The sequence below is a fragment of the Marmota monax genome, unplaced genomic scaffold (genome assembly GCF_021218885.2).
Source record: "Marmota monax isolate L192 unplaced genomic scaffold, Marmota_monax_Labrador192_F-V1.1 WCK01_AAM20220418_F8-fsc00047, whole genome shotgun sequence".
Classification (NCBI taxonomy): domain Eukaryota; kingdom Metazoa; phylum Chordata; class Mammalia; order Rodentia; family Sciuridae; genus Marmota; species Marmota monax.
In genome coordinates this window covers 13,706,314-13,778,402 of record NW_026692072.1, presented here as the reverse complement: position 1 = coordinate 13,778,402, position 72,089 = coordinate 13,706,314, and the positions used below count along the sequence as shown (strand labels likewise).

At 35.4% G+C, this 72,089-nt stretch overlaps 5 protein-coding genes and 1 pseudogene across 5 annotated transcripts in view; 1 reads left to right on the top strand and 5 right to left on the bottom strand.

Annotated features, from left to right (window-relative positions):
- LOC124100165 (olfactory receptor 4A47-like) overlaps positions 1-5,968 on the bottom strand; it is a 7,946-nt gene extending 1,978 nt beyond the window's left edge. Inside the window, exons 1-3 of the mRNA XM_046455499.1 lie at positions 5,066-5,968; positions 2,963-2,984; positions 749-870 (exon numbers count right to left, since the gene is read on the bottom strand). Of these exons, the coding sequence (XP_046311455.1) occupies positions 749-870; positions 2,963-2,984; positions 5,066-5,965 (1,044 nt within the window). The 5' untranslated portion in view covers positions 5,966-5,968. The remainder of the gene's footprint in view (positions 1-748; positions 871-2,962; positions 2,985-5,065) is intronic.
- A 12,599-nt stretch (positions 5,969-18,567) lies between these two features.
- Positions 18,568-19,548, bottom strand: LOC124100157 (olfactory receptor 4A5-like). Its single transcript, XM_046455486.1, has one exon. The coding sequence runs from the start codon at positions 19,546-19,548 to the stop codon at positions 18,568-18,570; it is 981 nt and encodes a 326-aa protein (XP_046311442.1).
- An 8,939-nt stretch (positions 19,549-28,487) lies between these two features.
- On the bottom strand, positions 28,488-29,408 carry LOC124099880 (olfactory receptor 4A47-like). The gene has a single exon (XM_046455131.1). The coding sequence runs from the start codon at positions 29,406-29,408 to the stop codon at positions 28,488-28,490; it is 921 nt and encodes a 306-aa protein (XP_046311087.1).
- An 8,567-nt stretch (positions 29,409-37,975) lies between these two features.
- On the top strand, positions 37,976-39,470 carry LOC124100147 (leucine-rich repeat-containing protein 59-like; annotated as a pseudogene).
- Positions 39,471-44,006: 4,536 nt separating this feature from the next.
- On the bottom strand, positions 44,007-44,612 carry LOC124099871 (olfactory receptor 4A47-like). The gene has a single exon (XM_046455124.1). The coding sequence runs from the start codon at positions 44,610-44,612 to the stop codon at positions 44,007-44,009; it is 606 nt and encodes a 201-aa protein (XP_046311080.1).
- A 20,728-nt stretch (positions 44,613-65,340) lies between these two features.
- LOC124100136 (olfactory receptor 4A47-like) lies at positions 65,341-66,306 on the bottom strand. The gene has a single exon (XM_046455468.1). It carries the CDS (start codon positions 66,304-66,306, stop codon positions 65,341-65,343), a length of 966 nt encoding a protein of 321 aa, XP_046311424.1.
- Between the last annotated feature and the right edge of the window lie 5,783 nt (positions 66,307-72,089).

Genomic DNA, 72,089 nt, shown 5'->3' with positions numbered 1-72,089 from the left:
CTCTGCTCCCTCTACTGACATTCGTTTGTCCCCCTTATATTATTTTTCCCCTTCCCCTCACTTCCTCTTGTATGTACTTTTGTATAACTCTGAGGGTCTCCTTCAAAATCCTTGTCATTTCAAGTCAACTCATTCTTAACTACAGAACATTTACTCTGGTAAATAAAGTAAAGCAAATTACCCACAGGCATAGAATTCACTAGTGTAAAAACATTTCCTTTCAGCTTAAGTAATTGACAGAATTAAACTTTAGAATGGCCTACTAAAGGCTGAGTCCTCATATGAGGACACTTAGAAGACCACTCATTACATCTGAGTCATAATGCACACCTAGGGCACCATGTATCCTTGTGAGACAATATCCCCACACTAACAAACATCCTCCCATGTGGCCTGATACTTTGCCCTTCTTCATTCCATTATATACAAAATTTATTTCCACACACATTCTTCTAATTCTTACCCAAATATATTATCTAGTTTCTGCAATTGCAATTGAACAATCTTCTTCCTTTTAGAACAACACCACATTTCCTAGTTGCAGTCTAGTGACACTGGAGCCTAACTATTGAAGTGGAGGTAATAGGGCACGAGTCCTTTGCAAACTGGGTTTATGCATCTTGTGCACACCTTAAGGAGGATAACATCCGAAGGTTCCTAACAGCAGTCTTAACTGGAGAAATAAATCCTAAACCCTTTTTTTTTGTAAATGGTGAGCAGGGCAGTACAACACCATATGCAGGCATACCTCCGAGAGATTATACTGAATGACTCTTCCTTTCATGAAATTGCCATAGTATGCATTGATGGTTGATAGCATTCTACTCATAGCTGAACTTCTTTCAATATTGACATCAATGACTTTTAACCCTGTAATGTAGACAATATCCTAAACCATTTTTTGTCATTTCAGCAATATTCCAAACATATTCTTCAGAAATACATTCCATCTTAAGAAATCACTTTGTTTTTCTCTTATCCACAAGAGGCAATGTTTCATATGTGAAGTTTTATCATGAGTTTGCAGCAAGCTGTTCACCTCTTCAGACTTCACTCCTGAATCTAGTTCTCTTACTATTTCCAACACATTTGCAGTTACTTCCTTTAATGAAGTCTATAACCCTCAAAGTCATCCATGAGGGTTGGAATCAACTTTCAAATTCCTGTTAATGTTGCTATTTTGGTCTCCTCCATGAATCATGAATGTTTTAGTAGTGTTTACAATGGTGGATCCTTTCCAGAAGGTTTTCAACTTATTTTGTCAGGTCTAGGAGAAAAATCACTATCTTATATGGCAGCTACAGCTTTTAAAAATGCATATATACATATAAATGTTTTCCAGTAGTATCTAGACAATCTTGAGTCCTGATTCTCTGATACTTCCAGGGGCTGTGCATCAATGGTTCAGTGTCAGGTGGGGGAATCTCATCCAGGGCCCAGACGGAGTTATCTCACCCAAGAACATCACCCAGAGCAAGGGAAGGCCTGGCTCATTCTTATCTGGACTAGACCATTTGCTAAAGCAATCAAGCCTGTCATGAATAGTTGATTAAGAAATCAAGTGACAGAATTCTATTATGAAATACCTGTTTGTATTCTGAAATTCTATTATTCTATTTGTATTCTATTGTATTCTATCTGTATTCTATTTGTATTATTTGTATTCTGAAATTCTATTATTCTATTATGAAAGACCTGTTTGTATTAAAGTGGAAATTGTGGATTCCCCCAAAGTACATAGAATAATTTTTAAAATAAATTTTATTATATATATCGAAGGTACAACAACATGGTATTATCAGAACAACTATAGTCTACTAATTTATCAAAAATTCTGAACACAATACACTATTATTAACTATAATCCTGGGGCTGTGCATTAGATCTTTTGACCTATTCATATCTGGTACTTTACATCCTTGGATACATGTTTCCTGATTTCCTCCTTCATAAAACTTACCCTAGTATCCTGATTTCTACTATTTTGTTTTATTTCTGTATAAATTTGATCTTTTTAACTTATTTTAAGTTAAATCTTGAGATTCACCCATTTACCAGCTCACTGATATAGAATATTTTCAGTCCACACCACATGAAGCAGAAGAAATGCCTAATTAACTCCAGCAACTCCTGAATTCCAAGCTCCCCAAATTTTGAAATAAAATGAAATAGTAATTATTTTAAGTAACAAAAGGCTGGAACCTTGCCTTATATGAAATAATGTTTAAAAGTGGAATCTCAGTGTGTGATGATACTGTAACAAATATTATATACTGATGTATGTGTTATCAAATATAGATCTGTGTGTATTCATGCAAAGGTGCTTGCATTCAGACAGATATAGTCAAAGGTATTATTGGATACAAGCCTGTATGTGCCCATACAGATTAATATGTTAAATGCAGACCCAAGCATGTAATCAGATACAGCCTGCCATGTGGTCAGACACATATGTCTATATACAGATCTAGGCCTGTGGCATTATACTGCAATTACTGGCAATAGAAGTTACTGAGTCCTTTCTGATCACTTCATTAAAAACGGAAATCAAACATAAATAAAATGCCCTTTTAAATGAGAAAAAAAGGCAAATAAGTAGAATCTATGATGATGATTAAAACTCAGTTGAGATTTATAGATCAAGGCTTAATAATAGTGTAATATTCTGGATGAGAAAAGTAGACATTATTATATACTACATTCTTCAAAGTTAATATGGAATATCCTGTAGTTCTAAATTTAATTTTATTCTAAGTTTTTAAATTTTACAAAATAATCTTGAGTTTTGTCAGGAAGACTAAGTGCTTATGAATTGCAAAAAATTTTTGAAAAGGGTGAGTATTTGGTAGAAACTATCCCTAATATGTAGAAATGAGTATGAAAAATCCTTGACCATTGAAATAGTGTGTTAGTGATAGATGATTTTTTAAGAAAATAATAAAGAAATAGTTCAAGTTTAAACATTCTAGATGTAAAATTTGACATATCAACAGAAATTTCATATTATTACTGATAAATTAATAATGAACAAATTGCATTGGCAGATTATTTACTTACTTGAGGGAAATAAGCATAGATATATCCTTATAACAAAATAAATCACTGATAGGTTGGAACAGAAAATTTCCTGAAAAGTTATTTAAAAATTAGATGTCAAAATTTGTAACGTTACTGGCAGGAAATGGAGGCTTTTCATGTACATTGATAGTAGCATTGAAAAAGTAAAAGATATTAAGATAAAACATCTGTATATAAAAAACTCAATGATAACATAATAAGGTAAATATGTATTGCACATGTCAAAGAAGAGTATATATATTGCATATTTAATACAGAAAGAATTCATCAAAATCCATCAGTGAACATAAAAAGATAATTAGGTTTATCTCATCACTCATTATAATTCAATAAAATTTGAAAGTTAATTGCATATCCAAATATGGAGGAATGGATTGAATAAACTATGAATGTTATTTGTGGAATAGTCTATATTTGGAAACAATTTGAAATGATATAATAAATCTCCATGTAATAATAATGTGGACAAAATGATATTACAAATTATTCATACAGTGTGATTTATCAGTAAAAACATTCATTTCTCCAAAGTCTCTGTGCCTTATGAATATGAACTAAACAGGGGAAACAGGAAAAATGAGTTTCTTTGGCAAGATTTTTTACCATATTAGGAGCAGACAATAATTTATTTCAAGCCTGAGTCAGAAAAAATGTCACAAAGATTGTATAAATGAGAAGTCTATCAAATAAAACAATATGTCTAAACTCTTTATTACTGAATAATCCATACTGTATTAATAAAGAAGGTTGAAATCTCCAAACACAAACTAATGACAAGAAGATAGAAACATTAAGTACCTTATTATATACTGCATAAAATCATACTGTACCCAATAAATATGTACAATTCTTGGTGTTAATCAAACATTTTTTTTTAAGTTTAAGAAAATAAATATGCTAATTACCCTGACTTAATATTACACATTGTATGCATGTGTAAATTATCACATATTTTCTATAAATATGTAGAATTAAAATTTTATGTTTAATCGTAAAATTGTATAATTTGAAAAAGTTAAAATACAGGGATTAGAATGAAAATTAATCTTTATTGCCAGCATCTTTCTTGCCAGTATTTCCCAAAATATCTAGTGTCAATCTTTGCATTATATGCTTGTACCTCCAGGATTCTGATAACTTTGCATATGAAAGATAGAGCCTGGTCTCTTTTTGAAGGCCATAAACCTATAACAAAGAGATGGGCATGTCAAAAAATAGTAGAGGCCTCATCAGATATTCTAAACTGTATGGGAAGATTAATGGAGTATTTTTATCCTTATGAAAAACATGACATCCAACACAACTACTTCATCTGAGGTATTCATGTGATTTTCCAACTGGGAAAATAAGTACAATTTAGTTGTTTTTCTGCATTTCTTCATTCATATTCTTTTATATTCTTAATTTCCTATGATGAATATTAAAACTGAAGTATTATGCCTTTTCAACCCTAATATGCTAAGCAATATGAACAAAAGGTTTTATTTGAAATCTCTTACAAAAATAAAGTATGTACCTCAACATTAAAATGATTTATTAATGTTGTGTGCATTAGTTAGGAAAGGAATAGACCAAGTATTTATAAAATATTTACATATTATTTCTTATTTTATTCTTTCAAATTTTTGATAAGCACTATTAATTCTGAAAAAAGATTGATTTTTTTTAAAAAAATAATTGAGAACATCTTCCATTAAGTAAAATAAAATTACAATATCAATTATGGCACATAAATCTATAGTCTCAAGAGAACCATTTTATACCCAAAAAATGAACATGTGTTTTCCAAAACAATCCTGACAATCTTAAAAATATATGTGGATCATTGGAAAATTCACATACCGAAAACTTGTGGTCATGCACAATTACTACACCTGAAAGAAATTTTACTACAATGAAAGAATGATACATGGCTTTCCCGAAAGAAACAGCTCTTTGTTGAAAATGAGTGTTACGTTTCTCTGCCACCTCACGTTCGTTTTGGAGTCCAGAGTTTCTTCATGGCATTTTTCATCTCTGCATTTCTTAGGGTGTAGATTAAGGGGTTCAACATAGGGGTGATAACAGTGTAAAACACAGTCAAGGATTTATCGATGGGTAAGGTAGAAGGAGGTCTCACATACATAAAAATACAAGGAACAAAGAAGAGGATCACCACAGTGATGTGTGAGCCACAGGTAGACAAGGCTTTGCGTCTCCCCTCCTGACTAAGATTCTTCAAGGAATGCAGGATGACCCCATAGGAAATAAGCAAGAGAACAAAGATGACCACACAGATCGCCCCATCGTTGGCAACCACTGTAAGGCCAATAGCATAGGTGTCAGTGCAGGCAAGTTTTAGTAAGGGGTACATGTCACAGATGAAGTGGTCAATGACATTGGGGCCACAAAAGGGAAGGTTGTAAACAAAGAGAAGTTGAACTACAGCATGCACAAAACCCCCAACCCAGGCCAACAGCAGGAGTAGAACACACACCCGTTGGTTCATGATGGTCAGATAATGCAGAGGTTTGCAGATGGCCACGTAACGGTCATAGGCCATGACCACCAGGAGTAAAATCTCAGCACCACCAAATAAGTGTCCTATAAAAAGCTGGGTCATACAAGCTTGGAAGGAAATGGTTTTCTTCTCATAGAGTAAGTCTATAATCATATTCGGGGTAACCGTAGTAGAATAAACAGCATCCATAAATGATAAGTAGCCAAGAAAGAAGTACATAGGAGCATCCAAGGCCGGGCTGACCACCACAGTCACAACAATGAGTAGGTTGCCTGCCATCGTCACCATGTAGATGACCAAGAACACCACGAATAATATTCTCTGACCCTGGAGGCTCTGAGTGAGCCCCAAGAGGACAAATTCGGTCACATTGTTCCTGTGTTCCATGTGTTCTTCTGGATGTCATTATTTCACTGATAAGAACAAAATTATCTGCAAATAGATTTATTACTAGTGACTATGAAATTTAAGGATAACTTCCTTATGTATTACATAAATAGGCATTACAACTTACTATGTTTTAGGCCTGTCAGAGATTATAAAATTATAAGAGTGATTAAAGCATTATGCATAGCTTCAGAGATCTTACAGACTAAAGAGAGAGGAATAAGAAATTAAAGGCATATGTAGGGAATGATTTTTAAATAAATGACTCTGCCGCAACTAGATTTCCACTTGTATCTAGTAAAATTGCAAATATGGATAATACTATAAATAAAAATAAAATGAAAATGGATTAAAGATCCAACATAAAACTAAAGCAAGCTTTAGTTTATATTTATTTTTAGGTTAATAAAAGGGAGATGACTTTGCACCTTCTAGGCCTAGTAAAATCTCAGGGAGCTCATTTGTAGAGTGCTTGCCCAGCATGCATGAGGCCCTGGGTTCAAATCCAGAACCATGAAAAAAAAGGAAAGAGCAATCTTCTCAAATAATAAAATTCCAAATAAGTACATTTGACAAAATCAAATTTTTTTTTAATAATTTAGCAAAGGATATCATAAAGCCAATAGTAAAAAGGTATGTGGAGCCAAGATGTACATTTTAGAAGACATACAGAAAGGTAATATCTAAAATAGACAAAGGGCTTTAAGCAATTAATACATAAAAGACAAATAAATAGTAATGTAGAACAAGGATATGAATAATCAATTAAAAGAGAAACACATCCATATGGCCACGAAACATAGAATAAGATGCTGAAACTCACCGGTTAACAGAAAAATTAAAAATTAAGAAAAGACATTACTTTATATCCATCAGACTGACAAAAATGTAGTTGGTAAAAATGAAAAGGAAATTTTCTTACACTGCTAGCAAAATATAAATTGTATAACAGTTTTGATATAATTTGACAAATTCTGAAAGTAAAAATACATGTACATTTTATATCTGTAATGACACTTCTGTTCCATAAAATCTACTCCATAAAAATAAAATCCCCAGCACATAGGATATTTTCATGGCAGGTTTTGAGGCTTTATTTTTAATGGCATCTAAAAAAATAAAACTTCCAAATTCAAAGTGAATTTCAATAAAGAAATGCTTGAATAGAACTTCTATCAAATGGAAAATAGCCATTTAAAAATAATAATTACAGCTATGTTAATATTCTTAAAGAAAATGTCCCAGGTTATTGTTTAATAAGAAATAAACAAACATAGAATTGTGTATAATAAGATTGTTATAAAGCAATAATAAAAATATCATACATTCATCCACTTACAAATGTCTATAATTTTATTAGTATGGAAAAATATGGAGAGATATGTGTTTTGTTGCAAACATTCTTACATCTGTGTTATTGATGCAGGGAGAAGCAAGGAATTGAGTGTAAAAGGATGAAAATGACAAGAGAGGAGAATCCAAGCTAGAGAGAGACTCACACAGAGAGAGAAAGAGAGATTACACACACACACACACACACACACACAACCTTACATAATCAGTAAAATCAACATTCACTAGCCCAGTTATCCCTTAAAATAATTCTAGTAATGACAATCAGTTACTCATAATCCTCTCTTGATAGTCACTTCCTTCTGACTGCATAATTCTCCCCTGCTTGCTCTTCATAAACGTGGATTGTCTGTGTTCCCAACCACCTTCCATCTCTTTGCTCATGCAATAGATCTGGTCTCCACTACCATTCTTCAGTACATGGCTCCTATAATTTCTCCCTCCATTTCCTGTATCATCATTTTTTCTGCTTCTTCTGCATAATTCTCTAAGCCTATTTAAAAAGAAATATCCAAATCCATTCATGCCCACATCTCTTTCAAGCGAGCGCTCCACATCCAAGCCCTGTATACACAACCCTATGATTTACTGAATCCAATAGTCACCTCAGTCTTGGCAGGAGATCTGCTATTCTTCTGACCTAAAGTAACAGCTTGCTGACTTACGTTTTACAATGGGTTCTTGAAAGTCACAGATGTTACATCATCCGCTAATTTTTAACATGCCAAAAAATACTTAGAGAATAATTCAGTTGGCCTTATGAGGTGATTCACAAACACCTACCTGTACATTAGAATATCTCCCAAATGGTTCCACTTGAAATTAGTTTCTAAGAACAAATCAGTTAGAGAAAATAAATTCATTCTGGGATTTTATAATATTAAAATATCCAAAAATAATATTACAGATTTGAGTCAATTCAAAATACAAAAATGTATTTTAGCAATCACAAAGGACCCCTAGTGATTATTAAAATTACATAGAAAAACTTACGAAAACAACTTTTGCAATTTGTATTTTATACTATTACAAATGAAATAGCCTTTAAAGCATTTTGATTCTTAGTCAGGTATACTAGTCTGTTTTCATGCAGCATAACTGAATCTTGGATTGTCTAAACAATGAAGAATAATTCTGATCCCTATCTTATTATATTTCTAGTTTATCATTTCAATTTAAAAACTAGTCAAGTGAATATTGATGTAGACAACCATCTTTGAGGTAAGGGCAGAGGTCTGAGCACACTTTATCTAGATTTGAACCACAGCACATATTGTCAAATCATGCAAGTGCTGCCTCTCCAAGGGTGACTTTTCTCTAATTAAATTCATTGGGACCTTCAGTATAATTCTGAGTGTAGACTATGTATCTCCAGAGATGCCACAAGAATAATAACTATGCAGAACAAGATTTACAAAAACATGGGCTCTGGGGAAAAGATCCTAAATGAACATCTTGAGGTCAAATCACCAAAAGGAGTCTAGTGTGAACAGAAATGAAATTGTACAAACTTTCCTATAAAAATTGTGACCTGCAAAATAGGTGAATTCAGTGAGCATACAGTTTAACTTCTGGGTTTTCAGTTGACTTCTGTACCCACAATCAGATAGTGAGGGGAACTGATTTCAGAGGACAAGTCACTGAAAAATCCATTCAAGTGCAGATGAAGTGGGTTCACCGCTCAAAAAAAAAGCTCATATTTATCACATAGTTTCAAATGCAACAATTGATAGTATGTGTATTAGTAGAGGATCAGGGAATGAAAAAACAGGGGTAGGATGATTCTAAATATTTCCATGTGTTTAAAGAACATTCACCAAAATACACTGGAGCATAACATCCATTGATAAATATTTCAAAGTACTTAAATCAGATAGAATATATATCTGATTATAAAGAACTTAACTAATTATTGATTAAAAATGTAACTAAATTTTCCCCAATTATTACAAATTTAGCAACCCAAGTGATTTGAAACACAATAATCTAACTGCAGATTGAAGAGTGACCACCATTAACATCCAGGGATAGGAGTGGGGAGAGAGAGGAGATTGGAGGGGTGAGAGACAGGAGGTTTGGGGGAATTTGGGAGTGAAATTGACCCATTTTGTTTTTATGTATGTGCAAACATATCACAACGAAACTCATCATTCCATGCAATTGAGATGCAACTATAAATTAAAAAATAGTCTAACTATAAATCTCACTGTAATATATTTTACAAGTAGAAACACATGTGAAGAAATGCTCATCTGCACTGGGAATTAGTCATATTTTAGCTAGTACCATCAGCATTTTTTTCTGTTTTTAAATTTTCAAAGTTATACAGTTATACACCTATTGATGTATAATTGCCAAATAGGAATCACATATACTTCATGAGTATAACTAGATTTTTTGATATTTGTATATATTGTGAAATAATCACTACAATTATACAAATCACCTCAGATAGCTATTATTTTCTTTCACTTATTTTTGTGGTTAGAACACTAAAAACCTATCCTTTTAGGAAATGTCAAGTATACAATACAGTCTTGGTAACTGTGGCTACCATGCTCTATTTCATTTATCTCACGCACTGGAACTCTGTAGCCTTTACTACAACTACAAAGCACCCAGGCTTCCTTGTAGCCTTTCCCATCTTCTCTCCTTCTCTAGGCCTTAACAGCAGCACTCTGCTCTCTGCTTTTATGTGTTTGACATTTTATATTCCACATTTAAGTTAGATCAACCTTAGTTGTTCTGACTCTGACTAACATAATGTCCCCTGGGTACACATGACAGGCTATCTTTGCAATTTAGGGCTAAATTACATATAATATGCATGTGTATAGTATATCTCTTTATCCATTCATTTAAAATGGACATGCCAGAGTTTTCACGTGCTAGTTATTTTTTTTAATATTTTTTAGTTGCCAATGAACTTTTATTTTATTTATTTTTATGCGGTGCTGAGACTCGAACCCAGTGCCTCACACATGCTAGGCAAATGCTCTACCACCGAGCCACAGTATTCTGACATTTAGCAAATATTTTTTAACTGAACTGAACTAATCCTTGACTGTCCCCAACTACTGCCTGAGCAGCTGGTAGATGGATCTCAGAACTCTTGAGGTGAGCTGGTTAGCGAGGGGGGAGATGATAGAAGCTTACAGGAGAGGTGAGAACAGAGTAGCAAGGCTAATAACATAACACTTCTTAAGTACAAACTGTGCTTCCAAGAACTTCATGTCCAGATTCCAAAAGACAGCATACTCAAGGGAAAATTCCATACTCAGCATGAGAATGCATGGGTTTGTCATTTTCTAAATGTAATTACAAGTAGGTTTCAGTTGACACAGTGGAAAAGAAAGGGATTGAACTAGATGATGTCAGCATCATTGCCTGTCCAACTATCTACAACACTATTTGGGTATTAACCTTACTTTTTTCTAATCTATTGACATTTCTTCTTTTTTAACATTTCCATAACCAAATAACAACTTCTGAGCTTATTACAGTTTCTTGGAAATGGTTAGGTGAATGGAATGTGATAACTACTGTTTAAGCAATGACCACTAAATTCCTCATCCCTTGTAGCCTTGCTAGGACCCAAGAGAGCACAGCCCAGTGAATAATGTGGGCTCTGGAGTCACAGTCCCTGGGTTGCAGTACATGTGGCTGTGGGCAGCTGAATATACCTCAGTGTACCTTCATTTTATCAGTGTTAAAATGGGGATACCCATAGCATTTACCTACCAGTGGTTTTTTCTAAAAATTACATGTGGAGTCCTGGAGCACTATTGGAAACTTACAAAATCTAAAAAGCGATAGCTGTTATTAATGTTTCTGAATGCTTCACTGTGAGCATTGGATCAAAAGAAAATTGCTGGAATCTCTGTCTATCCAATAAGAATTAATGACGTAGTCCAGGGTATAAAGAAGGGTATACCTGTAATTCATAGACCACTTTGGGGTATAAGATAAGATTGTATGTCATAGGAATTATAGATTTTATTGTATATAAGTAAATACCAGCAATATTCACAATATTCCTGTGAAGGAACATATTTAGACTAGAAGCAAGTAAGGGCATTCACATGGATTCACATTCACATGGACGTGTGCAGAATGAGTGTTAGTTTTCCCTAGAAGCAGCTGTGATGAACCTTCTACACCTCTCCCTCCCATTACTTCTTTCATCAGATTCAGGAGTCCTGTCATTGTTGAAACTGCAGACTGGTAAAGGCTCACTTGCTGAAGAATGGAAGCGTATGAAGTAGTCTATGTCCAGTTCTCTTTGTTTTACATCTTACTTTTTGCATGAGTAGTGTCCTTTCTCACACTAATTATCAATATAGGCTTTCACCAGGAAAAGTCTACTAGCCAGGTTAATTATTTACATAATGGGCTAAAATAGACTATTTGCACTATATTGTATAGTGTACACTATTGAATAATTAAAAAAAATTGTTATTATTCTTTCAACTTAAACCATGAGGTAAACTCTTTTCTAGGAAAATGAACATAATTTAATAGAATTTTTAAAAACATGGCTTCTTAAAATGATAGTCTTATATTTTTTCTGTAAAATAATGTTTTTTAAAAAATTACATCCCCATAACCACACACAGTATTTGGGTTCCTTTTGATAAAATTATATATAAAAGAAATTTTATTTTAATCCCCATTCCACATCCCTTTTCCTCCCATTCTTCCTTTCTTTTCTCCCTCTTCTACTCTACTGATATTCCTTTTACTCTTTCATTTATTTATTTTGATTGGTGCTTTCTGCATAAGCATACAGGAAATATTCCTTTTGGCACATTTACATACATACATAACATGATTCCATAATTTTAAAATGCCCCATATAGTTAGTACTTTAGCAGTTGTATAAGTCTAGTGATGGTAGATGAGGTACTTCCCTGTTTCTTTATACATACTAACATGTTAGCTTGGATAATTTTAAGATTAACATATAAATGATTTGTGTGCTTCCAGAACATAATTAGATATGTGTTCCTTTACATTCTAACACAGTTCACATGATATGAAATTTTAGATTCATTGACTCAAATAAATTTAAAAATAATTATAATTCTAACATCATGTTGAATATAATATTAAAGTAATAAATGCCCTGGATTATTTGCTATGTAAGTAACATGTATCACTTTTCTGTCAAAATGAAAAATGAACATCTTATTAGGCTATCACACTAAAACAATATGTATTTTGTGTGTTCTGAATAATATCTGTTTTCCCAACTTAATTTTCCCAATTCAGATACTGCCTGAACTGTAAGACGTTCTCTGTATTTCAGTAGATCACAGAACTTTTCAACAAATACTCATTTTCAGTTGTTCCAAGAACTTACATCTTGGGTCTTGTCCTTGCTCCAAAAATCAATGTTTCTATCAGTGAGGGTGCCAGCAGGTGCCTCATGTACCCATGACTCTTCATGAAGACATGATAATATATGGCTATTCAGTGGATCCATGAATAGTTCCAAGTGACTAGAGCAGACATATTTCCATGGATCTCCATTATCTCAGGCTTTCAAAGAAATGTAAATTTATCTAAGTGAATACCTGAAATATAAAAATATTTAAAAATAATGTCAGTATTTTTTGGACAAAGGCATTTGAATATTCTCACCTGCTGGTAAAACATCTTCATAGAAAAATAATCATGCTATGTTTACAAGATTGTCTAAAAAACTGATCTAATTAGTGCAAATTAACTTGGCCAAACACATTCTTGGTGGTACAAATAAACAAAAGATGTTTAACAACACTAAAATTAGTCATGTGAGTTTTTTCAGTCAATTATGGTGACGTATATAAAAGGCTCTTTACTTTGAGAATTTATGGTAATTTGTGTGCCTGTTAGGTTCTGCGGCTAACAGGTCAAAAGCTGGGATTTGACCTCATGGAAAAGCTGAGGCTGGGCGGTTGGGGTTGTGGCTCAGTGGTAGAGCACTTGCCTAGCCTGTGAGAGGCACTCCATTCAATTCTCAGTGCCGTGTTTAAATAAAATTAAGTAAAGGTCCATCAGCAACTAAAAAATTATTAAAAAAAAAAAAAGCTGATGCAGGAGGCTTCTCACATGTAGAGGCAAAACTCTTCAATCTTGAAGTCACTCAAATAGCACCTTCCTGAAGCCCATTCTTTCCTAATTAAAATCATATTCCCTTGTGTCTACTCATTCTATTTCCAGGATATTGAGCCCTTCCACAAACTTAAGCAAGCAATAATGGATATAACCAAAAAAAAATATTTTTTTGTCTCAAGGACAAGACAGAAGCTAAAGACATGCTCCAGCTTGGGTAGAATTTGAGCTTCAAAAACCTCTCAGGTCATTCTAATATGAAAATAGTATTTCCACTTATATGTGCAGATACAGTCTATGACCTTGAGCATCATCACTGCTTTTAATAGATTACTTTGTTAGTGTATTTGGAACAAATTCAAATGACATAATCTCTCCTGAACAGGTTTCTTCCCTTGAACAATAATTTCCTAGAGAGAAAAGACTTGGGTCTTGTCTAAGTGAATTGGAAACACAATAATGAAAGGAGAAGTAGAGGGAGGGGTGGGGGGCAGGAAGGAATATCAGGGGAATTGGAGAATGATATTAATCAATTTTTTTGTGCCAGGGATTGAACCCAGGGCTGCCTAATCACTGAGCCATATCCCAAGCCCATATATATATATATATATATATATATATATATATATATATATATATATATATATATATATTTAAATTTTGAGACAAGTTCTCACTACATTGCTTAGAGCCTCACTAAGTTGCTGGGGCTGGCTTTGAACTTGGAATCCTCCTGCCTCAGCCTCCAGAGCCACTGGGATTTTTTTGGGTCCCCTTCTTCCTCCAGGAGGAAGTCTTTTCTGCTGTCCTTTAATAAAGCCTTCCACTTTTCCACTCTACACTTGCCTCAGCATGCTTCTCTGGTGTTACACTTCAGCATTTCAGGAAGCAAGGACTCATCACCGGTAAACAGAAGATACACAATCGATTAACAAATATATGAAAAAAACTATTCCACATCTGAGAAATGCAAATCAAAACTAAGATTTCATCTCACACCAGTCAGAATGGCAGCTATGAAGAATACAAACAACAATAAGTGTTGGTGAAGGTGTGTGGGGGGTAAGGCATCCTCATACATTGCTCTTGGGCCTGCAAATTGGTGCAACCAATCTGTAAAGCAGTATGGGGATTCCTTGGACTTGGAATTGAACCACCATTTGACCCAGCGATTTCACTCCCCCGTCTATACCCAAAGGACTTACAATCAGCCACAGCAACAAATTGGAAGACTTCCCAAGGTCTCAGATCTCCTCTAATTGATCTATTATTCAAAGAAATTCCAAATAACAACTCAAGTTTTTGAAGGAAACTGACAAACCTATTCAAAAAATTGCCTGGAAAAACAAAAGAACTAGAATAAGCAGGCATTGTGGTATATGTCTTTAATCCCAGTGGCTTGGACATAGTTGAAGACCTGCACTGCTGGATTTCCATATCTACCATGAAGTGTGATGTTGGAGATGAGACAAACATAGGTTACTGAAACAGAACAGATAGTCCAGAAATAGACACACACATCCAGTGGGTGAGACAAAAGTGCAGAGGCAACTCAAAATAGAGCAGCAGTCTTTCAATAATCAGTTAGGTAATAATTGTATTAATTTGCAAAGATAAACTTTGATTAACACTTCACAACATAACCAACAGTTACCCCAAAATGGCTTATAGACTTAAACATTCTAAAACTATAACATATCTAAAGGAATGAATATCAAGGGAAAAATTTTGTTGAGTTAGGCAAAGTTTTCCTAAATATGACAATAAAACCACGATGAACAATAGAGTATGTATTGTACTCCATAAAAAAATGATGAATTCCATTGTTTACACATTTTTTGAGAGCATGTGAAAAAGTGAGTCACAAATGGGGACAAACTATTTGCAAATAATAAAACTTATGAAAGGACTTATTTGCAGAATATGTAATAAACTCAACTTTCAGTAGTAATAAATAACTCAACAATCAAAAGAATAAGAGACAAAAAACCAAAGAAGATATATAATTGATAATGCAGCACATAAAAAGTTGTTTAATATTATTAGTCATTCAAAAATAAAAATTAAAACCACAAGATATCAATACACACCAATGAGAATGGCTACACTTAAAAAGTTCAATACCACCACATTCTGATAAGGATGGAGAGAACCTAATTATCATTTGTTGATACCTGAGAATCAAAAGGCTTTACTTTAGAATATAGTTTAGCAGTTTCTTACAAAATCAAACATACTCTTACCATAAAATAGCTCTTCTCTTATTTACCCAAATATAATGAAAACTTATGTTTATGTGAAAACCTACACATCGATATACATATTATATTAAAACAATTTTAGTCATAATCTCAAACATCTGGAAACAACCCAAATAATTATTTCTAATTGGGAAAGGTATATTGTCAATATATAGCCCTATATGTGTGCATGCTTTTATATACACACACACACACACACACATATATATATATACACACACACACACACACACACACTCATGAACAGAGATTGAGAGATCAGTAAAAGAGAATGAAGGACTTAATTTGATCCAAACATATACAAGTTTTAGAATACAATAAAAGTTGGATTTTGAAACATTGGGAAAAATAATTATACACCTATAAAAATTTCCATCTAGAAAAAAAAATAACTGAAACTCAATCCCTTAGTAAACTCCTTGTATCAAAATAAACTCCAAATGGAACCAACATTTAAACATAAAATATAAATCACAAAAATTCTAAAAATATATGTTTAAAAATGTGAAAGAATATTTTGGTAGAAGTAAAATGAGGGGATGGGATGTAGCTCAGTTGGTAGAGTACTTGCCCGGCATGCACAAGGCCCTGGGTTCAATCCACAAATACACACACAAAAAAAAATGTAAAATGAGAAAAACCCTTTCAAACAAGATATAAAGACCAAAGAAAATATTGATCAACTTAACTATAGAAATACAGAATTATTGCTACACAGTCAGATATTATTTAGTGGCATAAAACATAAAAAATGAATCACGACATGGAAAATAATAATTATATTTGCAGTGATAAAAGGCATTATTTTATGCATATACAATTAAATAATAAAAATTATTAGTTTGCAAATGACTGGCAATCACAGAAAATAGATAAAATCCATTAATAGCCAATTTATAGAAAAAATATGAATTATTTTAAACATGTAAAACTACGTTCAAATTGGATTAAATTTATCTAATTCAATTAAAATACACAATTGAAAACTTTAATCAAATTGTCATATATCAAAACTGTCTTTGAAGCACAGTTTTTGAGAATATGGATGAACAAATATTCTCATAGATTCTAGGCAGTAGTTTATCTTGGGTGGCATTTTGTCAATAACTCTGAAGATCAACATTTTAAATATGTGTTTTAAATATGTATGTAACAGTCTAATTCCTAGGAACTCACTTAGATATATTTAAAAGTTTTTCTTGTATAATTATTTGTCATAGGAAGTATTTGGTAACAACCTGAAGAACCTAAAGAACATTGAGCACATCACCCTGAATATATCTTTTTAAGGGAATATTACACAGAAAAGGGAAAACTGAAAATAAATAGAAAATGAGATCTGTGAACTAGATCTTCAAGAAGTTGAGAAATAAATGCAATTTTTTTTTTTGTGCACAGATTTGAACCCAGAGAGGTTCAACCACTGAGCCACATTTTCAACACTTTTTATTTTTTGAGACAATGTCACAATAAGTTGCTTATTAAGGCCTTGCTAAATTGCTGAGGTTGACTTTGAACATGTGATCCTCCTGCCTTGGTCTCCCAAGTCACTTGGATTACAAGCATGTGGCACCATACCCAGTGCAAACTTACCTACACAGGAAAAATATGACTCATATCTCTATCTGAATATGCTCATATTTGTTAAGAACAAATTCTTGAAGAGCCTTAGCAATACAGTCCAGTGTGTGCATCTGGGAGTAGCCCTGGAAGACCAGTGAGGGATGGGGAGGTTTATTCTACAGTTTATCATTTCATATGAGCTCTGGTTTTAATATTTTTAACGTTGATTATTATCTATTATGATTTCCTTTCTGTTTTTAAAAGTAAAACTATTAAACTAAAAATGGCATATGTAATAAATTGAAATCAAATAGGATAGTCTATGTAGTATTATTTTTAATTAGTATTAAAAAAGAATGAAAATAAAAGAAGTAAAAAATAAAACGAGGAATGGCAAAGTAAATCATAACATGCAATCACTTATAAAAGTGAATGTATAAGTATCCTAGTTAACAAAATGTAATTTCAATCAGGATGCCATAGAAAGTATGTGTGAAAGAAAAAGAGGAAATCCAGGTGTCAGATGACTGAACGGGCTGCATAACCCATTACATGTTCACACAGGGGATGACTCAGCCGGGAAATGATGAGACTAAACCACAGGATCATATCTAAGAAAGTTATCATGGTACATATAAAGAAACTTGAGAAAACTAAACTGTGTTCTATTATAAAGCAATTTTAATAAATATAAATAATGAGAAAATATAAATGTTATATTTTAATAAAATGTACATTTAAAATTAAGCTGATTTAAATAGCTCTAAAAGGATTCAAGAGGGATCAGTAGTGTGGAGGGAGGGAACCGCAGGTGGGGAGCAGGGAGTGCCAGAGATTGAAATGAAGTGGGTTAGAGTTTATACTTGTTTGATTAAGTCAAGGTGTATATTGGTGTGTGACGTAACAAAAAAATTAAAATAATAAAAAATGATTAAACAAAAATGTATCATTGGATTTACTTCTTGGGAGAGAGGAATGCTATCAGGAATGCGCACAAAAGTAGTTTCAATGATGTCAAAGATATTAGAGGTGAGACACTATACAATTTACAAATGAATTTCATTTATTATTGGATATATGTAAAATTATAATATAGTATTCTAAGATGATATAATAATATGATAGAATAACAATTAAATAAAATTATAGGATAAAGAACAAATTTTAGTTTTACCTGTACTTGTAATAAGACAAACCTGTGCATTTTTTTTCATTTTCCAGATAGTCTCTATTAGTATGATTTAAATTAGAAAGAATAATGTACTCTGGTTTTGTAAAAATAAAGAGAAGCATCCATTGAGACTTGACTATATCACCCTTTAGCAAAATTTACTGCCTGTTTGTTATGTTAGAATTAGCATCATGTTGAGCAGGGAGCATTCTTATTCCACCTGTAGTTAACTTTTTACACCAGAGTTTTTTCATAGCATTTTTTATCTCTCCATTTCTTAAAGTATATATTAAAGGATTCAACATGGGAGTGATAACAGTATAAACTATAGTCACTGATTTATCAATGGAAAAGTTGGAAACAGGTCTAGCGTACATGAAAATACAGGGAACAAAAAAGAGGAAGACCACTGTGATGTGGGAGATGCAGGTGGACAGGGCTTTGCGCCTCCCTTCCAGGCTGTAGGTTTTAAGGGAGTTTAGAATGAATCCATAGGAGATTAGGAGAAGGATAAAAATGACAATACAGATTGCTCCACCATTGGCAACCACAGTGAGGCCTATAAAGTAGGTGTCAGTGCATGCAAGTTCCAATAATGGGTACATGTCACAGATGAAGTGGTCAATGACATTGGGACCACAGAAGGGGAGATTGTACACAAAGGCAAGCTGAACCACAGAGTGTACAAAACCTCCCGCCCAGGCCACCACCAACAGGAGAATGCAAACACTTCGATTCATAATGCTCAAGTAGTGCAGTGGCTTACAGATGGCCACATAGCGATCATAGGCCATCACCACCAGAAGGAAGACTTCAGCCCCCCCAAACAGGTGTTCTATGAAGAGCTGGCCCATGCATGCTGGGAAGGAAATCGTCTTTATATCACAGAGTAAGTCTGTAATCAGCTTGGGTGAGATAGCACTGGAATAAAGAGCGTCCATGAGTGACAGATAGGCAAGGAAGATGTACATGGGGGAGCCCAAAGAGGAGCTGGCAATGACAGTCACCACAATGAGCAGGTTGCCCACCATTGTCACAATGTAGATGAGTAAAAACATGGCAAATAATGCCTTTTGTCCATCAGGATCCTGGGTGAGGCCCAGGAGGACAAATTCTGTGACATTGTTATTTTCTCCCATTTACTCTACCATGATGCTTCTATCAGAGATGAGAGCTCAGGAGAACATGACCTTCCTGAAACTGTGAACAGGACCATGAATGCCCTCTGTCATAGAGCACATCTTCATCTTTCTGTCTTCTGCAGTGGCAAACATACCGTCAACGTTTAGTAAGCATCTGTTGAGGTCCTCTTCCTAGGAGTCCAAAAGACCTTCTCTTGACAATTGTATTTCCCTTTGGATGATTCTGTTGGACTTATGAATAAGAAGTTCTATCTTAAGATCTCAGTGGGTCTCTATGGAGAAGAGCAGATAGAGGCACCACTGTCATTCATACATTTAATATCTTCTTTCAATTATCTTTCTTCTTGGCACAAAAGACAGCTAACATGAACAAGAAAAGACTTTCTGCTTTCAAGAAACCTACCCTACGGTGTTGGCATAAATCCTAAATATACACATTGATGTAGAGTTAGTACTTTGAGTCAGTTTTTTTTATGAAATAACTTTACAAAATGATATGTGTAGCACTGAAAGTATCACCTCTTCTGAAGAATCTAGCTCAATACTCGATAGTGCACCATTAGACATCCACTGTGCATGTCTCAATGACATTCAATCTTCATACCTTCTCATTAAATTTCAAAAATGGACTTGAACTATATCAAATAATTACAATAATTATAGAATACATTTCCCCTTGTACCAATTACTTCTTTGGGCTCTGAATGTCAATGTTTTTGACATAGAGCTATAATTCTGTATCTATCCTTGCCCATGTCAAATTCTGTACACCTTTACATACACTATCCTGACTTTAACAAATATTTTTAATTTTACTGAACTAACCCTTCGGTGTCACCATCACCAACTACTCTATCAGCTGCTAGTACATCTTTGTTTTATAATTCTTGGTGTGAACTGGGTGGTAAGGAAGAAGAGAGAAACTGAAAAGTAAGAGAACAGTGGGGTAAGGCTATATATCTAATGTTTCTTAGTACAGGGAGTGTTCACAAATAGAACTTCACTGTGTAGATTCCAGAAGGCAGCACACTGGAAGGAATGAGAAGCTTGGTAAGGCATGAGTTTTTGTCATTTTTCTTAATGCAATTACAAATATGTCTCCATTTTCACATTGGAAAATGAAGAGACTGAACTACATGAAATCAGAATTCTTTCCTGTCTAACTACAACACTATGAATGTTCTGAACATAACTTTACTTATTCTTTTTACTCTTTTCAACTCTAAGATTTGTATAATCAAATGAAATCCCCAAAGTTATCACTATTTAAAAGTGCTAGCCAGTGGTATGTAGGATGTGATTACTAATGTGACTAAATAATGAATAAATTTCTCATTCAGTGGTTATCAACATAGGATCCAAGACATTCATAGAGAGAAAGCAGAGCACCTTGATGAATAGATTCTGGAGTAATCCCAGTTGCATCCACTTGCTATCCACATGAGCATGGGCAACTGAATATACCTCCTTATGCCTCTGTTTCATCATTTTTAGGATAGGGATACCCATAAACCTACCTGTTGGGGTATTTTTATGAAATGTAAGTTACTTGAAGTGAGTGCTGTTGGGTACCCGGTAAAATCTAAATGAATGAGAGGTATTATTAATATTTTTCAAAATTTCACTGTGAGCATTGAATCAAAATAAATTAGACTCCGGATCAATCCAATAAGAATTATTGACCAAGTTCAGGATTTAAAGAACAGTATTCGTGTAACTTATGAACACATTTTGGGGTATAAGATAAAAATGCATGTCTAAGGAATTATCTATTACATTATATATAAGTATTAGCAATATTTACCTGTGCAGGAATATACTTAGACAGAAAGCACGTGAGAGGATGTGGCTCACATGGATTTAGTAGTGGGGAGAACATGTGAAGATGAGCTTTCTCTAGAATCCAGCTGTGATGAACCTTCTACATGTCTTCTTTACATTAGTGCTTCTTTCTGATTCAGGAATTGTGTGGATGTCAAAGCTAAGGACCAATAAAGGCATATCTTGAAAAACACAAGAGTATAAAGTAGTCTTTGTTCAATTATTTTTGTTTCATTTTTACTTTTTACAATGTTTGGTGTATTTACTCTCATTAATTGTCAACGCAGAATTTCACCAGGATAAATATTCTATAGACCATGCAGTAAAAACAGAGTGTCCAAACTATACTATATACATTATGTGAATGATAAAACTATGCTATGCTATGTGAACCACATAAATGTATAGTTTAAGTTATTAAAGATTTGATACTATAAACACTGAAAAAATAATATTACTATACTTTCCATCTAAACCATGAAATTAACACTATACCATAAAAATTAATTTGATACAGTTTTAAAGAAAATGGCTCTTTAAAATGATACTCTTATAATTTAAAATTGCCATATATAGTTCTTTACTATAACAGATGACAATAAAAGAGGTATTTGCCTGAGTATGGATTTCTCTATACCCATGTACTATGATGTTTGATGGGATAATTTTAAGACTGACCATAAAAGCTCCTATATGCTTCCGGGAAATAACAGACATTTGTTCCCTTACATTCTGACATGCTTGGTATGATGTACAATTTTAAAGTCATTAATCCAAATGTTATAAAAATAATTATACTTTTTTTGTTTACACATCATATAAAATATATCATAAATTAAAGCAATAAATGCATTTGATTATTTCTTACACATGTAACAAGTATCACTTGTCATTTGGCAAAATGAAAAATAAATATTAATCAGGCTGTAGCATTAACCAAATATACTTGGTACATTTTAATTAATTTCTGTTTTGCCAACTTAATTTTCCCAATTCAAATACCTCCTTTGAGAATAAATGACCTGTAAGATATTTGCTGTATTTCAATAGATCACAGGACTTTTCAATGAGTTTTCATTTGCAGTTGTTCCAAGAACTTACAACTTGGATCTTGTCCTTGCTCCAAAACTCAATGCTTCATTTACTAGGGTGCTTGCAGTGTCTCATGGACTTATGATTCTTCATAGAACACATGATAATATATGGCCAGTCAGTGGATCCATAAATAGTATCAAGTGGCTATAACAGACATATTTCCAAAATTTCCCATTATCTCAGTCTCTCAGGGAAGTATAAATGTATCCAAGTGAATACTTTAAATATAAAAACATTTTTAAAGTCTGTATTTATTGCAAAAACATAGTTGAATATTCTCATCTGCTGGAAAAACATCTTCATAGAAAATAATATGCTATGTTTGCAAAACTATCTAAAAAACTGACCTAATTATAATTTCAGGAAAACTAATGGAACTGGAGAGGATCATGTTGAGCAAAATAAGCCAAACTCAAGATCAAGGGTCATATGTTCTGTCTCATATGTAGAAGCTAGGAAAAAAAACTATTTTTAAGAAAAGTGACCTCGTGAAAATAAAAGGGAGACTAGTACAATTGAAGAAGGTAGAGGAGGGAAGAGGGGAGGAAAAGGATGGTACTGGGAAATTAAATTGATCAAATTATGTTATGTTCACTCACAAATACATCACAATGAATCTCACTATATATAATAATAATGCATCCAAATTTGATCTAATTAGTAAAAATTAACTTGGCTGAACACATTATTTGATGACAATTAAACAAAAAGTCAAACAACACTAAAATTAGTTACATGATAGTTTTATCTATTTTAGACAATTATTGTGAAGAAAACAAAAGAATTGAATTTGAGTGTTTATGAAAATTAATTTCCTACTTATTCAGCACTACCTACTTACTACAGCAGAGACTGAGATGTAACCTCATTAAAAAGCTGATGATGGAGTTTTTTCATAGGTAGAAGCATAACTCCTCAGTCTATTGTTGAAGATCAAAAGCATCTTCATAAGTTCGGTTCCTTCCTAATTAAAACATGTTCCCATATCTGTAAAATCTCACTCCCAGAAAACCAAGAACATCTGGAAATTTCTGTGAGCAGCCACAACTATAACAAGAGGGCTAGATATTAACAAAAGACATGTTCTAGTTTGAGGAGAATTTGAGTTTTCAGAATCTCTTGGATCATTCTATCAGGAAAATAATCCTTCCACTTAAATGTGCAGATAGCATCTGAGACTTTTTTTATATTATCTCTATTTCTAATAGATTAGCTTGTTAGCATATTTGGAATGAATTCAAATGAAGTAATCTCTCCTGAACAGGTCTCTCCCTTGAACAATCCCTAGAGGAAAAGGACTCGGTCTTGCCAAGAAAAAGTAGCTGACTCTCAAGTGCTGTGAAAACATATCTCATTTGAAAAGAAAAAAAAAATCCAAATTCCAGGGTAATGCTGGTCTCATAGAATGAGTCTGAAGAATTATATTTCCCTTTTAAGTTTTTGGAACAGAGAGCAATAAGCATTAGTTCTTCCATAAAAGATTGGTAGAGCCAGGTGCAATGGTGCATGCCTGTAATCCCAGCCACTCAGGTGGCTGAGGGATGAGGATTGCAAGTTTAAGGTCAGCCTCAGCAACTTAGAGAGGCCCTAAGTAACTTAGCAAGACCCTGTCTCAATATTAAAAAAATAAAAAGGGCTCGGGATATAGCTCAGTGGTTAAGCACCCCTGGGTTCAACCCTCAGTACCACCACACACACACACCCAAAATTTGATAGTATTCTACAATCAAGCCATCCAGTCCTAGGATTTATTTTTTCCTAGGGGGATTTTTTATTTCTGACAGAGTTTTGGTACTCAATATTGCTTAACTTAGATCTGTTTCTTCACTTTTCAATCTTATTATTATATGTGCGCAGGAATTTATCTGTGTCTTCTATATGCAATTTGTCCATGTGTGCTGCTTCCTTATAAGAATCACTAATGATCTTCCATATTTCTGTGGTGTCAGTTGCAATATCTTCTTATTCATCTCTGATATTGTTTATTTGGGTCGTCTTTGCTTTGATTAAAACTTTGTTAATTATTTTAACTTTTCAAAAGAACTTTATTTTGTCAAACTTTTTAAATATTACATTTTTCATGCTGTGATTTTTATTTTTTGAAATCATTCATTTTACATTGGTATAAACTTTCCTTGTTTTGCTTTTGTCTTCAAGGCTAGGGACCCAACCCAGGGCCTTGCACATGCCAAGCAAGTGCTCTCACACTAAGCTGCATCCCTAGCTCTAAACTTTCCTCTTAGTGATGCTTTTTTTTTTTCATCCCATATGTTTATATATGTTCTGAGCCAATTTTTGTGTCAAGAAGGTTTTCCTTCCCTTTTTATATCTTCATTAATTCATTTGTTGTTTCAGAGCATGGTTGATTAATTTTCATGTGTTTGCACAATTCCCACAGTTCCCTTTGTTGTTGACTTCTTATTTTGTTATAGTCAGATAAGGGATATGGCATAATTTTGATATTTCAAAAATCTGCTGAGATTTCTTTTGTGGCCTAATTTATGATCTATCCTGGAAAATGTTCTGTGTGCTGATGAAAATAACACAAATTCTACAGCTGTTGTAGGAAATGTTCTACAAATATCTGTTAAGTCCAATTGGTCTATAGTGTACTTGAAGTCTGAGGTTTCTTAGTTGATATTCTGTCCACATGAACTGTCCATTAATGAAAGTAGGCAATATAAGTCCTCATCATCTATTATTATACTAGAGTTTTTAGTTTGTCTCTCCCTTAAGACCTAATATTTCTTTTGCATATTTAGGTGATCAGGTGTTAGGTACATATGTATTTACAGTTCGACATAGAAGCAGGGAATATCCAACAGATCAACTTCTTTGTTTCCATCTCTCAGTGTTTCTCATTAATTATTTTTTTATTGTCAAATGTGTTCAAAACCATTTTTGTTTGTCTCTAGCTTAGAAAGAAAGAAAAATGGACATAGATATAATGGTAAATCTCTCCATTTCTGCATTATGGCCAAAATTAGCATTCCAAGAACAAGTATAATTGAATATTGAAACTTTATTTATATTCATAAATAAGTTCAAAATAAAAATAGTAAATAAATTTTAATAGATTCTTAAGCATAATTGGTTAAATGCTATATCACTTTTGGAAAAATACTTATATTATCAAATAAATATATAAAAGATATGTATGTTTTACATATATAATATATGTATATTTTTTCTTAACATTAAATGAAGGAATGAATCTTAAACCCAAAGTCAGCACCATGTTTAATAGCAAAATACTAAAATCAATGATTCTTTCTCCAAGTTATTTTAAAAAGGAATATGCCTCCTCTTTATGTGAGTCTTCATGTCAAAATTAAAATACCTGGAACATAAATGGAATTCTAGTCATCAAAGATGCCCCTACCACCCTGAGAACAGGCAGTAAAAAGAGTGCATCCTGCACCATGTGAGTTAAGGAAACAGGACCCTCCTCCTACCTGTCCTCCAGCCTCAGCCTCTCCCAATGCCACCAGCCTCCCTCTGCAGACTTCAGACCCACAACACACTCCCTACACAGTAGCCGTCTCTACTGCTATTCATGTTGGAGGAGACACTTCAAAACCTTTACAGGCAAACACCAGTGAAAAACACATAAAATATGAAAACCTGGGCTGATCAAATATGGGTAGACTCGTCCCTTAAAAATTCTTTGTTCAGACTTGTAGAATAAACATATTACATAAATTCACTATTCTTTCTTCTATCTGGAAGACATTCTTGATAACAAATGGAGAAATCTATTGAACCAGCTAACTAATGGACATACCTGTACATAATTTCCTAAAAAACAAATTGCCTATCTTTTTTGGACCAAGAATTGAACCCAAGGGTGCTTAACCACTAAGCAAAACATCCCCAGGCCATTCTTGTGGTTTTTTTTTTATTTTTTATTTGTTTTAATTTGTCATACATGACAGTAGAATGAATTTATGCACTTTTATATATCATACAAAGATGGGATATAACTTCTCATTTTTCTGAGTGTACATGTTGCAGAATCATAGTGGTCATGCAGTCACATATATACATACAGTAATAATATCTGTTTCATTCTTCTATCTTTCCTATCCCCACATACCCTCTCCTCCCCTCCCATCACTTCCCTCTACCTAATCTAAGGTAAAACTATTCTTCCCAAATGCCACCCCCCCACCTTGTTGTAAATCAGCATCTGCACACTAGAGAAAACATTCAGTCTTTGGTTTTGTGGGGTTGGCTTATTTTGCTTAGCCTGATATTCCCCAACTCCAACCATTTACTGGCAAATGCCATAATCTTACTCTTCTTTAAAGCTGAGTAACAGTCTATTGAGTATATATACCACATTTTCTTTATCCATTCATCCATTGAAGAACAACTAGGTTGGTTCCACAGGCTAGCTATTGTGAATTGAGCTGCTATAAACATTATTTTCTAATTTGAGATTGGTCTTGCTTTCTTGCTGAGAGCCTCATTAAGATGCTGAGACTGGATTTGAACTTATGATCCTCCTGCCTCAGCCTCCTGAGCTGCTGGGATTGTAGGTGTGCATCACTGTGCCCACCAATTTCCTGGAAAACAAATTATCTATAAGTTGTTTTAAGGAAGTGCCTCCAGAGTCTACTCAAAGTTGGCTCAAAATGTTTTTTTTTTCAAGAATAGGCACAGAAGAAGATACCATCAGAGACCAATTAATAAATGTGATATTGCAAGTAACTGTTCAGCCAACAGTGATGACCACAGGTATGGTATCTAAGAGCAATTCAGGATCACATGCAAAACCTTCTACTAAAGGCATAATCTGAACCTCAACTTCAAGGAACAGCACACAAACCTAAAGAGGAACACAGGATATTCCACCAAACAACTGCCATGCTCTCTGCAAGTCTTTGAAGAGTGAGAAGGAGAGCACTGGTGTTCTTTTGTGCAGGCCTGGATGGTCATCTGACCTCTTCAAAGGTGACATGATACTTTTCAAGATTGAAATTTAATCATGAGCCATGTAGAGGATTATGAGCTTATCACACATGCAAAAAAAAAGTTTATAATACAGACATGTGGTGTTTTGTTGCCTGAATCTATTATTAAAATGCTAGTTTCAAGGTGACATTGAGTGAACTACAGAGACAATTCCTGAAAAACAACTTGAGGACACTTGGATTCAGCAAAAAAAAATAAAATAAAATAAAAAGCTCAGGAATATTTCCCATGAAAGAAATCTATGCTTTACATATGACAGGAAAATGCAATGTGTGACCTTGTATTCTCTTTTGCCGCAAAGATGATGTTATTGGGACAGTCGGTAAAGTGGAAATGAACTGTGTGGATTGTGTAATAGCATTGTCTCAGTGTCAACTTCTTGATTATGCACTGTGCTGTGATTATGCAACTAGTGTCTTGAGTTTTGGAAAGGCTGAGTGTTTTAAGACTAAAGGGTCAACATGTCTACAATTGAATCCTCAGACATTAAGAAAAACTATCAATAAATCTATACAAATGACCTAGTGAAATGAAAAATAAAAATGTGTACATATATATAATCATATATATATATATATATATATATATATATATATATATACACAAAATATATATAAAATATATGTATCATACGTACTTATACAAAAAAGAGGGACAAGACAATAAAAAGAAAATGAGTAAATGTAAGGATAGTCATAGTTACTAAAACTGAATGTAAAAAATTAAATACAATTCAATTGTATTTATTAATACAATTGTAATAATATAAAATTTTATTCATAAATAGATTGCATATTTCTATTGACTTCTTAGTATATGTGCAGCAAAATTTCATAGGTACCTTGATAAACAAGATATTACATGATGAGCAATACACTGAAGAAATATATTAAGGTCAAAACCTATAATCTATTTTTAATTATGATTATAAAAATGCCTTAGAAAATTACCACCAGTTTTTTAAGTCAGAAATAAATAATGCATCCTAAGGAGACAGCTTCATAGTGAAATGTTTCTCTTTGCAGTGGGAGACTCAATGATTCCTATCTCATGTGACTTATATTCCAGAGTTTCTTCATAGCATTGGTCATCTCTGAGTTTCTCAGAGTGTAGATGAAGGGGTTCAGCATGGGGGTTATGACCATGTAAAACACACTCACTGACTTGTCAATGGGGAAAGTCTTGGCTGGTCTTGCATATATGAAAATACAAGGGACAAAGAAGAAGACAACCACCGTGATGTGGGAGCCACAGGTGGAGAGAGCTTTCCACCTCCCCTCCTGACTCAGGTGCTTCAGAGAGTGGAAGATGATACCATAAGACATGAGTAAGAGCAGAAACAAAATTGAGCACATCAGCCCCCCATTGGCAATCACTAAGAGGCCAGTGACATAAGTGTCAACACAGGCAAGTTGCAATAAGGGATACATGTCACATGTAAAGTGGTCAATGATATTAGAGCCACAGAAAGGGAGCCTGTAAATAGTTCCAAGTTGAAATACAGAGTGCACAAAACCTCCAGCCCAGGAGACTACCAGCAGTACCACACACACCCATGGCCTCATGATAAGCAAATAATGCAAGGGCTTACAGATGGCCACATAGCGGTCAAAGGCCATCACCAACAGAAGAGTGACCTCTGTCCCTCCTAAAAGGTGTTCTGCAAAAAGCTGAAACATACAAAACTTGAAGGATATGATTACTTTTCCTAAAAACAAATTTGAAATCAAATTGGGAGAAATGACTGATGAATAAATGATGTCCAAAAATGACAAGTTAGCAAGAAAGAAGTACATTGGAGAGTGCAGAGTCTTACTGAAGATTACAGTTATGACAATGAGCAGATTCCCCAGCATGGTCAAAATGTAGAAGAACAAGAATATAACAAAAAGTACTTTCTGCTCCTTTGGATTCTGTGTGAGTCCCAAGAGGACAAAGTAAGTTTCATTGTTTCTATGTTCCATTTATTCTTTTATTGATGCTGATTTCAGAAAATAAAGCAGTTTACCTGTAAAACAATGAAAAACTCCTTAGAAGCATTATAACCACATTTATTCATCTGCCATATATACAAGTAAAGTCACACTTGTAATATCAAAAACTCACTTAAGGTTAATTTCATATGAAGAATTGATAAAATCAATTATTATTGAACGACTATAGGCCACTATCACTGTATCAATCCTGGTGCTGAATCTTTAGAAAATGATGCCCTTCCTCCAATGACTTTGGCTCACAGTCCACTGGAACTGTTACCCCCAAGCATCTCAGCATTCACATTTCCAAGAACATTGTGCTCACAGTGATTTCTGTTCTCCAAGACAGATGACATCTCCACCACTCTTCTCGTTCCTTGCTGAGCCCTCACCAGCATCACCTTTCAGTATTCATATTTCTACCCACCATCTTTTCAAGGCCATCTGGGCTCCTTCTATGATGATTCCCAAACATCTCCCCACATTGATCCATCAATCAATCACAAAGCTGGCTCCATATATCAGACCTTTATTGCAGGAACAGCAACCCACTTTCTGGTACCAAAAGCTGTCTTCATCTGCTGGAGTTACAGCTGTTATAAACACAAATGTGTTGTCTCAGAGCCCTGCAGGTAGACATTCAAAATAATGGTATGGGCACTGGTGGCGCCCTCAGAAGACCATGAAGAAAGGACTTGCAGATGACCATCTTGTGTTAATTTGTCATTCTTCCTCATCAAATTTTCTACTCCAATATTTTGTAAGTTATATTGGATTGGAACCCAGCCTAATATAATTTTATAACTGGATGATCTTTTCAAACTCCCTATTTCCAAATAAAGCTTTTTATTTTTTTGCAGGATTGTAGGTAGGGCATCAACATATAAATTATATGGGAGGACACAATAAAACCAAAAATAGTTTCATGTGAATACTTGACAAACCAGGAATTATCAGTCTCAGATTGGCAAACCCTGAAAACTCTTTGGTTTGGAGTCTTTGGTTGAATAGTCCACATTATTCTAAACTAAAACACAATGAATTGCATATCTAGAACATTATCACACCCCCTTTTTTAAGGTGATATCTGCAACTATTTAAGTGATATCTTCCAGTAGATATCCTTTTCTTAATTACAAAAGCAAATACTGTATTTTCTACAATAAATCTATTCCTTCCAGGATTTCTCATGCTAAAAGGGCATTTCCTTCTGTCTGATCCTTCAGGTCAAATGCACAGTGTTCAAACTTCCTTTATTCCTCTCACACTGCTTATGGATACATTTGTTCAGTTCCCCTTGGCTTCCTATTTAAAATATCTTCCTAATGTGATCTTCTCATTCCCCTTTCTTGCATACCCTGTCGACTGCAACAGCCCCTGCCATATCTACCATTGACTCTTTGAAAGATGTTAATCTCAGAGAACAGAAACATCACAAATTTGGAAGTAACAGTAGTTATTATACAAAGGTGTGTGTTACGTTCAGTCTTTTCATTTATCCAACCAGCAGGTGTTCAAAGAACACTATATTGTGTCTTATTTTTCACATGAGGTAAACTTCAGGCATCAGATTGTCAACTAGCTCATGAAGGCTCAGGGTCTACTATAGGCTCATGACATTAAAGGAGAGAAATCTCCAAGCTTTTCACTCTGGGCCTTCTACTTCTCCAGATGGAAGCAACAGTGTTGATGGAAGATATAACATGGGCCCTGACTTAAATTTTCAATATTTTTAATCTAAATCTGATGACTACTTTATTCAATCTGAACAGCCACTTTCCACCTGCAGAAGTTCTTATCAACATTTTCTTACATGCTTGAGTGATACAATTTCCTGGGTAATGAAACATTCCCACAACCTCAAAGTCTGATTTCTGCTACTGACTAGAAAGTCTTACCTTTGGAAGCTTGTTTGCACTTTGAAAGAAGTTTGATCTCTGAAATAAGGAGTAATCTTCTTCCATCCAGTATGCACAGAGAAGGAAAAAAAGCTGTTATTCTTGGAGATTATATTTAAAAATCACACAACCATGTTTGTCCATTTTCTTTGGAGTCTTCTAAATCCTGCAGAAAATCATTAGTGGTTGTAGTGGTATACAAAGGAATTTCTTGGTAAAAAGAGAAAAGCTAAAGTTTTCCATGTTAAAACAATTAACTAAAAGTGCAAAAAAAAAGTTCATCATAGGAATATAACATCTAGCATTTTTAAAAAAGGGAAGTTTTCTAGTTTCTTTTCTGATTACTTTAATAGATACCATTCAGCTTTTTAATCTGTCTATTCTTATCCTGGTAAAGCCAAATACTTGTGCTTTATATATGAATAGATTACTTGTGTGCCTTTTAAAATCCTTCTGTAAGAATAATAAACCATAGTTTTAAAAAAATTATAACTGTTACTAACAGAAGAAAGCTTTTACCTTACAGAGACAAAGATCTATAAAGATTTTCTACCATGAACATATGTTAATCATGGAGCCCTACGGCTGGAATGTGTCCAAGATGATCCTTACTTAATTACACTCCCTTGAACTTTCCTTATACTTTTAAAGAATATCTGTGTTTCAAGATGCAATACAGAAAACACAGAAGTAGAGTCATAGGATGTAACAAAAAAATAGTTTCAGAAACATTATGGGACAAATAATCAAAAACAAAATATCAGTCCCATTAATTTGTTCCAAAGAAGATGAATTTATCACTTATTCCTTTTTTTGTCAGAGAGATTTTAATTTTATATTTATCTAATCTTCATTTTTCTCGATGTGAATTTGACATTAAATATATTTTAGAAGGTTATACAGCCTTAGTAACTAGTTATTTGTATAGTTTTTCTCTTCATTCTTTGTTTTTCTACAAAACTAAAGAGCAGCCTGGACTGGGGCACACACCTGTACCCCAGCTGCTTGGAGGATTGAGTTCAAAGCCAGCGTCAGCAACGGCAAGGCACTAAGCAACTCAGTGAGATCCTGGGGGTGGCTCTGTGGTAAAATGCCCCTGAGTTCAATCCTCGGTATTAAAAAAAAAAGAGCATCTATTTAGTTTCAGACAACATGATCTTAGATAGTGATACAATAGTTAATAAAATGGAAGGATAAAATAAGAATATAATCCTAACTGAATCAACTTTACATCTTCTAACAGTCACAAAATAATAGTGAGAGTAACTAAAAATTGTAGCTTTAATCTCTGATGGCCAATAACATGTTATTGTGAAAGAATAAAATATGAGTGAGACACTTTTTGAATAAGGTAATTAGATAATTCCTTTTTTTTGTAAACATCTTTATTTTATTTTATGTGGTGCTGAGGATGGAACCCAGCACCCTGCACATGCCAGGCAAGCACATTACCACTTGAGCCACATCCCCAGCCCCAAGATAATTCCTTTTTAAAGATGATATTTATGCTAAAGTTCAAGGATGAGGTGTCAGCTGCTCCTCTGGGTACACTAGTAAAGAGGTGAAAATCTCTTTTTAACCCAGGAATCATGCAACAGAAAAAGGCTATATTATTCCTGTAAATAATATATCAATTTATCCAAAATATATCTGTCTGTCCAATATCTCCAGTCTTCTAAAGCTTGCAGAAAATCATTTCCAGAGTTGTAGATGGATTTCAAAGGAATTCTGTGGGGAAAATTAAAAAATTCCAAAATGGAATAATTTTTCAAAACGGCCAACAAATCACATGTTATTGTAGGATCAAAGCAACTAATCTTTTTAACAAAGAACATTTTGTCTTTAAGTTCTTTTCCAGTAACTCTAGTAATAACTGTCTTTGAGTTCTATAGCAAGACTCTGCAGGTATTGGTATAATCAAATACTTGTGCTACAGATTAGGACATAGGGTTAGATTTCTCCATGTAGATCATGCTTTAAGCATAGTGAAGCACCTTTTCCAATAATTATATCAAGTCCTTGAAGAGCAGCATCTTTTACTTGACAAGGTGAAGATCACTGTAGTTTTTATACCAAGAAACCCATTCTAACCATGGAGTCTTGCAACTGGAATGTATCCAAGAATGACTTTTCCTTAATCACATTCAGTGGGAATTCCCATAAGTTTATACCTGTAAATATGCCAATAGATGAATCATGTTACTATGGTAGAAAAGGATACAACTTAAAAGTTTTAGAAATGAGAAACTTGTCAGAATGATAATTGACAAAAATAATATGTCAGTTATGTTAGTTAGTTTGACTGAAGATGAATTTATTGCTTATTTCCACATTGCCAAACCAATTTTTTTCCATCTAATACTCAATTTTCTCTATTTGTTTGGGACTAGGAATGTTTTTGCAAGATTCATGAAGTCACAGAAACTAGCTATTTGTCTATTTATTCATTGGTGTCTTAAACAATCTTAGAATATCTACTTATTTCATATTTTATGCTATTAATTGGAGATAAAAGATTTAATGGAACAAAAAAGATATGCATAGTTAGAATGCATCAGATTTATGTCTTATAACACAGTCACAAAATAATAAGGGGAACAACTAAACATGGTAGATATAACAAAGTAAAGTTCAAGACATGACAAGAGCAAACCCTCAGGAATTATAGATCTTTCTCAGGAATTTGAAATTATTTACAATATTTTAAAAGAGAGTCAGAAGGACTTCCAATTTCTGATTCAACAAAAATTCTCAATAAACTATTAGCAACTCATTCTGACAATGTATAAAAAAATAATACACTGTGACCAACTGAAATATAACCTAAATACATTAGGCTGGTCTAGAATTCAAATATCAATTAATGCAATATATTAAGCCAAAGGAAAAAGATGAAAAATCACATGGTTATGCCAATATTTGTGGTCAAAGCATTATAAAAATTCAACACTTATCTCCTTTTTAAAAGAACTCTCAGTAAACTAGGAATAGAAGTAAATTTTCTAAATTTAATAAAGATTACCTACAAAACAGCCTGTAACTAATACCATCCTCAGCAGAGAGAAACCAGAAGCCTTCTTTGTACGGTAAGGAACAGGCAAGTATCCTTCCTCTCAACACTGCTTTTCAACATTGTAGTGCTAGTTTTTCAAATAAAATCAGGCCCAATATAGAAAGAAATGCATGCTTGCAAAATAAATCCATCTTTATTTACAAATAACATGATAATATAGGAAGACCTTATTTAAAATAAAAAAAAAGAACCAAAAGTCTACAAAAATCCGGAATAAGTCATTACAGTGAATCCTCAGGATACAAGGCTAATATGCAAATAGAGTTCACTTTCCTATATACCAGCCACAAAGGACACTGAAATTAAATATACAATAACATTTACTTTAATATTTCCAAAAATGGAATATTTTAGCATATATGTAACAAAATATGTTACAAGGAAAACAGTGAAGTTCGTATGAACAAACACATAAGTAAAGAGAAAGTTACTAATTGTTCATGGAGAGAAAAACTCAAACAGCATTGCCAAGAGGTCAATTCTTCCCAACTATATCTTCATAACAGTTGCAATTTCAATCAAAATTCTATCACACTATTTAGTAAATGTTGACAAGTTAATTCTGAGGTTCACATGGTGAGGAAAAAGGCTCAGAATGAGTAACCATATACTGAGGGGAAGAATAAAAATGGACAATTAATAATACCTAACACTAACTCCTCAAAATAGAACTTAAGAAGGAAACTAATGATTAATTAAAGTAAATTAATGGTGTTGGTAATAATGCTTAGCCCATATGTCTGAAAGAGAATTGGTAATAGATTAATAACATATCCAAGCAGATGAACTAATACCTAGTAGATAAGTTTGCTTTGGTCACAGTTGCCTATGAATATGAGTTTCAAAATGAACATAAAGCCTTAAATTAGATTTTCATTGTTTTAGAATCATCACTGCCTTAATGTTCAAACATCTATTTAAGTCATCCTGATAAAGAAGAAATGCATGTTTGTTTATGGCTTTTTGTAAATAGATATGCAGTGACCTATGGCTTTACTTCTGTTTGTGACGATGTTTGTTAATCCAGCCCATAGTTATTTACAAAGAGTGGAGCAAGTGATTGTTCTTCATGTACCAAGAACTGTTCCACTGCAAAACCTTAGTTACCTGGATTGTACTAAGATCATTTGTAAAAACTGAAATTCAATGATTGAAAGGAAGCTAGAAAAAAAATTACCTAACTTCAAGACAGTATAAGCTATAAAATCAAGACAATGTAGTATTGATGAAAGAGTAGACTTCTTGAAGTTTATTCAAATGAGCCAAAAATGTAAACCTTACATAAGGAGGCACTCAAATATTTACAAAATCTTGTTCATAATTGCCAAAACATGGAAGCAATAACAATGCTTTATAACTTTGAGAAAGTTATTTTCTACATGTAAGAATCAATTTTTTGTGAAATGAATTATTGCAATTAAAGTTTTGATAATAAGTAAAATATGTGTAGACTGTTCATAGAGTGTGTGAGATACACAGAAGTATGTAATCCACTTTAATTTTCTTAAAAGAGAAATATTAAAAATGTCTTACTTCACACTTGAAAACATCTCAAAATCAATGAGATAGTTAATAAAATTCAACTGTTACTTTTAGATGTTAGAACCAACAATCCTATCTTGAAAAACTGCTTGTGGAAGAGAAAATTGAAACCAAAATTCTAGAATGTATGTAATTCTTCAAAGGAAAACCCAAGTTCAAACAATGGAATAATATTACTAGTGCTCAGAGGAAAATTTGAGTTCATAAGTGTTTACATTATCTAAAAAGTAAAGTAGAGATGAAGAAGTCTTTCAACTAAAAATGTTAGGAAAAAAGCATAGAATTAAACTAAACTAAAATAGGTAAGAGAACAAAATGAAGATAATCATGTCTTCCATTAGAAAACACTTAGAGCTATCATATCTGTGTTAGTTTTCTTTTTTTCCGTTACTATTACAAAATCCTGAGCTAATTCAACTTAATAACAGATAAGTTTATTTTGGTCACCATTTTAGATGTTTTAGTCCATAACCAACTGGCCTCTTTGCTTTGAGCCTTTGGTGAAGCAGCACATCATGGTGGGGAGCAAGTTGCTGAGCAAATTTTGTAGAGAAATAAAAAGGAGACACAGAGACAAGAGGCAGAGGCAGAAAGAAAAACAGCTGCTCATCTAAGTGATCTGTTTATTTATAACAATAGGTTACATTAGGTTATTCATGCCATAACTACATTATTGTTTATTGTATCATTAAGGATGCTCATTCTGCAGTTACATTCTAGTTACAATATGCTGTGTTAGAAGTTTTGTATAGCTCTCAAGAAAGTCCATTGTTTGAAGTTATTGTTAGGCAGGCAGATCCAGGAGCACCAGAACTTGGTGAAACATTGTATTTATCAAGAATCAAGTTCCTGTATTCATAGGAGCCATATGCTTGAGATCAAGGTCAAGGCTGATAATACTGTAGTTCAGAGCCTCCTCAGAGGGCATTACTACAACAGCTGTTCATTTCCTACCTTTGCACAGAAACTTTTCCAGCTGCTAGGCATCACATACTTTTGTACAGAAACTTTCCCAGCCACCAAGCATGCCACAGCCATGAAGTCATCAGAGACCCCAATCCAGAACACAGAATCCTTATAGCGCCCCTATTTTCTTTTATATGGCCTTTTGGATGAATAACACTTGTTTTTTCTTTAATATTGGCAGAGGTTAAAAAATAAGGTAGGCTTTTGGTAATATGGCCATTTTAATAATATTAATTCTGCCTATTCATGAGCAAGTTATATTTTTCCATCTTCTAAGATCTTCTTCTATTTCTCTCTTTAGGGTTCTGTAGTTTTCATTGTATAGATCTTTCACCTCTTTTGTTAAGTTGATTCCCAAGTATTTTTTTTTTTGAGGATATTGTGAATGGGGTATTTTTCCTCATTTCCATTTCAGAGGATTTGTCACTGATACACAGGAATGCCTTTGATTTTTGGGTGTTGATTTTATATCCTGCCACTCTGCTGAATTCAATTTACTAGTTCTAGAAGTTTCTTGGTAGAACCTCTTGGGTCTGCTAGGTATAGGATCCTGTCATCAGCAAATAGTGCTAGTTTAAATTCTTTCTTTTCTATAGTTATACCTTAATTTCTTTCGTCTGTCTAATTGCTCTGGCTAGTGCTTTCAGAACTATGTTGAATAGAAGAAAAAAAAAGAAGTGTGTCACATTAGACTGGGTAGAGAGAAGTGAGAGAAGTGATGGGAATGGAGGGGAGGGGAAAGCAGGATAGGAAGGACAGCAGAAAAAAATAGACATTATTATTGCTGTATGTATATACATGACTGTATGACCAATGTGATTCTGCAACCTGTATACTCAGAAAAACGAGAAATTATACCACATCTGATTCAAATGTATGATATGTCAAGATAATTCTACTGTCATGTGTAACTAATTAAAACAAATTTAAAAAGAAACAGAAAAAAAGAAAAATGTTGTGTACATATATAAAAAAATAAGGTAGGCATCAATGACAACAAGCACGAAGTAACAATCCTAATATTACTAAACATCCACCTATGAAAAATTGTTTGATTCAAGTAAAACTGGGTAACCATGAAGTTAGCCAATATAATAAATCTAAACTTCCATCATCTTTTTGGACCTTTTTAATGGTATTTTTAAGGTGATCTAACTCTTTTGAAGTAGAATTACTGTTATCACTTAAATTAAAGCCACACATATTATTAAGCTCCTGACATCTTTTATGATGTAATAATAACAAATAATCAATTGCAGCCTGATTGTCAAGAATAGCTTGACAATAATGATTTTGCTCTTCATTAAGCATATTGATTGCCAAAGAAGTATGATTAATATTTTTTACCATAGCACAGGCCAATTTCATAGTTGTTTTGTAAACCCTGACAGCTAGTCCAAGGATACCTACTAAGGAAAATGTCAAGGCCTCAAATTCTGCCTTTACTGAATCATTACAGTTTTCATCAAAGGAAATAGACCTTTTATGGATATGTTGTGCAGATGGTGACCTATCAAAATCTGTGGAGATGGTAGAAACACAGTCTGCTAAGACAACAGTGGGTTCTATGAGGCATATTAGTGGGTAGATAATTAAAAGTATTTGCTCCACAAGAAAACTATCCTGTGGTAAGATAATATAAGCATTTCCATACATAATGGTACAATTAAATGAAGTTCACCTCAAAGAAATACATTTATGTATACAGCCTTGAACTTCAGCACAAGTGTCAGTTGCATTTATAGCAACAGTGGGAGTAAGTAACATCATAACACTAGAAGACTTAACATACTAAGAACTTCCCCAACTATAAGAATCTGTCCTGCCGTAAATCAGTGTTCTACCATGGGATTTCTGTGGCCTCACACACATGATGAAGCTGGACCTTATTAAGAACAAGCTTCAGTCGCTGCCAGCTGAGTCTGGCCTTCTGGTCAACCTCCAGCACCTGGATCTCCTCAACAACAGACTGGTCACCCTGCCTGTCAGCTTTGCTCAGCTCAAGAACCTGGAGTGGCTGGACCTAAAGGACAACACCTTGGACACTTTCTTGGCCAAAGTGGCTGGTGATTGCTTGGATGAGAAGCTGTGTAAGCAGTGTGCAAACAAGGTGCTACAGTACATAAAGACTGTGCAGGTGGATCAGGAGCCAGAGAGGCAGAGGTTGCTGGAAGTGGAAGGAGAGGCAGAGAAGAGGTTGGAGGCCAAACAGCGAGCTAAGGAAGCTCAGGAGCAGGAACTGCAGAAGCTGGACAAGGCAGAAGAGAAGGAGTATCAGTGAAAAGAATGTGATGCCCTCAAAGATTCAAGTGGAGCAGGAGAACAAACCCAAGAAGGAAGCAAATCAGGCCCCCAAATCTAAGTGTAGCTCCCATCCCCTCAAGCCACCTATGGGAACACACTGGGCCCTGGGCTATGTTGAAGCTGCTGCTGCCTCTTTTACTGCTGTGTGTAGTCAGTGAGCTGATTGCATGTTGGGTGACAGCACTACAGCAACAACCCAAAGCTGTGCAGGATCTGTGCCACCAGGAGATCCTCCAGTGGGTCTTTCAGATTGAGTCGGTGCAGTGAATTTGCCCTCAGTACCTCCTGCCTCCTGGCATTGGAGCTCAAATTCCTGTGGAGTTGGCTTCTTCTGCACACAGCCTTTATAGTGTCAGACATACCTATCATCATCAAATGGCTGCCAGTTGGTTGGTGAGACCTCCCCTTTGTAGGACTTCTTGTTGTTCCTTAGTCGGGCTTCCCTGGTGGAATGAGAAGAAATGGGAGGTGGGGAGGAACAGTTACCTGCATGCCTAAAGGAATAGGCTTGGGGATGGGGAGATAGCAAACCGCCTTTTCTAGTTATTGTACTAAGCTGGGTAAAGACAAGTCTCCTTTCTACTAAATGGTTGGCTGTCATTACATTTATACTTTTGTAGGTCACACACCCTTTCTTTCATTCCTCCCTGGGTAGTCCAGGCAGATCCAGAGGGAGGGTATTCCTGGGAACTACTAGACCACCACACTCAGCATATCCAGACAAAATAAGGGAAGGAACTTTAAAACATTTCAAGCATTTTAGTGATCATACGAAATTTCTGGCTGTGAGAGGAACTTCACAACCATCACCCCAATATAACACTTGTAAGCAGAGAAACTGAGGCCTTTCGTGACTCACCCAAAGTCTTCCAGATAGTCTAAGGCAGAAGCCAACTCCAACTCTGGTATTCTTTTTTTTTTTCTTGACATCATTTGACCTCTCTTGTAACATTCGGAGAGAACAGAACTCACACCAAAATTATGTCTCAGCCAAAGTATAGAAACTTACACAGTAGACAGATTCGTGACTCACAAATAGAGATCTCATGCCATCAGGGTCTTGGGAAGCTCCTGTGGAGTCCTGTCCTAACTTAAATAGCTTCCACAAAATGGCAGCAGGCCCATCTCCTTGTTGCAGGTTCAGAGCATTAACTCTCCCTGATTGCCAGGAAGAGAGAAGGTAGAAGCAAAGAGTTCACCTCCTTTCAAGAAAACAAAATGCAAACAATGCAAAGCTGCATGGTCTGTGACAGCTCCATTAGCACTAGGTGTGACTAAATACCTCAAAGACAACCTGGGTTGTCAGCTTCCTAGGCACTGAGGTTCAGAATTGTTTGCTTCTAGACCAATAACAGAAGGGAGGGAATGAATGGAAACTCTAGGAAATAAAGGAAAACAAGTAGTAACATGGAGGTGAAAAGTGGTGCATAAAACTAAAGACTAGCACAAATGAGGGCAGCAAAGTCCATTCTCTTGGCTGCTAGATTAAGCATTTTCTTGACCCTGCCTCATCTTTTCACAACAGCTGGATGAAGGGATGAGAAGGACCATGTCTCGGTGCTCATTCACTGAAACTTCCATTTGCAAGCTCTTTGCCTCTCCCCAGAGAGAGCAAGAACCTGTCATAGTTTAGAGACAGAGAGGAGGGTCCAGCTTTTTAGCCCTGGTGGTCCTTTTGGGTAGTTCTGCCACTCAGGACTGTCCTAATACTGGAAGAAAGGACTTTGCTCTCTCCTCCTGCAAGGATAGCTGTGGAGGTCCACACCTTCCTCAGAATCTCTACAAATTCCTTAGTCTTTCTCCAAGCTCCAGAGCCATCAGTCTAAATGCTTTATTGAAACTAAACACTTACATTACAATGAGATTATGAAAATACAGAAGTCAGCTTAAAAGTTTTGATAATACATCATAATGTATAAGATACTCACACAACATCTATCACACACATAATAGTGTAAAATATGATTTTTAGTTTGTTTTTATCATGAGAGTATTTAATCATGCTTGAATGCTTTTCAATAAATCTAGAAATGAATGAGATTGCTGGTATAAACCAATTATTACATTCTAATTGCTACTATTCAAAGTCCTATTTTTAAAAGTTCTTCAGTAAAAAAAGTGGTAGAAATTAAAACCCAAAATATGTAACATGATTTAAGTGAAAATACTATTTAATACAGTAGGGTATTAGCTCAGTGCTCTGAGGAAAACTTAACATCTTAGAGTTCGTATTGTTTAAAATTCAATAAAAGATTAAACATCCTTTCAACTAAGAATGTTAGAAAACCAGAAAATTACCCTAAGCAAAAGTAGGTTCAAGCACCTAGTGAAGATAGAAGAGGTTTTCTACATTAGAAAAAATAATTTGAGCTATTATGTTTCTTAGTCTGTTTTACATTACTGTAACAAATACCTAAGTTACACCAACTTAATAAGAGAAAAATTTCAATTTGACTCACAGCTTTGAGGTTTCAAGCCATGATTAAGTGGCCCTTGGCTTTGGGCCTGTGGGGAGGCAGCATATCATGGTGAGCACTCATGGTGAAGCAAACACTTCACCTCCTCTCAAGAAAACAAAAGAATAGAAAGTAGGATATCAGGTTCCACAATCCTGTTTTAGAATCTGCCTCCCAGTGATGGAAAACCTCCCACTAGGTCTCACCTCTAAAAGTTTCAACCACCTTCTATTAACACCCTGCTGAGGACCAAGTCTTTAACAAATGAACACATGGGGATCACTCTGTATTCAAAATATAGCAATCTAAGATCTACTTGATTGGATAAAAATAAGAACAATATGAGTAAATGAATAAAACACTCTCTATTCTAATCACACAAAAAATCAAAGGAGGCACAGATTTCAAAATTAGGAATGACACAAAGAATACAAAGAAAGTTCTTTTAAAAAAAGTTGGGAATTTTACCAACTCTAAAAAGTTTTGGAACCTGGATTAAATAAAATAAATTATAATCTGGATTAAATGAGTGATTCCCCAGGAAATTGGAAATTACCAAACTTTTAATCTACCTTACTTTATGCATAAAGGTGTGTGTTTATGGAGGCAACATACAAAGGAGTCTTAGTTTTCTTACAGAGACTGTGATCTCTCTCTGCATTTTAATGCAATATTTAAACCATTTACATTGATGTAACTATAGCCATAGTTAATTTTAAACATATAATCATTTTATGAGTTCTGTATTTTCATTATTATTTTCTTTTCTCATATTTCTTTTGGATTATTTATGTCTTTTTATTTTCATTGTTAACTTATTAAACATTACTTATTTTAGTTTGGAGGATTGGGTTACAATTTCATAACAAATTTACATAAATATTATTTTAATAATTATATTTTAAAGATATTTCAATAGAAAAATTCATGTTTGCTCATGTGCTAATTCTTTCTGATGATCTCTTTTTGGTTTATAAAATCATATTCCCATATGGTATCATTTTCCATCGTTTGAATGATTTCTTTTAACATCTTTTTCTTAATGTCTTCATTAGTGCATTGTAGTTATGTGATAGTTTTGTGAACACATATCTACCCTCTTATCAAATATCAAGTATATAATTAGTGTTATTAGCTATCATATCATAGTGCATGGTAACTACAATTAATAATACAGCAGAAATAACATCTATAACAAGACATTTTCTTTTTTAATATTTATTTTTTAGTTTTCAGTAGACACAACATTTTTATTCTATTTATTTATTTATTTTTTATGTGGTGCTGAGGATCGAACCCAGTGCCCTGTGCATGCCAGGCAAGCGCGTTACTTCTTGAGCCACATCCCCAGCCCAACAAGACATTTTCTATCATAATAAACTTTGCACTTTTTGAAAAACATCACTATCCTCTCACCTTCCAGCCTGTGACAACCAATATCCTTCTCTCTGTCCCAGGACTGTGCCTACTTTTAATTCTATATGTAAATGATATCATGCAGTATTTGTCTTTCTATGTCCAGCCTATATCACTTAGCATAATGTCCTCCAGTGTCACCCCAGTTGTCACAAATGATAAGACCCCTTATTTGAAGAAACAGAAAAACAATTTACTACCTGCATCTGAGACTTAGCACTGAGAGATTCTGATGAGAGATAGTAGATTTCTACAATTTATCATGTTGTCAGGGTTCTACTTTTAATGTTACTGTGAACCATTCCATTTTTTACTTTACCAGGTAAATTTAGAGTACTAAAATTTACATACGCTACTGAAAATAAATGAACGTAAGTTTATATTGCATTTAAATATTAAAACATAATAAAAAGAATCGATATAACAGGAAGTCTAAAAATAAGATAAGGAATAGCAAAGTGAGGAATACAAATAAATGCAAAAATTAAATGACATCAGTGCAATCATTCCAAAATTTTATTCATTAATTTACTACATATTGTCATAGACAATGTATTACATGTGCATTAGAACTGTCCAGTAGTGATCAACAAGACATTATAAAGTCTACATTACATCAGTGAAACTATTAGTGGTAGAAGCACATATTCAATTTCTTAATTGTATTTACCAGAAATTTGGAGGGAAAGGAAGTTAACATCAGCTTCACAAATGTTATGCTTCCTAAGAAGATAGTTTTATGGTAAAATGACTCTCCTTAGAGCGGGAAACTCACTCATTTACTACATGATATGACTTTTCCTCCCCAGAGTTTCTTCATAGCATTTGTCATCTCTGAGTTTCTCAGAGTGTAGATGAAGGGGTTCAGCATGGGGGTTATGACCAGGTAAAACACACTCAATAACTTGTCAATGGGCAAAGTCTTGGCTGGTCATGCATATATGAAAATACAGGGGACAAAAAAGAAGACAACCACAGTGATGTGGGAACCACAGGTGGAGAGAGCTTTCCGCCTCCCCTCCAGACTCAGGTTCTTCAGAGAGTGGAAGATGACAGCATAAGACACAAGTAAGAGCAGAAACACAGTTGTGCAGATGAGTCCCCCATTGGCCATCACTAAGAGGCCAATGACATAAGTGTCAACACAGACGAGTTTCAGTAAGGGGTACATGTCACATATGAAATGATCAATGACATTGGGGCCACAGAATGGGAGCCCATAAATAGTGCCCAACTGGATTACTGAGTGCAAAAAACCTCCAACCCAGGAAACTACCAGCAGCACAACACATACCCATGGCCTCATGATAATCAAATAGTGCAGGGGCTTACAGATGGCCACATAGCGGTCATAGGCCATCACCAACAGAAGAAAGACCTCTGCCCCAGCAAAAAAGTGTCCTGTAAAAAGCTGGGTCATACAATTCTTGAAGGATATGATATTTTCCCTAAAGAACAAGTGGGAAATCATTTGGGGGGAAATAACTGTAGAATAAATTGCATCCATAAAAGATAAGCTAGCAAGAAAGAAGTACATTGGTGAGCCCAGGGTCTTGCTGAAGATTATGGTCATCACAATGAGCAGATTTCCCACCATGGTCAAGATATAGAAAAGCAAAAATGTAACAAAAAGTACTCTCTGCATCTTTGGATTTTGTGTGAGGCCCAAGAGGACAAAATAAGTTACATTGTTCCTATGTTCCACCTAGTCTTTTGTTGGTGCTGATTCCAGATATTAAAGCAGTTCACCTACAAAAAAATGAAGAAAATCCTTAGAAGTATTATAATCTCAATCTTCATTCATTCATCCTCTAAAATATGTATGAGAAGCATCAACTTGTGGCAGGCTATCTGTTGCACATATCAGGCACAGTGAAGTAAGATAGCATTTCTTTCCCCAAGTGATTCCATATGTAGTGATGGGATCAAGATTTAAAGTAAAACATGATAGTTGCCATAATAAGTGAATTATTTATGTCATGATACCAGTTCACTGTGCTGCAATTGATAAAGCAACTGGATTATGGCAAGACTTCTCACAGGAAGCCATACTTTATGCAATTAAAGGAGGTAGAAAATAACAAAAAGGAATGAAAAATGAATTTCATGAGAAAATGCACCACACATGATGTCACAAAGGTGTAATGCCAGAGATTCACTTAAGGTCATTTTTTTATATTCATAGTGGCTAAAATAAAGTGTAAAATGATAGACCAAAAGTCAGTATATTCATTTCTAGTTCTATGACTGTAAATCATTAACAATGACAGCTTTTCCTCCACTTTCCAATCATCTCTTATCCCCTGGACACCTCAACCAGAAATACCTTGCCATTCATATTTCTAGGAGGATTCTGTTCGTGATGATGTGTGTGTTCTCTCTAGCACAAGAGAGGCTTTCTGTGCTGTTCTCCTTTTCTCTTTCAGATCCCTCACCTGAACCACCTTTTGATGTTCATAGTTGCACCCACAGTCTCTTCACAGAGGCTCTTCCTATCATGAATCACAACTCTTCCCCATCCATCTACCCATAACCCATCTCAGAGCTACTTCCACTCTTTGAGGTATTTTTATAGCTGCACCCCGCTTCTCAGTAGCAAAATCCATGTTCTCTTGTTAGAGCTGCTGTAATAAAACACCACAAACTCGTTAACAGAAATCTGTTGTTTCAGAGTTTGACATGCTATAAACTCAAACTCAAGACCTGTGCTGTATTGGTTCCTTCAGAAGATATTGAGGAAAAGCACTGTCTCAGGCCTTTCTCCTTGGCTCACAGATACCAGTTTTGTGTTCACGTGTTGTCCTCCCTACATCCAAAATTTCCTTTCTCATAGGACATCAATCCTATTGGAATGATGACCACCCTAATAAGCTTATTTTAACTTCTTGAGACCTCTGCAAAGAACCTACTCACAAAAAAAATCACATTATGTAGTAGTGAAGTTAAGGCCTCAACATGCATTAGAGGAAAATGTAGGGGTAATTGAACTAGATAAAACAGGAGTTGTTTCATGTGACACAATGTGTGATCAGTAGCTGTCACATTTTCATATATACTACCAAGTGGTTGAATCCTTCTTTGAGGGTCTTTACTTGGACATTCCTCATTTTCCTAACCCGCAAATGCTTGAAGAACCAGGGAATTGTCTGTCTTCACCACTGTCTCTCTTAACTTAAAAGGGTATCTGAAACTATTTAATTCACATATCCAACTAGATATCCAATTATTATTTACAAAAGTGAATTTTAAATGATTTTTTCATGATAAATATATTCTTTCTGAGGTTTCCTTTATCTAATAAAATGGCTTCTCCTTCCACTCAACTTTTTAGTCCCAATTCTGACCTTTTGACACATAATAGACATCCATTCATTATTCCTTTCATGTCATTCATTCATACGCTTAACAAACTCTCTTGCCTTGTAGTAGATATACTGTAAATCTGATCATTTTCACTGCAACCAACTACATCCCTGATCTACTGCAACAGCCACTTGCCAATTCTACCTACTTTCATCTTTGATTTTAACAAGCCATTTTCCCGAAACAAAACAAATTGTCTTTTTAATCTTCTTCAGATCATATCACTCCTTTTCTCAAAATGCTACAGGAGATTTTTATCACGCACTCAATATATATTCATCACCTCCCTGACTTTAAATTACACAATTCTGTCATCTGCCCAAATTCATCTCTTACAATTCTTCATGCTCATCTGCTCAAGTCTTCCACTAGTGCTCAAATATCCCTAATGATTTTCCACCACTGTATTTCCATCCATTTCTTAGGAGACTCTAACTTCAGAAACCAGACGATGAGCACTGGCTCTAAAATAAAGGTATATATTGAAGAAAGGTTTGCTCTACATGCAATCTTTCATTTGTTTATTCAACCAACTAGTGTGTAGGTAGCACTTACCTTCTGTCACATCAACCTAATTAGGTGAACTTCCAGGCATCACAGAGTGTCCACATTCTCATTAAAGCTGAGTCTGCACCAGGGTGTGTATTTAGTGGATGCAATCTTGGTGCTGACTGAGCAAAACTACCTTGTTACTTCTACTGTTCCAGATGAAGCATAAATCTTGAGGATAGAAAATGGTTGAAGAATTCATTCTTTTAATTTTTAAATTTATTCATGGCAACTCTCATTTATGAACTCATCAGCCATGATCTGCCTTCAGAAGTTTTTCCCACAATTTTAATTCTTGCAAATTCAAGTGATATAATTTCCTACGAACTGAAAATTACACACAATTTCAAATTCTAGTTTTTTCTATCAATCGTTAAAGTCTTACTTTTGGAATCTTGTCTGTAGTTTGAATGATGACTTTTTGCTTCACTAGTAAAGAGCTGGAAGTCCCTTTTCAACCCAGGATACACACAGAAGGAAAAAGTCTGTATTATTCCTGTTGATATATTTAAAATAACATCTATGTCTTCCATTGTTAGCAGAGTCTTCTAAGGTTTGCAGAAAATCATCACCAGCATTGTAGATGGATTTCAAAGGAATTCCATGTTGAGAATACAAAAAGTAAAAACTTCCATAATAGCATAATTTCTCAAAAATGTAAACAAATCACATGTTCATGTAGGAAGATAACAACTAGCTTTTTTAAAAAAGGAATATTTTCTCTTTAAGTTCTCTTTCAGCAATGTTAGTAATAACTACCAGAGAGCATTATTGTGATTCATGTAGATCATGCTTTCAGCCTACTGAAGCATCTTTTTAAGTGATTATATCAGGCTTTAAAAGGACAGCATTTTTTACCTGACAAGAATGAAGATCACTGTAGGTTTTATACCAGAAACCACAGTCATCATGGAGTCCTGCAACTGGAATGCATCCAAAGCGATTCTTCCTTAATCAGTTTCACTGGGAATTCCCACAAGTTTATACATGTAAACATGCCAATAGATTAATTATATTATTATGGTCAAGAAAATGTACCAAAAATATTTCAGAAACATGGGAAAATTGACAGAGTGACAATTGGCAAAAATAATACATCAGTTCATTTAGATGAACTGATGAACTTATCACTTATTACCACACTGCCAGATCAAGTTTTTTCCCATTTATCTGATAATTATATCTCATTATTTCTTTGGGGATATTTTTTCAAGATTCATGTAGTTATAGTAACTAGCTATTTATCTATTTATCCATTTTTTAAAACAACCTTATAACATCTATTTATTTCATTGTTTATACCATTAACTGGAGATATAAAATTTAACAAAACAGAAGATCAGATCATTGATTGCATTGGGTTTATGTCTTGTAATACAGTCACAAATTAACAATGGGAACAATGAAATATAGTGAGTAGAATAAAGTAAAGTCCAAGAAATGACAATAGCAAACCCTCTGGACATTATATATCCTATTAAGGAATTTGAAATTATTAAGGTTCTCTTCAAATGAGAGTAAGGGGGACTTCCAGTTTCTGGTTCAACAAAAATTCTCAAAAAATCATTAGCAAATTCAATCTGATAATGTATAAAAACAATCAGACACCATGACCAACTGAGATATAGCCTAGATACATAAGGCTGGGTTAGAATTCAAATACCAATTAATGCAATAAATTAAAACAAAGGACAAGGATGAAAAATTACATGGCTATATCAACAGTTGCACTTAAAGCATTTTAAAAATTCAACACTCACCTGTTTAAAAAACGAATTCTCAGTAAACTAGGAATAGAAGAAAATTTCCTAAACTTAACAAAGCATACCTACAAAACAGCCTATAATTTATGCCATCCTCAGCAGTGAGAAACCAGAAAGCTTGGTTGTAAGGTAACATTGTACTGCCAGTGTTCACGAATGTGATCAAGGATAATACATGCATGTTTACATAATAAATCCATGTTTGTTTTAAAATAACATGATAATATATGAAAACCTAATTTAAAAAAACAATCAAAAGTGTACAAAAATCTGCTGGGTACAGTGATACATGCCTATGATCCCAGCGACTTCAGAGAATCAGACAGGAGGATCTTGATTTCAAAGCCAGCCTCAGCAATGACGAGGCGATAAGCAACTCAGTGAGACCCTGTCTCTAAATAAAATACAAAATAGGGCTGGGGATGTGGCTCAGCAGTTGAGTGCCCCCGAGTTCAATCCCTAGTACCAAAAAAAAAAGTGTAAAAACTCTGGAATAAGTGATTACAGCAAAGCTACAGGATACAAGGTTAGTGTACAAACGGCATTCCCTTTCCTATATACCAGCCACAAACAAGAGGATGCTGAAATTAAATACCATTTACTTTAATACTTTCCAACATGGAATGCTTAAGCATATATTTAACAAAATATGTTAAAGATCTATATAAGGAAAATGGATGAGACTTACTAACTGTTCATGAAAAGAAAGACTCAAACAGCATCACTAAGAGGTTAATTCTTCCCAACTAGATCTTCAGAACAAATGAAATTCCAATCAATAATTCTGAGGTTCACATGGTGAGGCAAAAGGCTCAGAATGAGCAACCCAATACTGAGGGTAAGAATGAAAATGTAGAATTAACAATACCTAATTTCAATACAGTATAAGCTATGAAATCAAGACAGTGTAGTATTGAAGAAAGGGTAGACAAATAGAAAAAAGGACAAAGATGTCAGCCTCTCTGGAAAACTAGCAGTTCTATATGAGTCTAAGTACACTCACCACATAATTGAGTAACTGGGCACCTTTGTATTTATCCAAATGAGCCAAAATATAGCCCTTATAGAAAGAGACACTCAAATATTTATAAAATCTTTATTCATACTTGCCAAAACATAGAAGCTACAATGATGCTTTTCAGGGCATGAATGGATAAATACACTGTGGTCCATACCAATAATGAAATATAATTCATTTCTTTGAAAGAAATGAGCAACTGATCTATGAGCAGACGTAGAGGAAACCTCACAGGATATAGCTAAGTGAATGAGGCCAGTCGGAAAAGGGGACATGTTGTATGGTCCCAATCATATGACATTCTAGAAAGTGCAACAATGTGGAGAAAGTGAAAACATCACTAGTTGTCAGGGGTTGGAGGAAGGGAGATGCCTGGGTAGATCACAGAAGATTTTTTCTTTACTGAAAGTCTTCTATTATACCATAATAGATATGTCTTATACATTTTTCCAAGACCACAGAAAGCACAACATCAAGAATCAAAAGTGCATCCTGATGTAAAAAAGGAACTTTGAAAGATACTGTTGGGTCATTACTGATTAATTAATTGTAATGTACCACCATGGTGTAGGAATTTAATAGTGTCTTCTATGGTTTAAGAGAGACCCATAAACTTCTTGAGCTAGAACAATGCAACAGTGTTGAGAGGTAGAACCCTCAAGGGAGGGAAAATCCACTGGGTTAATGCTGTTATCATGGTAGTGGGTTGTTTATCACAAGAGCAGGTTCCTGACAAAAGTGAGCTCAGACCCCCCTTGCTGTCTCATTCTTGCCCTCTCCTGCTTTTTCTACCGACAATTTCCAGATACCTGTGCTCAGCTCTTGGGCTTCCCAGCTTCTGTGGACGCTAGGACAATTAACCTCTGTTCTTTATGAATTTATCAGCCTCAGTTATTCTATTACAGCTACAGAAATGGACTAAGAGAGTGGGGGAGGCTATCTTGTTGGGGACAGCGGTTACATATAAAGTCTTCGTGCTCACATTTCTTTGATTGTAAAACTGCTCTAAAAATGAAGTTTGTTATGTTTTTAAAAAAATTGTAAGAGTTAATCAGAATCATGAAGCATCCAAATACTAGGAGATAAGATAAATTTGGACCTGAACTTCAGTCAGACCAAAATGTGCATTAAGATGGAGTAATAATACCATTTTGAACATATCCTATTATGGATCTTAAGCAAGACTGCAAACAGTTGAAAGACTTGATTATGGTTAACTATCCTTCTTATGATTTTATAACTCTGAGAAAGTTTTTTTTCAACCTATAAACATCTTTTTTTCTGTGAAATGAAAGGAATTATTGTAATTAAAGTTTTTATAATACAGTAAAATATGTGTAAAGTGCTCATACAGTGTCTGGTACACAGAAGTATCTAATATACTTTTATTTGGTTAAGTAAGAATGTTTAACATGCCTTTTAAAATAATCTAGAAATAAATGACAAAGTGAATAGAAGCCAATTGTTATTTTTTAGATATTAAAGCCAACAATCCCATCTTTAAAAACTGTTTTCTGAAAGAGGAAATTGAAACCAAAATTCTAGTAAGTACAGAATTCTTAAAAAGGAAAACCCCATCTCAAACAATGTGATACAATTACCAGTGCTCAGAGGAAAATTCAAGGCCATAAGAGTTTACATTATTTAAAAAGTTAAGAAGAGACTAAGAAATTTTTCAACTAAAATGTTAGAAAAAAACATAAATTAGCCTAAACTAAAATAGGTAGGAGAACAAAATAAGATAAAAAATGGTTTCCTCCATTAGAAAAAACTTAGAGCTATCATACCTGTTTGTTTTCCACTACTATAACAAGTCCCTGAGCTAATTCAACTTAATAACAGAAAAGGTTTATTTAGGCTCACCATTTTAGATGTTTTAGTCCGTCACCAATTAGCCTCTTTGCTTTGGGCTTTTGGTGAAGCAACACATCATAGTGGGGAACAAGATGCAGAGCAAATTGCCCACAGAACTTTTGGAATATAGAAATGAAAGAGAGGAAGAGATCAGGGTTCCACAATCCTTTTGAAGAACATCCCCTTCAACCACCTAAAACCTCCCATGGTTGAACTTTGCCTGTAGGCCTCACCTCTACATGTGTTAGCCATCTTCCAATAGCAAGGAATCAACTTCTGTGTGCCCTTCGGGGACAGTCCAGATTCAAATAATAGTAATATATATTTGGTATTGGATCACAAGTTAATAACTAATGAGAAATTGAATAAATAACTATCTATTCTAATCACAATAGTGACAAAAGCACAAATCTCAAACTTAGAACTGACAAAAGAGGCCAAAAAGGGTTTAAAAATATGAGCTCTATCAATTATAATACAATGATAAATAACTGAATTAACATCAAGTAAAATAAATTTTAATCTGAATTCAATTAATGATTTCACAGGAAGTTATGAACTACCAAAATTTCAAATATATTTGTTGTCTTATATTTAAAGTGTGTTTCTTATAGGGGGAATATAAATGAGTCTTGTTATTCTTATGGAGTCTGCAATCTTTGCATTTTATCATGGTATTTAGATCATTTACATTTTATGTACTTAGTGGTAAAGTTCATTTTAAACTTATCATCTTGCCGTTTTTCTATGTGCTTTATATGTTCTTTTTTTTCCATTTTATGTCTCCTTTGGATTATTTTTTATCTTCGTATTTTACTTATTGACATAACTCTTACTTTGGGGGGCTTATAAATTATAATTTCACCCTAACAGCAGGTGATACTAATATAACACTATGTATTTCATAAGAACTCAGAATAGTAAAATTATTATTTTCCTTCTGAGCCATTATGGCATTATCGTCAAACTACATATGTTTGAAAACCCATAATATGTTATCTTAATCAGGTATATTTAAAGAGATTTAAATAATAATAAAAATCTTAAAAATTTGTTCATGCAGTTACTATTTTCATCTGGTTGTATACACTGATAGTATCACCTAGGATCATTTTTCATGAGCTAGAATGATTTTCCTTAACATTTTGTAATGAGAACCACTGAGAGCACCATTATCTTAATCAACTTTTAACATTTTCTCCTTCTTATTGACTTTGAGTAACTAGTATAGGATGTGCTTTAATATGTTTTCTTTATGCTCTTTATGCTTACCTTCAAGCATCTTCTTGGGTCAGTATTTGTGAAGTCTATCGAATTTTTAAAAAATATTTTTATATATTTTAAAAATATTTTTTTCATTATTTCTTTAAATATTTTTGTATGCTCTGATACTGTTTTTCTTCCACATCTGAAATTATGTATTTATGAAGTCAGTTGTAGTGGTTCAGCAACTTACCATGTGTGTCCTGTTTTGTATTTTGATATGTTTTATTTTGAATGGTTTTACTGTATCTTTTGAAATCTATTGCCCTGTCTCATGTGCTATTAATCCCATATCCTATTTTTTTACTGCAAGTAGTGTAACTTTTGCCTCTTTAGAAAATTCAGATTGGATTATCTTTTATCTTTCATTTTTTTTAAATATTTATTTATTTATTTTAATTCTCGGCGGACACAACATCTTTGTTTGTATGTGGTGCTGAGGATCGAACCCGGGCCGCACGCATGCCAGGCGAGCGCGCTACCGCTTGAGCCACACCCCCAGCCCCAAGAATTACAATTTCTTTCAAAACCCTTTAGGCTAATGAAATATGTGTGTCAGTTCTGAGTAGTATTCCATGATTTATTTATTCTCCTAAAGGGCATGGTTAAGTGCTTTTTTCATGCCTTGTATTTTTGTATTGGATGTCAGAATTTATTGTTCTACTGTGTTAAGTACTAGGCATCATCACATTAATACATATTCTTGAAAGTTTATCTGTTACAATGAAGTTGTTTGGGAATAATGTGATGTTTGTATGTTTTTCTATTCATCATTTTTGAAATACTCTTCTTATATTTTACGAAGCTAGAGAAATGTCCGTTGTAAGTCTAATAACATCCCACTATTGAGCAAAGATCTTTCGAAGTACTCAGCCCAAGATCCGCCCCCTGTCCTGTGAGGATTCCAGTCCAGCTGGTAAAAATAGACATTGTCCTAGGCCCAGCAAATGTGGCACTCTTCTCTCTGGCTAGGTCTTTGGTTGCTGAAGTAGTTTCCTTAAATGCAGGCACAGTGCTGAATAATTTAGGGAAAATTCTCCATGGCCCTCCTTATATTGCTTCTGCTTGCACATGTGGCGCTCTCTCTCTCTCTCTCTCTCTCTCTCTCTCTCTCTCTCTCTCTCTCTCTCCTTTTCTTTATCTCTCTTTCCTCTGTGGGAATAGGATGAAATATATCAAAAGGAAACAGGGAGGGACTGTCCTACAGATCAACTTGTTTGTCTCCCATCTCTCAATGTTTCCCATTAATTGTTTTCTAATGTCAAATGAAATGTGTTCAAAACTATTGTGTCTTTATCTCTGGCTTATGTGCTTGTTATAGATATGAGTGCAGATCTCTGTATTTCCCCATCATGGCCAAAATTAACATTACAAGAAAAAGTATAAATAAATATGGAAAATTTATTTAGCCTTTATAAATAGGTAAAATACAGATCACAAGTTAAATGTAATAGGTTATTAAGCATAATTGGTTAATGCTATACCACTTTATAAAAAATAGGTTGGGAGAATACATACATATTTTTTTCCTTAACCTAAAGTGAAGGAATGAATCTTAACCCAAAGTCAGTGCCATGCTTAAAAGCAAAATTCCATGATTCTTTCTTCAAGTTATTTTGAAAGAGAAAATTTCTCCTCTGTGAGTCTTCATGTCAAAACAGGAACTCATGAGATACAAATGGAAATCTACTAACCAAGGATGCTCCTACAACCCTGAGGACAGACAGTGTAGACAATGTTTCCTGCACCATGTGACCTGAGGGAAGAGGACATCATCCTGACTGTACTCCAGCCTCAGCCTCTCCCAATGCCACCAGCACCTCCCTCTGTAGACTTCAGCACTCACAACAAATTCCCTACACAGAAGCCGCCCCGGCTGCTGTTGCGGTTGGAGGAGACACTTCAAAACCTTTGTGGGAAAACACCAGTCAAACTGGATAGAATGTTAAAACCTGGGCTGCTCAAATAGGGTAGACTCTCACCCCTTCAAATTTTTCTGTTCAGTCTTTTAGAATAAACAGGGTTACATACATTCACTGTACTTTCTCTCTTCTATAGTGTAATATCCAAAAGCAAGAAGAGATTCTTGTCAATAAATGGAGAATCAACCAAATCAGATAATGCATGAACACACCTGGACACAATTTCCTAAAAAACAAATTACCTTTATTTAATTTATTGATTTTTGTAACCAGGGATTGAACTCAGGGGTGCCTAACCACTAAGCCACACATCCCCAACCCTTTCTTATATTTTAATTTGAGACTTGATCTTGCTACCTTTCTGAGGGCCCTACTATGTTGCTCAGGCTGGTTTTGAACTTTTGGTCCTCCTGCCTCAGCTTCCAGAGCATCTGGGATTACAGGTGTGCACCATTGTACACAGCTAGGACCTGAGAAATAAATGATTTATAAGTTGTTTCAAGGAAGTACCTCCAGAATGTACTCAAAGTTGGCTCAAAATTGTTTTTCAAGGGTAGGGCATGCACAAAAGAAGATAAAATCATAGACCAGTGAATACACGTGGCATTGCAAGTAACTGTTCAGACTACAGTGATGACCACATGTGTGGTATCTAAGAGGAATTCATGCAAAACCTCCTGATAAAGGTATTATCTAGCCCTCAACCTAAAGTAACATCTCACAAACCTGAACAGGAGCATACAGGACATTCCACCACACAACTGCCATGTACTCTGCCTGTCTTTAAAGAGTGAGAAGGGGAGTTTTAGGGTTCTTTTGTGCAGCCTAAATGGTATCCAACCTATTCACAGGTAGCATGAAACTTTACAAGGTGGGGGTTTATCATGAGCCATGTGGTGGATTTTGAGCTTATCACATGCAAAAAAAAAGTGTTTATATAGACATGTGGTGTTTTGTTGCTTCAATCCATTCTTAAAATGCTGTTTCAAGGTTACATTTATAGTGGACTCCAGAGGCAAGTCCTGAAAACAACTTAAGGATACAGAGATACAGAAAAAAGAAAGGCTCAGGAATGTTTCATATGAAAGGAATCCTCCCTTTATATATACCAGGAAAATGCACTGTGTGACCTTGTGTTCTTTTTTGCCACAAAGAGAATGTCATTGGGTCCGTAGGTGAAGGGGCAATAAGCTGTGTGGATGTGTAATAGTATTGACTCAATGTCAACTGCTTAATTTTGCACTGCACTATGGTTACTCAATAGTGTCTTAAGTTTTGGAAAGTATTGGAGTTTTAAGGCTAAAGGGTCATCAGGCCTACAATTGACTCCTTTAAGAAAAATCAATCAAAAAGTCTATACAAAGGGCAGGGTTGTGGCTCAGGGATTGAGCGCTTGCCTTGCATGCAGGAGGAACTGGGTTTGATCCCAGCACAACATAAAATAAATAGATAGATAGATAGATAAATAAAATAAAGATATAGTGTCCATCTACAACTTAAAAAAAATTAAAAAGTCTAAGCAAATAAATGAACGAGAGAAATGAACAATAAAAAATGATATTGGCATATGCATAGAGTGACATACATGCATATATAATGAGATATATATTCATATGTACTGATACAAAAATAGAGACAAGACATTAAAAAACATGTGGAATAATTTTAGTACAACTTCTACCTGAGTTTGAAAATATGTTACACCTAAGATATTTTTAAACAAAAACTATGCATGAAAAATATAGAAATAAATCACCATTAAAAATAATAGAATCAAAATGGTGGGTTCTCCACACCGGTCAGACCACAGAGGAGGCCAGCAGCCACCATGTTGGTAAACTGACGTCACCATACCTGTTTTCGACTGACCGCAGCTCATTCAGCCATAGAACAGGTAATTTCAGGCTGCAATTCGCCTGCGGCTTGCAGACAGATTGCTAGGGCTCAGCGCCTGGGTGCTTCTTAAAATCTGATCTTATCGGAGTGAACACCGAGCGCGGGGCGGCTGAGTTCCGGCTCCCGGAACCGTCCCGGAACCGCCCTGGCTCAGGGCTGCGGAGCCTGCGGAGGCTGCTTCTTGGACCCTGCTACTATCAGAGCAAACACCAAGCACTAAGCAGCCGAATTCTGGCTCCCGGAACTGAGCCCGCAGGGACTGCTTCTTGGAGCTTACACTTATAGGAGCTTACACCGAGCACGGAGCGGCCGAGTTCCGGCTCCCGGAACTTCCCTGGACCGGGGCTAGGAAACTGCGTCTCGGTCTGGGTCCTGCTGAGGGCCGGTCAGGACTCACCCGTTGCTTGGGTTGCCCGGCAAGGGGAACGAAATGCTGCCATTCGCATAGGATACCAACATGGCAGAGATCTGATGTCAGCAGAAAGCGGTGGAGGAGAGATCTTCATCAATACCAGCGGTGACATAAGCAGTTGGTCTCCTGGTAAGGGGGGTGAGGCTCAGTCACCCGAGTCTCCTCAATTTGTCCTCGAGCCAGAGGGAAGGAGCCGGGCCGCCGCCAGCCCCCAGGGCAGGCCCAGCGGCTCGCCAGCGTGGTGACCGCGTGACCCCAATTGGAGAGGGGGCGGAGCGGAGCCGCCACCCACACCCGTCAGGTGGGCAGACCCACGACCCAGTAGTACATGGGCGTGGTAGGAGGGGCAGGGCAGAGCCGCCCTTCGCGCTTGCAAGGTAAACAGACCTGTGACAGCCTGGCGGGTCAGGCCCAGTGGCCTGCCAGTGTGGTACACATGTCACCCCAACTCGAGTAGGGGCAGAGCAGATCCTTCTCCCATGCCCGGATCAGGCCCTGCCGGTGTGGTGGTCACGTGACCCCAATTGGAGTGGGGGCGGAGCGGAACCGCCACCCGTGCCCGCAGGGTGAGCAGACCAGTGATCAACCTGCAGATCAGGCCCAGGGGTCCGCAGGCGTGGTAGGAGGGGCAGGGCAGATCCGCTGCCCGCGCCTTCAAGGTAGGCAGACCTACAACAGACCGGCGGATCAGGCCCAGGAGCCTGCCGGCGTGGTACAAACACCACCCTAATTGGAGTAGTGACAGAGCAGAGTCGCCTCCCTTGCCAGGAACAGGCCCAGCGTCCTGCAGGCGGGGTAGTCACGACACCCCAATTGGAGTAGGGGCAGAGCAGAGCCTCCACCCGTGCCCGAAAGGTGGGCAGATCTGCGACCGACCAGCGGGACAGGCCCAGTGGCCTGCTGGTACGACAGACACGTCACCCCATTTGGAGTAGGGGCAGAGTAGAGCTGCCGCCCGCGCCTGCAGGGTAGGCAAACCTGCAACCAACTGGCGGATCAGGCCCGGTGGCCTGCCGGCGTGGTACACTCGTCACCCCAATTGGAGTAGGGGCAGAACAGAGCCGCCGCCAGCTCCCAGAACAGGCCCAGTGACCTGCTGGCGTGGTAGCCACGACACCCCAATTGGAATAAGGAGAGAGCAGAGCCGCCGCCCGCACCTGCAGGAAAGATACGCAAGCAGTATGAAAAGACAAGGAAAGAAAGGACCACAAGCAATGCAGGTCAACGCAACTTTAGAAGAGGTAACAGATGCAGCAGATGGAATGTCAGATAAAGAATTCAGGATATACATGCTTCAGATGATCTGGAGTATCAAGGAAGACATTAAACAGCAAAATCAGACAATGAAAGATCACTTCGACAACGAATTACGCAAACAAATCCAGGAAGCAAAGGATCAACTATACAGGGAGATAGAGGTTATAAAAAACAAGCAATCAGAAATCCTAGAAATGCAGGAAGCAATAAACCAACTTAAAAACTCAATGGAGAATACTACCAGCAGAGTAGAACACTTAGAAGATAGAACATCAGACAATGAAGACAAAGTATTTCAACTGGAAAAGAACATAGACAGCTCAGCAAGACTGTTAAGAAACCATGAGCAGAACATCCAAGAAATATGGGATAACATTAAGAGACCAAACTTAAGAGTCATTGGGATACAGAAAGGTACAGAGCTCCAAACCAAAGGAATGAGCAGTCTATTCAATGAAATAATACAAGAAAACTTCCCAGACTTGAAGAATGAGACAGAATCCCAAATCCTAGAAGCCTACAGGACGCCAAATGTGCAAAATCATAAGAGATCCACACCTAGACACATTACAATGAAGATGCCCAACATACAGAATAAGGAGAGAATTTTAAAAGCTACAAGAGAAAGGAAGCAGATTACATTTAGGGGTAAGCCAATCAGGATAACAGCTGATCTTTCAACACAGACTCTGAAAGCTAGAAGATCCTGGAATAACATATTTCAAACACTGAAAGAAAATGGGTTCCAACCAAGAATTGTGTATCCAGCGAAATTAAGCTTCAGGATGGAGGATGAAATTAAAACCTTCCACGATAAACAAAAGTTTAAAGAATTCGCAGCTAGAAAACCATCTCTTCAAAACATCCTCGCCAAAGCATTACAGGAAGAGGAAATGGAAAATAACAATGAAAACCAACAGTGGGAGGTAGGACAGTAAAGGGTGGGGGGGGAATAATCAAAGAGGAAAACAAACAATGTTTAGTAACAGAAATAAACAAATATGGCTGGAAGAACAACCCATATCTCAATAATAACCCTAAATGTTAATGGCTTAAACTCACCAATTAAGAGACACAGGCTAGTAGAATGGATCAGAAAACAAGACCCAACAATATGCTGCCTACAGGAGACGCATTTGATAGGAAAAGACATAAATAGGCTGAAGGTGAAAGGTTGGGAAAAATCATATCACTCATATGGACTTCGGAAACAAGCAGGCGTGTCCATACTCATATCAAATAAAATAGATTTCAAGCCAAAGTTAATCAAAAGAGATAAAGAGGTACACTACATACTGCTTAAGGGAACCATACACCAACAAGACATAACAATCATAAATATTTATGCCCCAAACAATGGTGCAGCTATGTTCGTCAAACAAACTCTTCTCAAGTTCAAGAGTCTAATAGACCACCACACCATAATCATGGGAGACTTCAACACACCTCTCTCGCCACTGGACAGATCTTCCAAACAAAAGTTGAATGAGGAAACTATAGAACTCAATAACACTATTAATAACCTAGACCTAATTGACATATATAGAGTATACCACCCAACATCAAGCAGTTACACTTTTTTCTCAGCAGCACATGGATCCTTCTCAAAAATAGATCATATATTATGTCACAGGGCGATTCTTAGACAATATAAAGGAGTAGAGATAATACCATGCATCTTATCTGATCATAATGGAATGAAACTGAAAATCAACGATAAAAGAAGGAAGGAAAAAGCATACATCACTTGGAGAATGAACAATAGGTTTCTGAATGATCAATGGGTTATAGAAGACATCAAGGAGGAAATTAAAAAATTCTTAGAGATAAATGAAAACACAGACACAACATATCGGAATCTATGGGACACATTGAAAGCAGTTCTAAGAGGAAAATTCATTGCTTGGAGTTCATTCCTTAAAAAAAGAAAAAACCAACAAATAATTGATCTCATACTTCATCTCAAAATCCTTGAAAAAGAAGAGCAAAACAACAGCAAAAGAAGTAGAAGGCAAGAAATAATTAAAATCAGAGCTGAAATTAATGAAATCTAAACAAAAGAAACAATTGAAAAAATTGACAAAACTAAAAGTTGGTTCTTTGAAAAAATAAACAAAATCGACAGACCCTTAGCGATGCTAGTGAAGAGAAGAAGAGAGAGAACTCAAATTACTAGCATACGGGATGAAAAAGGCAATATCACAACAGACACTTCAGAAATACAGAAGATAATCAAAAACTATTTTGAATCCTTATACTCCAATAAATTAGAAGATAGTGAAGGCATAGATAAATTTCTTAAGTCATATGATCTGCCCAGATTGAGTCAGGAGGATATAGAAAACCTAAACAGACCAATATCAATTGAGGAAATAGAAGAAACCATAAAAAGACTACCAACTAAGAAAAGCCCAGGTCCGGATGGGTATACAGCAGAATTTTACAAAACCTTTAAAGAAGAACTAATACCAATACTTTTCAAGCTACTTCAGGAAATAGAAAAGGAGGGAGAACTTCCAAATTCATTCTATGAGGCCAACATCACCCTGATGCAAAAATCCTCAATAAAATTCTGGCGAATCGGATACAAAAACATATCAAAAAAATTGTGCACCATGATCAAGTAGGATTCATCCCTGGGATGCAAGGCTGGTTCAATATACGGAAATCAATAAATGTTATTCACCACATCAATAGACTTAAAAATAAGAACCATATGATCATCTCGATAGATGCGGAAAAAGCATTCGACAAAGTACAGCATCCCTTTATGTTCAAAACTCTAGAAAAACTAGGGATAACAGGAACATACCTCAATATTGTAAAAGCAATCTATGCTAAGCCTCAGGCTAGCATCATTCTGAATGGAGAAAAACTGAAGGCATTCCCTCTAAAATCTGGAACAAGACAGGGATGCCCTCTCTCTCCACTTCTCTTCAACATAGTTCTCGAAACACTGGCCAGAGCAATTAGACAGACGAAAGAAATTAAAGGCATAAAAATAGGAAAAGAAGAAATTAAATTATCACTATTTGCAGATGATATGATTCTATACCTAGCAGACCCAAAAGGCTCTACAAAGAAACTATTAGAGCTAATAAATGAATTCAGCAAAGTGGCAGGATTTAAAATCAACATGCATAAATCAAAGGCATTCCTGTATATCAGCGACAAATCCTCTGAAATGGAAATGAGGACAACCACTCCATTCAAAATATCTTCAAAAAAAATAAAATACTTGGGAATCAACCTAACAAAAGAGGTGAAAGACTTATACAATGAAAACTACAGAACCCTAAAGAGAGAAATAGAAGAAGATCTTAGAAGATGGAAAAATATACCCTGTTCATGGATAGGCAGAACTAACATCATCAAAATGGCGATATTACCAAAAGTTCTCTATAGGTTTAATGCAATGCCAATCAAAATCCCAACGGCATTTCTTGTAGAAATAGAGAAAGCAATCATGAAATTCATATGGAAAAATAAAAGACCCAGAATAGCAAAAACAATGCTAAGCAAGAAGTGTGAATCAGGCGGTATAGCGATACCAGACTTCAAACTATACTACAGAGCAATAGTAACAAAAACAGCATGGTACTGGTACCAAAACAGGCGGGTGGACCAATGGTACAGAATAGAGGACACAGAAACCAATCCACAAAACTACAACTACCTTATATTTGATAAAGGGGCTAAAAGCATGCAATGGAGGAAGGATAGCATCTTCAACAAATGGTGCTGGGAAAACTGGAAATCCATATGCAACAAAATGAAACTGAATCCCTTTCTCTCGCCATGCACAAAAGTGAATTCAAAATGGATCAAGGAGCTTGATATCAAATCAGAGACGCGCCGTCTGATAGAAGAAAAAGTTGGCTACGATCTACAGTCGGTGGGGTCGGGCTCCAAATTCCTCAATAGGACACCCATAGCACAAAAGTTAATAACTAGAATCAACAAATGGGACTTACTCAAACTAAAAAGTTTTTTCTCAGCAAAAGAAACAATAAGAGAGGTAAATAGGGAGCCTACACCCTGGGAACAAATCTTTACTCCTCACACTTCAGATAGAGCCCTAATATCCAGAGTATACAAAGAACTCAAAAAATTAGATAATAAGAGAACAAACAACCCAATCAACAAATGGGCCAAGGACCTGAACAGACACTTCTCAGAGGAGGACATACAGTCAATCAACAAGTACATGAAAAAATGCTCAACATCTCTAGCTGTCAGAGAAATGCAAATCAAAACCACCCTAAGATACCATCTCACTCCAGTAAGATTGGCAGCCATTAGGAAGTCAAACAACAAGTGCTGGCGAGGATGTGGGGAAAAGGGTACACTTGTACATTGCTGGTGGGACTGCAGATTGGTGCAGCCAGTTTGGAAAGCAGTATGGAGATTTCTTGGAAAGCTGGGAATGGAGCCACCATTTGACCCAGCTATTCCCCTTCTTGGTCTATTCCCTAAAGACCTAAAAAGAGCATGCTACAGGGACACTGCTACATCGATGTTCATAGCAGCACAGTTCACAATAGCAAGACTGTGGAACCAACCTAGATGCCCTTCAATAGATGAATGGATAAAAAAAATGTGGCATTTATACACAATGGAGTATTACTCTGCATTAAAAAATGACAAAATCATAGAATTTACAGGGAAATGGATGGCATTAGAGCAGATTATGCTAAGTGAAGCTAGCCAATCCCTAAAAAACAAATGCCAAATGTCTTCTTTGATATAAGGAAAGTAACTAAGACCAGAGTAGGGACGAAGAACAGGAGAAGAAGATTAACATTTAACAGGGATGAGAGGTGGGAGGGAAAGGGAGAGAGAAGGGAAATTGCATGGTAATGGAAGGAGACCCTCAGGGTTATACAGTGGAGGGGGTAGAGAGAGAGGAGGGGAGGGGAGGGGAGAGGTGGGGAGAGGGGAGGGGGGAGGATGGGAAAGGCAGCGGAGCACAACAGACACTAGTATGGCAATTTGTAAATCAATGGATGTGTAACTGATGTGAATCTGCAATCTGTGTATGGGGTGAAGGTGGGAGTTCATAACCCACTTGAATCAAAGTGTGGAATATGATATGTCAAGAAATTTGTAATGTTTTGAACAACCCACAATAAAAAATTAAAAAAAAATAATAATAGAATCAATGGATGCTTTACTCAATATATGCAACCATATAAAGTAGTAATCATATATTAGCAGTAATAGTAGTATCATTTTAGTTTCTTTAATTTTTTTTAGTTCTATTAATTTCTGACTGACAAATAAGAATCATACATGTTTTGGGTGTACAACATGATATTCTGATATACGTACATATTGTGAAATGACAACTATAATTCACATATCCATCATGTCACATAATTAAAGCTTTCTTCAATCTTTTGTGGTAGGTTACTTCAGTCTACCCTCTTACCAGGAGTCAGGTATACAATACAGCAAAAAGAAACAATAGCTACCATGCTATCAACTCCAGAATCATTTAGCTTGTAAATGAAACTCAGTACTCTGGGAACAACATGTCTGCTTTCCCACACTCCAGCCACGAAAACCATCATTTTTTTTATGCTTCTGTGAGTGTGAAGATTTTAGTATTCACATACAAATGACATCATACAGTATTTCTCTTCTGGGTCCAGCTCATATCATTTAGCAGGACAAACTCCAAATTCACCCATGTTGCACAAATGCTAAGCTCTCTTAACTTGAAGAACCTTAGAAACACAGTCGCTGCACCTGGGATGAGTACTGGGGAATGCTACTGAGTAATTCATCATATATCTTTTTTTCAGATTTACAATTTTGAAAGAGTTACATTGTAACATTCATATTTCTTAGACTTTCCATGTATGTTTAAAAACAAAAATATTCCAATAAAATTATAAATGCCAGTAATGTCATATAAAAATAAGACACATATAGCATTTAACTATTATAGAAAATGAACAAAGAAGTAAAAATAAAATGAGAAACAAAAACTTAATTGTTAAAAATAAATATAAAAATTAAACAAACATCTTTGTAATACTAAAAACTTTTATTCATAAATATATTACTATCCCACTCCTCTATCTATACCAAAAGGACTTAAAAACAGCATACTACAGGGACACAGCCGCATCAATGTTTATAGCAGCACAATTCACAATAGTTAAACTGTGGAAACAACATACATGCCCTTCAGTAGATTAATGGATAAAGAAAATGTGGCATATATACACAATGGAATATTACTCAGCAATAAAAGAGAATAAAACCATGTAATTTGCAGGTAAATGAATGTAGTTGGAGAAGATAATGCTAAGTGAAGTTGGCCAATCCCAAAAAAACAAATGATGAACGTGTTCTCTGACATAAGGAGGCTGATTCATACTGGGGTTTTGAGGGGGAGCATGGGAGGAATAGACAAACTCCAAATAGGGCAAAGGAGTGGGAGAAAAAGGGAAGGGGAATGGGGGTAAAAAAGATGGTGGAATGAGATGGATATAATTACCCTAAGTACATGTATGAAGATACAAATGGTGTCAATATACTGTGTATACAACCAGAAATATGAAAATTGTGCTCTATATGTGTAATATGAATTGTAATGCTTTTTTCTGTCATATATAACAAATTAGAATAATAAATTTTAAAATTTAATTATATATAAAAATATGTGAAGTGATAATATTATTAAAAATTAATGTAAAAATTAAATAAACACTCTTGTAATACTATAAAAATTTCATTCATAAGTGGATATCATATTTTTATTGACTTTCTAGTATATGTGCACCAAAAATTCCTAGGTCCACTGATAAACAACACACTACAGAATGAGGAATACACTGAGGAAATATGTGAATGTCAAAACCTATATTCTATTCTTCAATTATACTTAACAAAACTACCAGAGCAAATTGTCATCAGTTTTAATTCTGAAGTAAACAATGCTTCTGAAGGAGACAGCTTCATAGTGAAATGTTTCTCTTTGTACTGGGAGACTCAGTGATTTCCTGCCTGATGTGGCTTATTTTCCAGAGTTTCTTCATAGCATTTGTCATCTCTGAGTTTCTCAGAGTGTAGATGAAGGGGTTCAGCATGGGGGTTATAATTGTGTAAAACACACTCAATGACTTGTCAATGGGGAAAGTCTTGGCTGGTCTTGCATACATGAAAATACAAGGGACAAAGAAGAGGACAACCACAGTGATGTGGGAGCCACAGGTGGAGAGAGCTTTCCACCTCCCCTCCTGACTCAGGTTCTTCAGAGAGTGGAAGATGACAGCATAAGACACGAGTAAGAGCAGAAACACAATGGAGCACATCAGCCCCCCATTGGCCATCACTAAGAGGCCAGTGACATAGGTGTCAACACAGACAAGTTTCAATAAGGGATACATGTCACATGTAAAGTGGTCAATGACATTAGGGCCACAGAAAGGGAGCCCATAAATAATGCCAAGTTGAAATGCAGAGTGCACAAAACCTCCAGCCCAGGAGACTACCACCAGCACCACACACACCCATGGCCTCATGATAAGCAAATAATGCAAGGGCTTACAGATGGCCACATAGCGGTCAAAGGCCATCACCAACAGAAGAGTGACCTCTGTCCCTCCTAAAAGGTGTTCTGCAAAGAGCTGAGACATACACCACTTGAAGGATACCATACCTTTTCCTAAGAATAAGTTTGAAATCAAAGTGGTGGAAATGACTGATGAATAAATGATGTCCACAAATGATAAATTAGCAAGAAAGAAGTACATTGGAGAGTGCAGGGTCTTACTGAAGGTTACAGTTAGGACAATGAGCAGGTTCCCCAGCATGGTCAAAATGTAGAAGAACAAGAACATAACAAAAAGTACTTTCTGCTCCTTTGGATTTTGTGTGAGGCCCAAGAGGACAAAGTAAGTTACATTGTTGCTGTGTTCCATCTAGTTTTGATTGATGCTGATTTCAGAGAGTAAAGCAGTTTACCTGTAAAACAATGAAAAAATCCTTAGAAGTATTTTATGTTTTTGTTCATCTGATACACACACACACACACACACACACACCATCTCCTTGCATCAAACTCCCTTCAGGAGATATCTGGATTACCAAGTGAAATAAGACACGTTTTCCTGCCCTAAGTGATTTGATATGTAACTATATGGTCCAACATTTAAAGAGTAAGTTGAGAAATATGTTGATGAATATATTTATTGATGCCATGCTATAGATTCAAAGTGCTTCAATATCTAAACCTGTTGAGACTTGGGGGAAGGTTTCTCAGAGAAAGTTACTCTTTTTTGAATTAGTTACACATGACAGTACAATGATCTTGACAATTCATACATTTGAATCAAATGGGGTATAATTTCTCATTTTCTGATTATACAGGTTGCAGAATCACATTGGTCATACAGTCACCTATATACATACAGCAATAATAATGTCTATTTTATTCTGCTCTTTAGATGAGTTTCAAGATGTGAAATAACAAAAGAGAATGAACATGCAATTTACATAAAGATGCACTATGTATGAAGTCATGTAGTGTAAAACTGAATACTCACTTAAGGTAATTTTCATATGAAGAGTGGATAAAACAAATGACCAATGGAAGACTATAGACTACCAATCACTCTATCAATATTGGTGCTAAGAACTTAGAAAATGATGCCCTCCCTCCACTTTCTTTGGCCCTAAGGTTCAGTGGAAATGTCACCCTCAAGCATCTTAGCATTAGGTTTCCAGGAATATTGTGCTGATAGTGACTTTTGTTATTTAAGACAGATGCCATCTCCACCGCTCTCCTCTTTCCTTGCTGAGATCTCATCAGCATCATCTTTCAGTGTTCACATTTCTACCCACCATCTCTTCAAGGCCATCTGGGCTCCTTCTATCATGATTCTCAAACATCTCTCAACATCTATCCATTAATCAATCAAAACGCGCCTTCATATATTAGACATTTATAGCAGCAGCAGCACCCTCTTCCTGGTACCAAAAGCTATCTTCATCTGCTAGAGCTACAGTTGCTATAAATACAAATGTGTTGTCTCAGAGCCCTGCAGCTCAACATTCAAAATAAAGGTATGGGCACTGGTGGAGCCCTCTGAAGACCATGAGGGAAAGACCAGCTCCATCCTTGCCTTGCTGATGACCACCTTGTATTCTTGTGTCACTTCCCCTATATTTAAATTTTCTATTCCAATAGAATATAATTTACATGGGAATGGGACCCAGCCTCGTACATTTTACAATTAGATGACTTTCACAACCTCCAAATTTCCAAATAGAGCTTCTTTTTGCAGTACTGTAAGTAGGACCTCAACATATAAATTATATGGGGGGACACAATAAAACCATAATAGTTTCATGTGAGAACTTGAAAAACAAGGAATTACCATAGTCTTGGCTTGCCAATTCACTGAAACCTTCTTCTAGAGTCTTTGGTTGAATATTCCACATTATCCTAACCCATAAATACCTAAAACTCTCTGAATTGCATATCTTCAACATTATCACAGCCTTGTTTTCAACTTGGTATCTACAATTATTTAATTGTCATCTTCAAGTAGATATCCTTTTCATGTTTATGAAACTAAATATTGCATTTTTCACAATAAATCTATTCCTTTCTAGGTTTTGTCTAGAAGGGTACTTCCTTCTGTCTTTATACTTCAAGTCCAAGTATGATAGTATTCTCCTTCCTTTATTCACATTGCTTTTTTATACATTTATTAAATCCCCTTGGCTTTTTATTTATATTATCATGCAACTGTGATCATTCTCATTTAATTCTCTTACACTCCCTGTCAACTGCATGGACCCCCTGCCACATATACCATTTGTTCTTTGACAGATGCTAATCTCCGAGAACAGAAGCAAAAATAAAAATGAAATGGGAAGTAATAGTGATTATTGTACAAAGATGTGTGGTACTTTCAATCCTTTCATTTATCCAACCAACGAGTATTCATAGAACACTATATTGTGTCAAACTATTCACACGAGTTGAACTTCCAGGTATCAGTGTGTCTACTAGCTAATGAAGGTTCAGAGTCTATGCTGGGCTCATGTCATTAGAGGAGAGAAATCTCCAGGCTGACTGAGGAATCAGCTTTTCATCTTGGGCTTTCTACTTTTCCAAATGGAAGCAACAGTGTTGAAGATAAAACATGGACCCTGAATTATATCGTCAATTCTTTGAATCTGTATTTCATAACTATTTTATGCAATCTGAACAACCACTTTCCACCTGCAGAAGTTTTTATCCACATTTTCTTACATACTCGAGTGATACAATTTTCTGAATAATGAAATAGTCACACAATCTCAAAGTCTGATTTCTGCTACTGACTAGAAAGTATTACCTTTGGAAGCTTGTCTGCCATTTGAAGAAGGAAACTTTATCTCACTCCGAAATAGTGAGTAATTCCTCTTCCATTCAATATGCACACAAAAGAAAAAGTTGTGTTATTCTTGAAAAATATATTTAAAATTACACAACTATGTTTGTCCATTTTCTCTGGAATCTTCTAAATACTTCAGAAAATAATTAGTGATCATAGTGGTATTCAAAGGAATTCTTGGTAAAAAGATAAAAATTAAAATTTTCCATATTAAAATAATTACCTAAAAATGCAAACAAATAATTTCAACGTAGAAAGAGAACATCTAGGATTTTTAATAAAAAGAAAGTTTTCTAGGTTCTTTTCTGGTACCTTCAAAAATACCATTCAGCTTTTAAACATTTCTCCTCTTGTCCTGGTAAGGCCAAATATTTGTGCTTGGTATATGGATAGAATATTTTTGCACCTTTTCAAATCCTTCTTTAAGAATAATAAACCATCTTCTTAAAAAAATATAACTGTAACAGAGGAGAGCTTTTACCAGACAGGAAAAAAGATCACTAAAGATTTTATAGCATGAACACCTGGTAATCATGGAGCCCTGCAACTGGAATGTGTCCAAGCTGATCTTTGCTTAATTACACTCCTTGGGACTCTCCACCTGTGTGTCAAGATGCAGTACAGAAAACACATAAGTAGAGTCAGAAGGATATAACCAGGTAAAATGTTTCAGAAACATTATGGGACAAATAATGAACAAGAATAAAATATCAGCCCCATTGAATATCAGTTCCAATGAAGATGAGTTGGTCAGAGCAATTTTAATTTTCTATTTATCAAATCTTCCTTTTGCTCCCAATTAGTTTGAGATTAAATATATTTTAAAAGTTTTAAAATTTTAATAAATAAAATTATATTCTATTGGAATAGAAAATTTAAATATAACTGTAATATCTAGTTATTTTATGCATTTATTCTATTTAGTTTTTTTCTTTTTCTACAAAACTAAAGAGCACCAGGCAGGATGGTGCCCACCTGTCATCCCAGCCTTGGGGGCTGAAACAGGAAGATTGCAAGTTCAAAGCCAGCCTCACAGTAACAGCAAGGCCCTGAGCTACTCAGTGAGACCCTGTTTCTAAATAAAGAACAAAATAGGGCTGGGGATGTGGCTCAGTGTTTGAGTGAGCATGGGTTCAATTCCTGGAAACTAAAGCACATCTATTTTGTTTCAGACAGTATGATATTAGAGGGTAATACAATAGTTAATAAATGAGAGAAAAATATGAAAATGTAGTTTTAACTGCATTAGCTTTACATCTTCTAATAGAGTCATAAAATATTAATGGGAACAACTAAAAATAGAAGCTAAATTCTCTGGACAACAACAGGTGACAGAAAATTATAAGAGTGAGACACTTTTTGAAGAACATGATTAGATAAGGCATTTTTAAAGATTATATTTAAACTAAAGTACAAGGAAGAGAAGTCAGTTGCCCCTCTGGGAACACTGTCACATGTGGAAAGATGCAACGTGGAAGACAGCTGGGCGATTTCAAGATGCTGTACTGTCGCTGAAGCTGAAAGGGAGGGAGACAAGGAGAGGATAGAACAATGGGAAGTTGAAGGCATAAACAAGAAACAAACCCTGCAAGATATCACAGATCTTACTAAGGAATTTGGACTTCATTTAAAGCTTTTCTCAAATGAGATTAAAGAGGACATACTGTTCACTTAGCAAAAATTCTCAACAATTAGCAAACCAAATCCAGAAAATGGAAAAAGACTTGTACATCACAACCAACTAAAATTATTCCAGATATGAATACCCAGTTCAACATTCAAAAATCAATTAATATACTCCATCACACCATAAGATGAAGAAAAATCACATGATTTATTCAGAAGAAGTATTTAATAAAATTCTACACCCATTCAATATGAGGACATTCTGTGAAATATATATAGAAGAAAGGTTCCTAAAGTTATATATTAAAAAAGAGTATTTTAAAAGCACCCCAAAACTGACATCATCTGTAATAGTGAGAGTCTAGAAGCTTTCCTGTTAAGATAGGTTTTAGTCAGCTTTTGTGTCACTGTAACCAAACCTATTTCCTCTTGTCACATGCTGCCTGCCTACAGGTATTACCCAGTGGATTAATCCACTAAATAGATTAAGACTCTCATGAGCTAATCATTTCACTTCCTAACATTCTTGCATTGTCTCACACAGGAGATTGGGTGGGACACCCCATATCTAAACCATAGCAATCAGGAACAAGGGAGGGATGTTCCCTCTCACTGCTTTTCAACATTGTACTCAAGTCCCAGTTAATACAGTAAGAAAAAGAAAGTGTATACCACTTAGAAGAAATAAAACTGTCCTTGTTTGCAGTTGACATCACCTATGCAGAAAGTCTAAGAAAATATATAAAACTCTGGAACTAATAAATGATCAGTGTGTAGCTGAAGTACAAAAGGATAATGTGCAGATATCAATGACTTTCCTATATGCCAGCAACACACAAGTCAAATTCAAGTTCAAAACACAGTAGAACTTACTCTAGTACTCCCCAAAATGGAATACTAGTGTATAGCTCTAACCACATAATACAAAATGTCTATGAGGGAAACTACAATGCTTTCATGAAAATGGAAGTAAATGTTTTCATTCACATCCCCTGCTCATGCACAGAAAGACTTAATATTGCCAAGGTCAGTTCTTCCCAGATTGATCTTTTCTACAATCAAAATCTTTATGACCTGATTTTATAGATGTAGACAAGCTAATTAGGAAGTTTACATTCTGAGGCAAAGACACAGAAAGGGTAGCTTCATGACCAGGAGGGTGTTTTTGAAGAACAAAATTGGACAGTGAACACTACCCAACATCAAGACTTGCCCCAAAGCTCTGTAATCGAGACATGCAGTATTGGTGAAAGAGAATAGAAGGTGATTTCAGAGGAGACAAGTATGTCACCCAGTTTAGAAGACAGGTTGGTAGCTTCTCAAGTGCTCACATGCTCTTACCTACAGTTAAGCAATTAGGCTCCCTGGTGCTCATCCAAATGAAACAGAAGTTTATGTTCACATAGAATCCTGTACATATGTTGTGCCTGTTTTCTTCCTAACTGCCAGAACTTAGAAGCAACAAAGATGGCAGTTAGTGGCTGAACAATAAGGAACAGACCATTATACAATAAAATATTATTTGTTGCTAAAAAGAATTCAGATTCTGAGCTGTGGAAAGACCTAGAAGAAACTCCAAAGTATATTACCAAGTGAAGAAGCCAGTCTGAAAAGTTGTGTGGTGGTAACTGGATGACTATCCAGAAAAGTCAAAACTGTGGAAAAAGTAAAAATTTCAGTAGTTATGAAGC

Bases quoted from the DNA above. Each gene is read 5' to 3' on its own strand.
- LOC124100157 (XM_046455486.1), bottom strand. From the start codon at position 19,548: ATGGGAGAAAATAACAATGTCACAGAATTTGTCCTCCTGGGCCTCACC.
- LOC124099880 (XM_046455131.1), bottom strand. From the start codon at position 29,408: ATGGAACATAGAAACAATGAAACTTACTTTGTCCTCTTGGGACTCACA.
- LOC124099871 (XM_046455124.1), bottom strand. From the start codon at position 44,612: ATGTACTTCTTTCTTGCTAGCTTATCTTTTATGGATGCAATTTATTCT.
- LOC124100136 (XM_046455468.1), bottom strand. From the start codon at position 66,306: ATGGAACACAGCAACAATGTAACTTACTTTGTCCTCTTGGGCCTCACA.